The sequence below is a fragment of the Brachyhypopomus gauderio genome, unplaced genomic scaffold (assembly GCF_052324685.1).
Source record: "Brachyhypopomus gauderio isolate BG-103 unplaced genomic scaffold, BGAUD_0.2 sc56, whole genome shotgun sequence".
Taxonomy (NCBI): Eukaryota; Metazoa; Chordata; class Actinopteri; order Gymnotiformes; family Hypopomidae; genus Brachyhypopomus; species Brachyhypopomus gauderio.
Genome location: NW_027506879.1, coordinates 1,748,828 through 1,820,916, shown reverse-complemented (window position 1 = coordinate 1,820,916; position 72,089 = coordinate 1,748,828). Strand labels below are relative to the sequence as shown.

The 72,089-nt window shown below is 39.6% G+C and overlaps 1 protein-coding gene across 2 annotated transcripts; it reads left to right on the top strand.

Moving 5' to 3' along the window:
• Positions 1-17,067: 17,067 nt before the first annotated feature.
• smyd2a (SET and MYND domain containing 2a) lies at positions 17,068-57,962 on the top strand. 2 transcript variants are annotated; one of them, XM_076987835.1, is made up of 12 exons: positions 17,070-17,390; positions 17,479-17,542; positions 20,893-21,003; positions 25,450-25,510; positions 37,632-37,756; positions 40,462-40,529; positions 40,607-40,709; positions 42,064-42,174; positions 53,816-53,939; positions 56,295-56,469; positions 56,641-56,749; positions 57,251-57,962. In XM_076987835.1, exons 1-12 carry the CDS (start codon positions 17,218-17,220, stop codon positions 57,332-57,334), a joined length of 1,308 nt encoding a protein of 435 aa, XP_076843950.1. In that variant the 5' UTR covers positions 17,070-17,217; the 3' UTR covers positions 57,335-57,962. The 2 variants fall into 2 exon arrangements, 1 of the variants encoding a protein (XP_076843950.1); XR_013124563.1 differs by lacking the exons at positions 56,641-56,749; positions 57,251-57,962 and adding an exon at positions 55,673-56,190 and having other exon boundaries at positions 17,068-17,390; positions 53,816-53,889; positions 56,292-56,432.
• Positions 57,963-72,089: the final 14,127 nt, after the last annotated feature.

The window sequence follows — 72,089 nt, the reverse complement described above, 5'->3', positions numbered from 1 at the left end:
AATAGAAAACCTACAGCCAATCAGGCCCTTTGTGGCCGCTGACCCCTGGTGTAAAATCTTCTGTTGGTGTTTGTTGTACTCTGTGTTTACTTACACCTGACCCTGAGAACCTTTCCTAACACTTCCTTACTAGCTCTAGAACACTGGTGACATGGCTAGTAATTTGAGTACTTCATTTCATCATTTAGATTGTGTTCATTAAAAATATGGGAAATACAGTTTACATTTTTTAAATAAAACACAGATAACTGGAAATTTTGTGTATTTTAACACATTTGACTCTTTGTAAATTATTTCATGCTATTTATAAAATAAAAAATTTTAAACATGCTAATTGATTTATACCTTGAGAAAATGTAGCAATATAACATAAAAAGAAATGCTTTTTATATAATATTCACCTTTGCTACATTTTGAGAAAGATTTTGAGAGATTTTGAGATTTTGATAGTCAAGTCTAAATTGTGTATTTTTGCCTTTATTTGATGTACAAATGTATTTATCCCAAAGATGTACATTAATGTTTTGTTTGTAGAATTGTTTGGAAAATAATGTATACAATTGGTAGCTGTATTAAAGTTGCTATTGCATTGGATGATTGTATAAAGAACTTGATTACCTCTCAAAGATGAGGGAAAATATTTGTTTATTCATTTGTTTATTTATTTGCTTAATTGCATAATCTTATGTAGCTTCACATTAAAGCACCTACATGATATAGTCAGTTGTGGATCCATCTCCCTGACATGTATGTACATGCAGTGTGTGTGCAAGCTTGTGGAATAAAGAATAATGAGTTCTAGATGTAGTCTGTGTCCTACACCGTGATCACTGGGCTAATTCAGTCTCAGCATACAGGCTCTTAAAGGCCATATTGAGAGCACATTATGTAGTCTGCAACACATTTTTATTTATTTTTAGGGTTAGGGTTAGAAAATGTTATAATACAGATTACCATATGTATTTCATCGTTAGTCTATTGACAGAACTGACAGCTGATAACAGAAAAGTGTAATCATTAAACAGCTTTGCCATTGATCTGAATCAAACTGTCATCAAATGGATATCATTTTTGTTGTTGTCATTTTCTGTATTGTAGCCCAATATATAAGGAAGAAGAGAGAAAGATTAATTGTGCCAAATAAACTTAACACTGGTCAGATTTGGAAAGAAAGCCTTGTGAACAGAAAGGTGCGGTTGGAGTGTGGGTTGAGAAAACAGTGTGTGGCTATTGTGGCCCTGCACTGAGACGAGAGAGCACCCACCACTGTAATTTATAGGCTGATACAAAAAGGCACTTTAGCTGGCCGGGCGCTTGTGCAGCTCGTCAGAACAGGAGGTGGGGTCACTCCCCTTCTGCTTCATAATGACGAGGAGAAGCGTGCACTGCTCCCTTCTCTTTGATTTCATCAGCGTGCCTTTGAAAGGCACATCTTAACAGCACAACAATAAAACAGCTGTGTTTGTGTTGGCCTGTTCATTGTTGAACATTTTACCACCACCCCCTATCCCTTCTCCTTTACTAAAGAGATAACACAAGAATAATGTCACTCTCGTGTTGCCTGCAAAAAAGAATGAAAAATCATTGTTCTTAATTTTAATGGAAGCAATAGGAATAATGCTGAAGATGTTTGTAAAACATATGCCATTGCTATAAAATATTAAATGTCTTCCACTAGACATGATCACAATGAAATTTGATAAGCTGAAAGCTCCATTTACTCTTTAGCGGTCATATTCTAAGCACTGTCTTTTGATTATTAGTTAAAAATAAGCAAGACTTGGTCTTTGTCTTGTGAGGGGACAGGAGGACAATATTTATACCATTTCATCTTGCATCACAGAGAAGTGCAGATGGGGCTGCTGTTCAGACACCTCAGCTGCTATCAAAGGACCCAAACCTAAATCTCCGTCTTTATACATGCAGTCATTGGCTGGGACGGGCATGGTGGGAGGGGTCACCATGCTTGTGGGGAGGTGTGTGACATCACTTGTTCTTTTCCCTCTACTATATAATTAAGAAGAAGCCCAGAAGGCTCCCTGAGTTGTGATCAGACAGGCTCCTCGCAGTTGGGCTGAAACAGCATCTTTGCATTTCACGAACAGTCTGCTTCATAATCAAATACCATCTGTCGCTACATCTGAACCTGTTTTTAACATCTGTGCTTTCTGGTCTTAACAAAGCTTAAAAAGCCAATTCACAACTTTCACACTTCACTGATTAGATGCGTATATTTACTACCTTTAATACATCTTTTTGCTACTTTTATGAGGAGCCCCACTCTCCCCAGCTAGGGGGTTGTTAGGAACTGCTGGTGGATTGATATTGCCTTGCTCAAGTGCCGATTGTCTTGCCATGGGTAGCCAAGTGACCAAGGACCACTACACAAAGGTGGACACACACACACACACATATACTGTATATATATATATATATATATATATATATATATATATATATATATATATATATATATATATATATATATATATATATACAGAGAGAGAGCATGAGTGATGAGTGCATAGAAGAGGAAAAGAGAGCTAATGAGGATGTTCTTCCAAACCTTTTGCCAAAGACAGTTCTGCCTTTTCAGCCTCTGATGAGAAGTGTCAGAGTTGATCATGCTTGAAGTCCTATTACTGGAAATGACACTGCAGGCTGAATGGTAAACAGGGGGAGAATCAGCAGCCTGGTGCTGGTGGAGCTCAACTGCATTCTGGACTATTGAGAAGTGAAGATCCCTCAACGGATGGGTTCATTTGCCACCTCACACATGCTAAGGACTCTGCTAATCGTGTCCTGCCTCTGTTTAGACCCATTCAGGGGCAGAATTCTACTCTCCGAAAGGACAGTGTGGCCTATTCAGAGGCAGGGCCACAGGAAATCTGATTGGCTCCAGAAGTGCATGTCATTTGTCACTGGTCAGAATTTTATTGGTTGAGTTTTGAAAGCTTAGCAAACACCACATTGTTTGATTTCACCAAAAGAATATGTTAAAGGCATATTCTACCTTGAGTATAGTGCACTAAGTAAATGAAATCTACACAATATGATTGTGATAATGTGAAAAATACAGTTAGTTTAATCAACCACACAAGCTCTATGATTACAGAACACTTTGCCATAACATTTGATTAAGTATCTACCTGCAATCACTGAATTTCTGCTGTAGAATTAAAGGAGTGTCTGTTGAGCAAAGATTACTATTACCTTAACTTGAAAATTAACTGAATATCTACAGTTGTGATCAAATTTATTCAACCCCCAATGCTGCGAAGGGTTTTATGGAATTCAGTGCACATTTGTAATTGTGTTCATAATGAAATCTTACAAGGACTTGTTAAAGAACTAAATGCAACTAAGATAGCATCAATTTTTTTTGTCATAAAGTATTAAATGGCCTTTTTGTGATTTCTTCATTGACACAATTATTCAACCCCTTTACGACTACCACTCCTAAGAACAGAGGTTCATTCCAGTGTTTTCCATCAGGTATTGAAAACATCTGTGGATGTCAACGAGCAGCAATCAAGCATGATAAGCACCAATTAGGCAGATTTAAAAGGACTGTGATACTCAGCTCCTTCTAGACATCTACTGGTGTGTTTCCAAGCATGGTGAAGGCAAGAGAATGGTCCCAGAAGACAAGAGAAGAGGTTATTGCTCTTCACAAGAATGGCAATGGATATAAAAAGATTGCGAAGTTGTTAAATATTCCAAGAGACACTATCGGAAGTATCATTCGCAAGTTCAAGTTAAAGGGCACAGTGGAAACGTTACCTGGTCGTGGCAGAAAGAAGATCCTGACCGCGACTGCTGTGCGCTACCTGAAGCGTAATGTGGAGAAAAATCCCCGCGTGACTGCTAAGGAACTGAAAAAAGACCTGTCAGATGTGGGCACTGAAGTTTCAGCTCAGACAATAAGGCGCACACTGCATAACGAAGACCTCCATGCCAGAACGCCCAGACGCACCCCCTTGCTGACTCCAAAGAACAAGAAAAGTCGACTGCAGTATGCCAAAAGTCATGTGGACAAGCCACAAAGGTTTTGGAACAGTGTACTGTGGTCAGATGAAACTAAATTAGAACTGTTTGGGACAATGGACCAGCGCTATGTTTGGAGAAGGAAGAACCAGGCTTATGAACAAAAGAACACCTTGCCTACTGTGAAGCATGGCGGGGGGTCAATTATGCTTTGGGGCTGTTTTGCTTCTAATGGTACAGGAAAGCTTCAACGTGTGCAGGGTACCATGAATTCCCTTCAGTACCAGGAGATCTTGGAGGAAAATGTGATGGAGTCAGTCACAAACCTGCGGCTTGGGAGACGTTGGACCTTCCAACAGGACAATGATCCGAAGCACACATCCAAGTCCACTAGACCATGGTTGAACATGAAAGGCTGGAACATTCTAGAGTGGCCATCGCAATCACCAGACTTAAATCCAATTGAGAACCTCTGGTGGGACCTAAGGAAGGCAGTTGCAGTGCACAAGCCTAAGAATGTGACTGAACTGGAGGCTTTTGCCCATGAAGAATGGGCTAAGATACCCATAGGTCGCTGCAAGACACTTGTGTCAAGCTCTGTTTCACGCTTGAAAGCTGTCATAACTGGAAAAGGATGTTGTACTAAGTACTAAAAAATAATGTCACTAGGGTGTTGAATAAAACTGATAATGATGTGAGCACAGTAAAGACATTTGTGGTTATTCCATCATAAATATTATGTTATGTTTGTCTAATTTATAAGTGCCTCTTTGATATAATTGTAAATAAGATGACTGAAATGATCAAAATCAATGTCAAACTGGCCAAAACACTTTATTTCAGTGGGGGTTGAATAAATTTGATCACAACTGTAGCTATGTTTGGTTATCTAGGGTAGCTAGCAAACCCTGACAAATACTAAGATGAACATTATCCAGAAATGTTGCTAGCTAAACATTTAGTGGCTAATTTGCATTTTTGAGTTTGGAACTGCTGGCATAACAAATTGGCAAGAACAGAAAGAAAAGACCAGAGCAGGTGAATATTGAAATGTTTTTGCCAAAATATCTAATATCTAATATCTAGCTTGCTAGTCTGAACTATTCATGCTCTTCAACTGAACAACAGAAGCCACTTGAGGTCATGAAAGGTCCATCACTCGTCCATTAGGTGAGCTATGTACGTTTAAATCAGTGGTGGTTTAGGTCTATCACTCCTCCATTAGGTGAGATATGTACGTTTAAATCAGTGGTGGTTTAGGTCCATCACTTCTCCACTAGGTGAGCTATGTACATTTAAATCAGTGGTGGTTTAGGTCCATCACTCCTCCATTAGGTGAGCTATGTACATTTAAATCAGTGGTGGTTTAGGTCCATCACTTCTCCACTAGGTGAGCTATGTACATTTAAATCAGTGGTGGTTTAGGTCCATCACTCCTCCACTAGGTGAGCTATGTACATTTAAATCAGTGGTGGTTTAGGTCCATCACTCCTCCACTAGGTGAGCTATGTACGTTTAAATCAGTGGTGGTTTAGGTCTATCACTCCTCCATTAGGTGAGCTATGTACGTTTAAATCAGTGGTGGTTTAGGTCCATCACTCCTCCATTAAGTGAGCTATGTACGTTTAAATCAGTGGTGGTTTAGGCCCATCACTCCTCCATTAGGTGAGCTATGTACGTTTAAATCAGTGGTGGTTTAGGTCCATCACTCCTCCATTAGGTGAGCTATGTACGTTTAAATCAGTGGTGGTTTAGGTCCATCACTTCTCCACTAGGTGAGCTATGTACGTTTAAATCAGTGGTGGTTTAGGTCCATCACTCCTCCATTAGGTGAGCTATGTACATTTAAATCAGTGGTGGTTTAGGTCCATCACTCCTCCATTAGGTGAGCTATGTACGTTTAAATCAGTGGTGGTTTAGGTCCATCACTCCTCCATTAGGTGAGCTATGTACATTTAAATCAGTGGTGGTTTAGGTCCATCACTCCTCCATTAGGTGAGCTATGTACATTTAAATCAGTGGTGGTTTAGGTCCATCACTTCTCCACTAGGTGAGCTATGTACGTTTAAATCAGTGGTGGTTTAGGTCCATCACTCCTCCATTAGGTGAGCTATGTACATTTAAATCAGTGGTGGTTTAGGTCCATCACTTCTCCACTAGGTGAGCTATGTACGTTTAAATCAGTGGTGGTTTAGGTCCATCACTCCTCCATTAGGTGAGCTATGTACGTTTAAATCAGTGGTGGTTTAACTTGATGTCCACACACTCAACCTGTATTGTATGTCTTTTTGCATGCTTCTACCTAAGATGATTCCATACAAGCACCTACGAGCACCTGGGAGATGGTCTGGCCTGCCAGCGGATGTACTGATGACGGGGTTGGATGTGCCATTTCCACAAGAGAACGCGCTGATGCTAGCTCCTACCTGAGGCTCACCATCTGCACTGAAGGGACTGTGACTACTTGGCCGGGGAACAAGAACCATAACTATAAGTGTAGAACCACCTTTTATCTACAAATATGGATTTGTGTTAATGGTCCGCCCAATGGAGGATGGGTTCCCTTTTGAGTCTTGGTCCTCCTGAAGTTTCTTCCTAATCCCCACCCTATATAGAGTTTTTCCTTTGCCACTGTCACCTTTGGTTTGCTCATTATGGATCTGGACACATACGATTGTAAAGCTGCTTTGTGACAACATGTGTTGTAAAAAGAACTGTATAAATAAATTTGACTTTGACTTTGACTAGGTCATCATCAATGTATGTTCAGCAATATCATGACATCAGCAGTATCATGATGGTTTCAGGAGCACGGGGTTGCCAACTCTTACGCATTGAGCGTGAGACACACGCATTTGACTGTCTTCACACGCTTACACGCCACACATCCGATTTCTCACGCCGAAAAAAAATCTAGTTTATTTACCTCTGATCCACATCTATGATTCAATGAGTTACTAATTCGCTCTGGTGCCAACCACTGGCGATCGATCGATCGCGATATAATACTAATTTGTGTCCATTTTACGTTTGCCAGAACGTAACTCACCTTACCAGCAAGAGAAATTCTCCCAGATCCCCATAGAATAGTAGACATGGGAAATTATTTCTTAAAATGACCAGATATCTTTAATTACTGGCATTTACACTAAAGTCAATGTCAAAGTCAAATTTACTTATATAGCGATTTTTACAGCACATGTTGATCCATAAGCCAGGGGCAACAGTGGCAAGGAAAAACTCCATAGGTGGGAACTAGGAAATCTTGGGAGGACTCAAAGGAAAATCCATCCTTCATTGGGCAGCCCAGCTAGTTGAAGTCCATTTTTATAGTTCTGTATCTAGGCCGACCACTCACAGTTTCTCCAATCGGTGCGTCTGCTTCTAAGCCAGAACAATTTGTAGGTGCTGTATAGAATTGTCTTTGTAGAAGCTGGTTAAATTTATAAACATCCATATTAAATTTTTAAAATCCATATATATAACATGATTAGCATGTGGCTCCAGCAGGCTTATCTATAGCAGCATAGCTTGAGGGAGGGGCCTGGAGGTGACCACCTCACTGAGACATTGTTTTACACCCAAATCATTATCACAACTACAGTGATCACATGACATGGCTGGATGACAGCATCAACATCTCAGATTACCAGAAGACTCAATGACTGGGGACCCCTGAGCTCCACACCTTCACATGTAGAATATTAACTGAAGGTTTGATTAAATTTTTTGGAACTAGGAGAAATCCTGCATTTTGGGAGCGCAGCACATGAGATGTGTTATAGTAAGCAATGAGTTCACTCAGATATTGTGGAGAAAGACCATTTAATGCCTTATAGGTCAACAGAACAATTTTTTATTTGATATTTAACCAGGAGCCAGTGTAACGCCAATAGAGTTGGACACAGGAACTGGGCTCAAGGAAAATAGCTACGTGCTACGGAGTGATGTGACAAATTTTTAAATATTTGTCTATAACAGAAGTTGTTCGTTATTGAAGCACTGGAGAGCATTGTCTGCAGGCAACAGTGAATCATGGTGGAGGTTCTTGCAAGTTCAGGGCTGCATTTCAACAAATGGGGTCGGGGACTTGGTCAGGATTAATGGTGTCCTCAGTGCTGAGAAATGCAGATTTATGCGTATCCATCATACAGTACCATCAGGGAGGTGTTTGGTTGACTCCAAATTTTGCTGCAGCAGGACAATGACCCCAAACATATAGTAAATGTAATTTAAGAATAAAATAAAGAACAAACAATCCTGGAAGTGATATGGCCATCACAGAGTCCTGATCTCTAAATCAACAGGATCTGCACACCTACATCCACAGAAGATCTGTGATTAGTTGCCAATACATTTGGAGCAATTCCTTCAATTACTTTTTGTGCAAATGTATCTAATGTATCTGGGGCAGTCATTGTCTGGTGAACTGGTCTTGTGACTGGAGGGTCGTGGGTTCAATTCCCAGACCTGAGGCCATGACTGAGGTGCCCTTGAGCAAGGCACCTAACCTGTGTGTGTTAACTGCACAGATGGGTAAATGAGGAGGACAAATTTTGATTGAGGTGAAAATCACAATTGACAAATATGGCACATTTACAATTATTTTACAATTGTTTTGAAGGCAAGGGTGGAAAGATCAAATATTGATTTGATTTAGATTGATCTCTTTTGTTCATTCACTTTGCATTTTACTACTTGTAAACACATGTTCTTTACCGCATTGTTACTTTGCAGCATTTTACTACACTGGTAACTTTTGTATGGCTCTGGTTTTGAAAAATCACAGATCTACCAGATCTCTGGTGTCTACCTATGATTCACCAAGTTTTGACTTGCTCTGCATAGGAATAACACTGCAAAGGGAAAAATGAAACCAAGAGCTTGAACATGCATGAACGAGTGTATTTCACAATTGTAAAGATAATTTTTAAAAAAGCAGGTGCCTACTGGATGTGGAAAGTGATAATGAAACATAAAATGGGACAATTATAATACCAAATGAAAGATTGTTTTATTAATGTACAGGTAGGGTATACAGCACCACAATGAAGACACACATTATGTGTGTAGACACCATTGTATAGGACTGTGTGTCTTCACACACATTGTGTGTGTTATGGTGTCTTGACTGGTACTGTATACAGCTCAAGAAAAATATACAATAAAGACTTAGTTTGAGGGGATCATCCAGAGAATAATGAGTTGAATGTGTGGAGATCACACACATAATCCCCTCACATAAGATTTTAATTATACAAAAATGATATGGAAACCTTACATGAAACATCTATATTGGTTGATTCTAGTCACATAAATGACTTACAAAAATAAAAAATAAAAATATGTATACCTTGCTAGAAATATGAATAATTAATATGTTATGTGTTGTAAATTCATTATGAATAAATAACCCTGCATCTACAAAAATAAATCTATTAATTAAATAATGATAATTTTGACACACGACTAAACCATCCAAGTTCCCTCAGAGAAAATATGTCTGCTATAAAATTTGAATGTACCACTACACTGTACACTTCATAAGGCTTAATTTGAAAATGTTTTTTCCTTTAATAAAATTGTTCCAAAAAAGTAGCACAGGAGCGTCGCAAATAACTTGGTGACACCTAGTGGCGACTTTATCATTATGCGATCAGTCACAGCTGATGTAAGGTCATTTCAGTTGTCTTTGTGTAGGTCATCAGTACCATGTTGTTGTGCAACAAACTTTCCTTATTGTTCACAGATCACCACATTTGACAATAACAAAAAAGAATAAAATATATGTGAAATTGTGTAAAGTCAAAAGGAAGTGTTCAATGAAAAGTAACATATTTTAGACTCTTCACAGCAGGCTTGATGATAGCTTCACACTCCTGGCATCCTCACAGCTTCATGAGGTAGACATAGACATGCCCACATAAGATGAACATCTAATGTTTATCATATAAAACTTAGGCATAATCAGTATTAAATGATGTTGCATTTGTAAGCTTTGAGAAATGAATAATAATTCAGCAACTACAACATTTACCCTTTATTAGCATACAAGCTATCTGCTGAGATTGTAAATAGCGATAGATAATCTAGGCTGATCAGGTCAGTTTACATTAAAGACAAAATACCCTTCACCGTTCCTCAGCCTTTCTTAATCAATAATGTTTGGTTTCAACGTATCAATATGATTATCTGTATTCTTGATTTACCCACTTAGACACCCAGTTGGAATTGTTCAGGTCTAATTAACTGGTCTGGTCTGACTGGTCTATGTTAATGATATCAATCCAATGATGAACCCACACCATACATACATATGCATTTTTATACATATACACATATATGCATTTATCAATATGACTGTTGTTCCCATCCTTGTTGCTGATTGATTGAGGTTCAGAACATTACCCAGTGCTGCCTGTAATTCCCCCAAAGAAACAAACACTAAATCACTTTTGAAATTGTTTTACATTTTGTTTCTAATAAAACTATGATGGATTAGATTGTCTAGACTGTCATTTTGACTTAAAGAAAATGATAAGTAGATTTAGTTTTCAAAGAGAGTCATTTCATATAAAATACTGCAATCTGGGCAATGAAAAAGCACCCTGTTCTCTTAAATCTCCACATGTCTGACGGGATTAACTCTGTTCAGATCCAGTGTTATTGTACGAGGTCTTATGTTTTTTTCCCTTTCTTAAACATTGGCAGTTTGCTTATTATAGGGGAAAAAACATAAAGTCTTTTCATGTATTTATATTTTTAAACAAAGAGAATGATAAATGATTCCCTAGGCAATTGTAAAGTATTAATTATAAGTGGATTTTGTAAATTACATTATTAATTATTAGTCTTAAAGTAAAATATTAGAAACATGTTAGTGAAGAGACTTTGTGGTGATAGTGCTTTAAAAAACGTATGTGCTAACCTGTTTTGAGCCTGTAAGGCTTTCTAGAATGGACAGAAAAGTGTTATGTTGCCTTACCACAATGACTTGTCCTTTTACACTGGAATGGATGTAACAGACTATTAACCAACTGATTATCTGATATCCCAGATTTCCTTTTTTGTTGTTTTGTATATTTGGAGGACTAGGTCTCCTAGTACACATAACTAAAGAGTAGTACTCAAGTCAAATAAAACTATTGTACAGATGTTTGATTATATTTAATATATACAATAGCAATAGACACCACAAAATAATTAGAAATAATAATAAATAATAATAAAAATAGCAAAAAATATGAAAATAATAATAAAAACAAAATTGTTTAATCTCTGTAACATTTAACATTCAGCATAACATCACTCTGTAAATCTTATTCTGTGCCTTGTGAGGATGTTCTCTGTCATGACGCCTTTTGAGGAGCACATTTTGCAAAGTTGAAGAGAATAATTTTATTTAAATTCACTTTCACAATTATTTTATTAATGCAGATAAAATGGGACATCTGGACTTTTAAATGTGAGCCATAATCAGCTCCAAGCAGATGCTGTTTTATGGCCTTTTACAGATGTTCCTCTGACCTGTTTCATATGGATGAGCACATTTCTTGTTTTTGAATAAATAATTTTCGATTTTACATTTTCAGTTTTTAATAATCTTGAAGGACAAAATTATGCAGGCACTACCTAAAATGTAGCCAAGTTTTATATGAAAGATCTTATCTCAAAACAGACATCTAGTCTTGGTATTAATATATTATGTCTTTAAACTCAATTTGGACAGTAGTGAGAACAGTAAAGAGTTACCCAAGTGCCTTTTTCAAGGAAAGAGCTATAAGTGTGTTTCATCATAAGTTCAGTAACATTCTTATGAAAGCCAATCAAGAAAAGCAATGGTGGAATTTTAAATAATGGAATTACTGGTCATGTCCAGTGTCAATGTTTTTGTGCTTTTATGCCATTGTGTGTGCTCCCTTAAATGGGTACTTGAGGTTTACATTGTGGTGGTATCGTGTCAGCAGTACCAGTGGGCTGAGGTGCCTTATGGGATGCACAAGCACCTTCCTTAACACGCATGTATAAAACAAGAATGAGGACTTTCTCATTGTCCCATTATGGTGGGTGGAACATGGTGAGTGTGTATGTGTGAAATAGAAGAAGACAGAGAGTGTGACAGAGACAGAATCTGAGTGTGTATCTATGAAACACGTGAAACTCCTTCCTGATGTTGTGAGGCTAAATGAAGCAATGAACATCATCTACCTGCGTTCTTTGTTGTATTATCTTGAGCAGTACAGTCCCGTGGAGCCCTGATGGTAGAAAACCTTTCTGCTCATTTCATCACAGCTTATAGTTTCAACATCTGGGGAATTCTGCTTTATTTAAGTTTTAATCAATTACTAGAACTGTTTATACTTGTGCTATATTTTTACAACAGTCCTGTGTGCATGTGATAAAACAGGTGTTTTGAAAACTCAGTCTATACTGAAATTTTAAGGCATTTAAAACCTGACATTGATTTAACATTGTAAAGCTCCCTCATATTTCATATGTCTCTGACACACCCAGTTATACTGAAAGGAGGGGGAAAAGTTATTTATAGTGGGGTGCCGGGGAGGAAAGTTCCTGGAGTGGTATAAATTTCATGATAAATTAAATTACTTGGCACTGTCTGCAACAATAGGACTGCTAACAGGTTAGGGTTAGGTTTAGAGTTAGGTTTAGAGTTAAGGTTTGGGATTAAGTTATGTTATTAATAAACAATGGTGAGACATTTTCATTTTCTTTTCTTATCTGACCCTATCAGCAATGAACATGTCACTTTGTGCCCATCCTCAAAAGGAACTGGGAATGTTTTACAGCCACAAATTTCAGTTGGTAGGGAGAACTAACTGTCTGACTCAACCTACTGCAGCAACTGCTTAAATGACTCTTTGGCATGAATATGAAAGGATTCAAACAGTTTTGTCAGGAATGATCGTACACTGATCGTACACTGATTGTACACTGATTGTACACTGATCGTACACTGATCGTACACTTATCGTACACTGATCGTACAATGATTGTACACTGATGGCTAAGTTAGTTAAATGTGTCATTTGAATCTAGGTCTCCCGTTGCTGTTTGACATTTGAACTGTTCTGGTTCCCTTTTGAAATGAATAGGAAAAAAAACCACGTAAAGGATTTGGCCCTTTTCACAGGAAGAGAAACAGTTGCTTGTAGGCTACATGTCTCTTGTCATCTTAATGTTCGACAACCACAACCCAGTACTGACTGTTCTTTCTCTACACGATAACAATGGTCAAACACACTCCGTAATAACTCAAACCATACCACAAGTCTTACCAAAAACTATATACAGTTGTGATCAAATTTATTCAACCCCCAATGCTGCGAAGGGTTTTATGGAATTCAGTGCACATTTGTAATTGTGTTCATAATGAAATCTTACAAGGACTTGTTAAAGAACTAAATGCAACTAAGATAGCATCCATTTTTTTTGTCATAAAGTATTAAATGGCCTTTTTGTGATTTCTTCATTGACACAATTATTCAACCCCTTTACGACTACCAATCCTAAGAACAGAGGTTCATTCCAGTGTTTTCCATCAGGTATTGAAAACATCTGTGGATGTCAACGAGCAGCAATCAAGCATGATAAGCACCAATTAGGCAGATTTAAAAGGACTGTGATACTCAGCTCCTTCTAGACATCTACTGGTGTGTTTCCAAGCATGGTGAAGGCAAGAGAATGGTCCCAGAAGACAAGAGAAGAGGTTATTGCTCTTCACAAGAATGGCAATGGATATAAAAAGATTGCGAAGTTGTTAAATATTCCAAGAGACACTATCGGAAGTATCATTCGCAAGTTCAAGTTAAAGGGCACAGTGGAAACGTTACCTGGTCGTGGCAGAAAGAAGATCCTGACCGCGACTGCTGTGCGCTACCTGAAGCGTAATGTGGAGAAAAATCCCCGCATGACTGCTAAGGAACTGAAAAAAGACCTGTCAGATGTGGGCACTGAAGTTTCAGCTCAGACAATAAGGCGCGCACTGCATAACGAAGACCTCCATGCCAGAACACCCAGACGCACCCCCTTGCTGACTCCAAAGAACAAGAAAAGTCGACTGCAGTATGCCAAAAGTCATGTGGACAAGCCACAAAGGTTTTGGAACAGTGTACTGTGGTCAGATGAAACTAAATTAGAACTGTTTGGGACAATGGACCAGCGCTATGTTTGGAGAAGGAAGAACCAGGCTTATGAACAAAAGAACACCTTGCCTACTGTGAAGCATGGCGGGGGGTCAATTATGCTTTGGGGCTGTTTTGCTTCTAATGGTACAGGAAAGCTTCAACGTGTGCAGGGTACCATGAATTCCCTTCAGTACCAGGAGATCTTGGAGGAAAATGTGATGGAGTCAGTCACAAACCTGCGGCTTGGGAGACGTTGGACCTTCCAACAGGACAATGATCCGAAGCACACATCCAAGTCCACTAGAGCATGGTTGAACATGAAAGGCTGGAACATTCTAGAGTGGCCATCGCAATCACCAGACTTAAATCCAATTGAGAACCTCTGGTGGGACCTAAAGAAGGCAGTTGCAGTGCGCAAGCCTAAGAATGTGACTGAACTGGAGGCTTTTGCCCATGAAGAATGGGCTAAGATACCCATAGGTCGCTGCAAGACACTTGTGTCAAGCTATGCTTCACGCTTGAAAGCTGTCATAACTGGAAAAGGATGTTGTACTAAGTACTAAAAAATAATGTCACTAGGGGGTTGAATAAAACTGATAATGATGTGAGCACAGTAAAGACATTTGTGGTTATTCCATCATAAATATTATGTTATGTTTGTCTAATTTATAAGTGCCTCTTTGATATAATTGTAAATAAGATGACTGAAATGATCAAAATCAATGTCAAACTGGCCAAAACACTTTATTTCAGTGGGGGTTGAATAAATTTGATCACAACTGTATATAGGGAGAGAGAGAGGGGGAGAGAGAGATGATCTATTTTTTCACTTTTTTGTTATCAGCATCGATTCCTGTGTAAGGCAGTAGGCCAGGGGTACTCAACTGGCGGACCGCGGTCCGGATCCGGACCCGAACGCAGTCCTGTCCGGACCCAATCCCAATTCCTGATTAACTGGATACGGACCAAAACAAAACCGTAGCATTCATTTCAGGGCTATTGAAAAAACACTCCGTCACGAGTGTTACGTTTGCCACTCCCCCGCTCAACAACCCGCTCAACAACTTACGTTCGCCACCCCCCCCTGCCTGGTTGACGCTTCGCGAGCGGCGCGAGGGTCCGCGCGCTGTCGGTTCGCGAGGTCGTGCACCTCTCGAATTTTGTAACTTCGCGCCGCGCTTCAGCGCAATGAACAAAGTCACGTTTTCAGGGTTCATACACCTTTATAAGGTGGAATTAAAGCACTTGTACGTTACTTTCAAGGTCCATTTCAATATTTCCCAGCATGTTAAACGTAATTAAGTTAAATATTTATACGTATACTCGAAATAATTCGCTTTTTATCACATTATTTAATGGTTGTTAAAAAACGCCCAATCTTCACGTCTTCACGTTCTCTCATGTTTCGTCCTGGAATTACAAGAGGCTCGTATTTGTTAACCTAATACAAGAGAACTATTCAGTCAGACAGCTATTTGTTGTGAAACCAAGTAGTTACAATTTCAAGCATTTTAAAGTACTTTAACCTAAATTCCAGCACTTTTCAAACCTGAAACATATAGCAACATTAAAATTGGTCAGGTAAATGTTCATTCCCCTGTTTTGAGGGTTTCTACCACATATCGTTTCGGACAAAACGCCTATCGGAGAACACTGCAGTGACGCCCCCCCCCCCCCCTCAACAACTTACGTTCGGCACCCCCGCCGCACCGGACCTCAGGTCACAGGTATCTGCCAAAATTGGACCGCGGACAAATTGAGTTGAGTACGCCTGCAGTAGGCTAATCTAGTTCAATGATGTCTTGAAGTCTATCCTACTGTAGTACAGTCTAGGACCCCCATACTCAAATAGCGGCCCACGGGGTACCTATTTCTGGCCCGCGAGCTGTTTTGAAAAGTGTTTTTTTTTAGGAATCTTTTTTTTCAATCGTGCTATCCGCTCTTATTTTGAAATCGCACCGCGCACTAAGGCAACAACAAACAGGTAGCAGGTAACCCCCCCCCTCTACAGTTAACGTTCGCCACCCCGTCATTTCAGTGATTGAAAAAATAAAATGTAGCCCGTCATCATTTCTATTTGAGTACCCCTGGTCTAAGACATATTCTCTGAGTAGGTGACAAAACACTTTGGCAAGTCACTCTGAATAAGATAAGTCTGCTTACACGGTTCCCTTACCCTAACCCTAACCCTAACTCTAACTCTGTTGTGCACAGACAGCCCACAACAAAATTCATTTTAGAGAATCTTTATTTAAAATAATTTATTTAAAATAATTAAGAACAAACTAGAAATTATTTCCTAATTTACTTATTGGTAAATATAATGTATGCCAATATTGTATTACGGTAATATTGTATTACAGCCACTAGATGGGAGTAGAGGTATAATGTTAGTTGGATTCATAATTAATCCTTCCATAAATTTTTTTTAACGCCTTCAGAATTGTTTCCTTTTTAAATCCTGTTTATTTCTTTAATTTAAGCTAAGGCACTAGTTTCAAAACTATGACTTAAGATTTAAAATGTTTATGTAGTATTAGTTTGGTACTCCACAATTTATTACTTTCTTTAAAAATAATTATGATTTATGCAGATTGTGTCCCTACACTTTTTATGGTAAAAGATGGTTACTTCAGATAACAGCAATGTCAGTTAATACATAATGATATAAAATAACAATAAAATAATGCAATTAAGAATTGTTACGGTCTCTAAATAACCACGGTCCGAATGAATGAGAGCGCGACACATTGAACTTTTTTTGGTTAAATTTATAATTTATTGTTAAACATCGAATTGAATAAATGTATTGTTTGTTCATTCTGTGTGAAATATAAAATAGGAAAATAAATTAAATAAAAAAGAAAGTCGTCAATAAAATGTTTGGTCCGTTGACATTGATACTGCGGGCGTTAGGGCCGCGCGGACCTCTGCAGTAGCGCCGCAGCCTGCAGACTCAACCCAGCGGATCTGGAAAATACAGTGAACAGATCATTTGTGAGGGACCGAGAACGGGAGCCAGCGTCTTCAACAGGTATTAGAGGAGTTTGAGGAAGGGAGATTCGAGCAAAGCAGCAACGACAAAATGAAAGGTGATGGTATTGAAGGTTGCGAGCGGTTCGTGAGCGCCGGTAGAGGTCGAGGAGTCCGGGCCACGACTCGGTTCTCCGTCGGGGACCTGGTCCTCTCCTGCCCCGCGTACTGCTGCGTCCTCGCCGCCAGTGAGAGGGGCAGCCACTGTGAATTCTGCTTCATGAGGTGAAATGTTTGTCGTGCACGCATGGCCTACCTAATACTTTACACGGACGCCGAATTGAGAATACATATTTCATTATTTTCTCAACAGAAGAGAAGCATTGTCCAAGTGCGGGAAGTGTAAGCAGGCGTACTACTGCGACGTGGAGTGTCAGGTAAGGGTGAAGAACTGGGTGGCGTTTCTTCCTGTGTGGTTAAATTGGGTCCAGTGGGTGGAGGATGCATTCAGATACTTCAGTTGAGCTGGAAATGAATGATGCAGAAATTATCACAATAAATAAAATACAATTAAGTAAATACATTTTCTGACGAAATTGCATGGAAGGCATCGTCTGCAGTAATTATGGTATTGAATAAGAGCCTCATGATTATAGTATTCTCCATTGAACCATCTACCATATAGTTGCATCACCTCTGCAAAGTATTTATACTCTGACCATCAACCACACACCAGCTGTCTACATGTATGGCCTTATCATTGCTCATCTTCACTGGAATAGTCTCAGTGTTTTGTTCTACTGTACAGCCCTGTATTGGTATAATGACAATAAAGTTGAATTGAATTTCCTGAAGACAGCGACAGGAAAGTCATCTGTCTCCAGCATGACAGTATGAAGTTCGTGCATTAGTCTAAGTACATTAGGTGTCCATTAGAGGACAACACCCAGGACAGAGGACCACCCACCACTGGACATACAGGCCCAGTCATTAATTCACGTTCGGACAATTGTCTATGGAGCGTCTGGCCCTCTAGGGAGAGTCTGATGGCCAAGAACCACCTTCTATTGCAGAAAAAAGACATTCAACTGATACAAAATCCTGGTAGCTGTTCATATAGATGACCATGATAAATATATAAGCTATTTCACTTACATACTGTCATACTGTTAGCACAATTATCATGATTTTGAAGTGCATTTTTTTGGGAGGGTAAAAGATGTTCTGTTGTAGATTTGCATATAGTTTTTACATCATGCTTAAAGGTATGACCTGTCTTACAGTGCCTTGCAAATGTATTCTTACTTTTAGGAAAAATAGGAAGTGAAGTGAAAGGAAATTGATACATAGTGTTCAAAATTGTTAATAAATAACAATCTGAAGTGTGGCCTGTGTTTATATTCAGCCCCTGTACTCTTGAGACCCCCAAGAAAATCCAGTGTGACAAACTGGTTTTAGAAGTAATCTAACCAAAACCTGGCAACAGCCTGGCAATTTTTATACTTTTATGTCTGCCTGCTCTACTCACTCACTGTGTGTGTGTGTGTGTGTGTGTGTGTGTGTGTGTGTGTGTGTGTGTGTGTGTGTGTGTGTGTGTGAGAACGAGAGAGAGAGCGCGAGAGAGAAAATCTGAAGATTGGTGGGAAACTGCAGTGTACTTTAGTAATATATGTACAGATATTAAAATTGTAGTGAAGTACAGAGGAGTTTTCAGAGAAACAGGATCTTTCTCACAGGTCCTTCACCTGTTCTTGCATGTGCTGTGCACTACAGTGGGGAAAATAAGTATTTAGTCAGTCACTAATTGTGCAAGTTCTCCCGCTTAAAAAGATGAGAGAGGCCGGTAATTGACATCATAGGTAGACCTCAACTATGAGAGACAAAATGTGAAAAAAAATTGAGAAAATCATTTTGTCTTTTAAAGAATTTATTTGCAAATAATGGTGGAAAATAAGTATTTGGTCAATAACAAAAGTTCATCTCAATACTTTGTTGTATATCCTCTGTTGGCAATGACAGAGGTCAAATGTTTTCTGTAAGTCTTCACAAGGTTGGCACACACTGTTGCTGGTATGTTGGCCCATTCCTCCATGCAGATCTCCTCACGTTTCATCTTCATTGCCCTTGCTGATGGAAGGAGGTTTGCACCCAAAATCTCACAATACATGGCCCCATTCATTCTTTCATGTACACGGACCAGTCGTCTTGGTCCCTTTGCAGAGAAACAGCCCCAAAGCATGATAATAATAATACATTTTATTTAACGGCGCCTTTCTGGCACTCAAGGTCACCTTACATGAAGCAAAAAACAGAAATAATAGAGTAAAAGCGGCAGATAATAAAATAAAATAAAATATAACAATAAAAATGAATAAATGAATGAACAGACCATAGAGATCAGCAGTTATAAGCAGATTTAAAAAGATGAGTTTTGAGACCTGACTTAAAATGTATGATTGATTGAGAGTTTCTCAAGTCTGGGGGAAGAGCATTCCACAATCTAGGGGCGGAGCTACTGAACGCCCGACCGCCCATGGTGCTGAGGTGTGTAATGGGGACAGACAGGCGTGTAGAAGCAGATGATCTCAGTGATCGTGGGTGAGAGGTGATGTTAATAAGGTCTAATATATATGGAGGTGCGAGATTATGAATTGCTTTGAAAGTGAGGAGAAGGATTTTGTATTGTATGCGTTGTGTAACTGGGAGCCAGTGTAGCTGGTGCAGAACAGGAGTGATGTGATGGAAGGATGGTGTTCTTGAAATAATACGCGCAGCATGATGTTGCCACCCCCATGCTGGACAGTTGGTATGGTGTTCTTTGGATGCAACTCAGCATTCACTGTCCTCCAAACACGACGAGTTGTGTTTTTACCAAATAGTTCTACTTTGGTTTCATCTGACCATATGACATTCTCCCAATACTCTTCTGGAACATCCAAATGCTCTCTAGCAAACTTCAGACGTGCCTGGCTTAAGCAGGGGGACACATCTGGCACTGCAAGATCTGAGTCCCTGGCGTCGTAGTGTGTTGCTGATGGTAGCCTTTGTAACGTTGGTCCCAGCTTTCTGCAGGTCATTCACTAGATCCCCCCTTGTGGTTCTGGGATTTTTCCTCACCGTTCTTGTGATCATTTTGACCCCATGGGCTGAGATCTTGCGTGGAGCCCCAGATCGAGGGAGATTAGTAGTGGTCATGTAGGTCTTCCATTTTCTGATTATTGCTCCCACAGTAGATTTCACACCAAGCTGCTTGCCTATTGCAGATTCAGTCTTCCCAGCCTACAATTCGGTTTCTGGTGTCCTCCGACAGCTCTTTCGTCTTCACCATAGTGGAGTTTGGAGTGTGACAGTTTGAGGTTGTGGGCAGGTGTCTTTTATACTGTTAATGACTTCAAACTGGTGCCATTAATACAGGTAATGAGTGGGGGAAAGAGGAGCCTCTTAAAAAAGAAGTTACAGGTCTGTGACAGCCAGAAATCTTGCTTGTTTGTAGGTGACCAAATACTTATTTTCCACCATTATTTGCAAATAAATTATTTAAAAGTCAGACAAAATGATTTTCTCAATTTTTTTTCACATTTTGTCTCTCATAGTTGAGGTCTACCTATGATGTCAATTACAGGCCTCTCTCATCTTTTTAAGTGGGAGAACTTGCACAATTGGTGACTGACTAAATACTTATTTTCCCCACTGTATATGTGTATGTGACATGTTTGTGTGTGTGTGAGACAAGGCAAAATATACATTTTAAATTGTCATAAAAATGTTGTACGTTGCCTGTTCATAGAAAGGAGATTGGCCAATGCACAAGCTGGAGTGTTCTGCAATGTGTTCATATGGAGAGAACTGGTGTCCCTCAGAAACAGTCCGGCTGGTTGCTAGAATCATCCTTAAGCAGGTAAGCTGAACATTCGGCATTTTAGATCATATAATTTAAGGTTTGAGCTGACCCATCCATTTGAAGTGCTTTTAAGTGTTTAACACAAAATGGTAAAAAAAACACATCATACATGTCTGTCATCGTTCCACTTGATAAAAGGCTGTGATTATGTACTATACCACTTACTACTGTACTTGTTTATTGTTATACTGATAGTACTCCCATGATGTCAAAAAACAAGAAATGTGAGTTGTATAGTAATGAAGTAGAACTACTTCGCTACTGTAATTAAGTACTAAAATGCTGTATATGTACTTTACTGGAGTATTTTTTTTTTCTCCTATTTCCACTTTTACTTCACTACATATTTTCCATCAGTTTAATACTTTTACTCCGATAAATTTTTAACGTGCTGTATAGTTACTCGTTACAAATATAAACATGTTAGCTTGTGCGGTCACTAGGTCAAGTGAGGCTGTCTTATGAGAAAACTGTGCATGCTCCAGTCGCGTCTCGTTTAATCTGCTGCTGCCTTCACTCAACACTTGAGCTTCGTAATCTAGGTTCACTTGACCCGTCATGACTGCCGCAAGGGTTAGGGTAAAAAATGACACAATCGCGGTGGCTCCGCTCATGCGCGTTGGCCACGGGCGGTGACGTCACAAGGTCGTGCACCTCTCGATTTTTGTTCGTGCGAAATTACAAGGTGGAATTAATGCACTTGTACGGCACTTTCAAGGTCCATTTCACCTTCAGCTTAATTTACATATTTATACAAATACACATATACTCGAAATTATTCCAAAGAATTCGCTTTTTATCTCTTTTTTATCTATTAAAAGAGATGGTACCGTGTTTGGCAACAGCAGAAGAACAGCATAATAAGCTTGTTGGTGTTTTAATGTACATATATTGGCACCTTCTACACCTTCAACATCGAGTGATCGTGGCGGTGAGGGTGAGGAAGGAGACCACCCTGGCCCTACCTAGAGACAGTGTTTGCGTTTGCTGGAGTGAAAGTAAATTCCTATAGGATGAAGTGCCATCTCTGCCTCCCTAAAGAGGGTGAAATATTGGCCTTCAAAAATTCACCTTCGAACTTGAAGAAACACATCAATGCATAGATGACACACCAGCTTTAGCTGTCAGTAAGCGCTAGTTAGGTTAGATATCTTAGCTAACTAACCTAATTATGTTCATGACGCGCTGCAGTATTCGCTTAACATTAGCTGGCAATCATAGAGGCGATGTCACGCTGAGTTGTGTTTTTAGCATCAGTAATCCGTATTTCTTTTCGTGCTGACTAATCATGTGTCCATTTTTATAGTGTAGTGTTTTTATAGGGTAAGGGCATTTATTGAGGGTAAACGCAGGGCAGTAGGCTCACCCTTAGAATCCGACGGACGGATTTTATGTCCAAAATACACCTCATTTTCTCAGCTAAATTAAGGCAAACTTGTACTTCTGCATCAAACCTACGATGTAGCAGGGACATAGGTTCTGTTTTTTTAAGTTTTTTTAAGTTGCTACTTGTTTGTACATACAGAACACTTGTATTTGTGGTCTTTGACATCTTTGATTTGTACGTGATATATAAAAACAATTGATAATCAAACTTTGACGGCTTTCTTTAATGAACTCAAAACACAATACTTGTACTTTTTACTTTCAGTACTTGAGTAATAAATTTTAGAATAAACTACTTGCAATACTTAAGTACAAAAAATGCTGAAAACATGCTGAGTACTTCTACTTCAGTAAAGTTTTTAAAGAACACTTCAACTTCTACTCAAGTCAATTTTTTGATAGAGTACTTGTACTTTTACTCAAGTATGGGTCTCTAATACTTTATACAACACTGCACATTTCAACATAATGTGGGTGTTAAATCAGAACAACCTCACAAAGTTGTTAATATGTAGCAGTGGAGGTGGGGTGTCAGTAGTTAGTATTACAGGCCTTTGCTTTGAATGACTTCAGCACATCTGTGGCCACAGGACCTCACTAGTCTCACTCTGCTCTGGTGTGATTCTGGTCCACTCTTCGTCTCACTCTGCTGTGGTTTGAGTAGAGCTGGGCGATTAATCGATATTATCTATTAATTCGAATTTACAGTTAAGGACGATGTGTTTTTAAGAAAATCGATTTTCTGAGATTTAATTTTCACCACCGACGCTGCACTGTGGGCTCCCATAGTTCAGTGAGTTTAGCACCTCCCACCCATCTACCCTCAACACACACACACACAAACATGACTGCGGAACTTGTGTCCAAGAAAAGAGCAACTAGCTCCGTGATCTGGAGTTGGTTCGGTTTTGTTGCGTCAGACGTAGACCAAACAAGTCCTCGCTGTAAGGTGTTTGAAACCGATAGAGGGAGAGAGCGAAGAGTGCTATTGTTCAGTTGCGCTGTCAATAAAGTTTCCCTCCGCTGGATATTTTGGTGACCATAGCGAGTGACCATAGCGCGCGGCTCTGCACACCTCAAGCACCTCGCGAGTGTGTAAAATGGAGACAAATTAAGTATTATATCACGATCCATTCTTAGTGTTGACTTGTAACTCCTGCGGTAGCCCAATTCAAAAGTAGCCCAAAAAACCGCACCCCGCGACCCCAGAATTTTTACCCGTGGCTGGATTTTCAAACAAGCCCAATTTGGCGTGAAAACGCGAACCTGGCAACTATGGTAGTATAAAGTATAAACTGTGGTAGTATAAAGAAACACCCCTCAAAAACAGTGGAAGGAACATTTACCTGACGAATTTTAATGTTACATTGTGTTTCAGGTTTGAAAAGTGCTGGAATTTAGGCTAAAGTGAGGGGAGCCCTGTTCTTAATCAGAATGTAGACAGCGTGACTGTCAGTACGCAACATGCAAGAATTGTTAAATTGTATTTGTTTTCCATTTTATTAAAGGGCACCAAATTATTTATATCTATTTATTTTTTGAGGGTGTGTTTTATTTATTTATTTTAAGTTTGAGGTTGCATTGTGTCAATGCTTAAACTACCAAGAGCTCGGGTGCAGCGCGAGGGAGCTCCTCCACTGTGTCCATTCCTTCCTCGGACCCCTGGCTCCACTCCATGGACTGCTCCGGGCTGCCACCCCGGAAGCAGTCCATCATACTCTCGCCAGAGCGATCGGAGGGTGGACTCCTCCTCGTCTTCCCAGCTGCTCCTTCTATGGAGAGTGGACTCTCCTCCTCCTCCGTATAGAAGCCTTCAGACGGAGGATAATCCCCCTCGTCATACTCCTCCCCGCCTTTCTCCATGGTGGTAGAGGGACCCACGGGCGGAGGGAGGTAGTCCTCTTCTTCGGACTCCTCCTCCTCCTCTTCCCCGTAGTCCATGACAGGGGGTAGCCCTCTCCGTCTCCACCGTAGTCCACGGTGGATGTGTCGTTCAGCGACGGGGGGTAGTCCTCCTCCTCTCCACCGTAGTCCACCGTGGATACATCGTCTGGTGACGGGGGGTAGCCCTCTCCGTCTCCACTGTAGTCCACAGTGGACGTGTCGTTCAGCGAGGGGGGGTAGTCTTCTTCCTCCTCCTGCTCCTCCTCAGAGTCCTCCTCTCCGAACTCGCTCTCGGGGGTGGACTTGGTAGCTCCTATGACGCACGAGCCCACCCTCAGAGGCGAGAGAGTGCGGGCTGGAGGAGCGTGTCTCTCCCTCCAGATCCTCACCGCGCCCTGCCGGAAGATCTCTGCCAGCTCGGGGTCCCTGTTCTCCAGCCCTCGGGCGGTGGCCAGCTGGTGAGCACACACCGGGTCCTCCTCGAGCTGAGCCAGAGTGGGCGAGACTTCGCGGCGTGGAGGAGAAGAGGAAGAGCGGTGATGCCGCTTACTGGGCTTCTTGCCCTTCTTCGGCTTCCCCTTGTAGCCTGGCATTTTTGTGTCTCTTGTCGGCTCGTCGTTCTGTGACGTTCGTGGGTCGGCGAAGGACGAGACACAGAATCCTTGTTTTTCGACTGACGTCACTTTTAATTTTCACATGAATTGCGCAATAGCGCATGAGTAACACTTAGGCAGACACACACTACATGTAGACTTAGACAACGACGAGCACAGGACACTGCGCGAGTGCACATTAAATAGACAAACCACATTAGCCCCACGTGATTACGAGACGATTCACAGGTGAGACACATTATTCACACAACATAGCCATCACCACGGAGTTCCACTGACGCAGACAAAGCACGTGGACTACGTATACACACGCCCAAAGGGGAGGGGCCAGGGACCTCAACGTGACAGTTGTTAGAATTTTAATATTTATTGTATGTTTTAATTTTGTTTTAATTTTTGTAAGGTGACCTTAAGTGCCATGAAAGGCGCCAAACAAATAAAATTTGTTATTATTATTATTATTATTATTATTATTATTAGAGTATATTTGTTTATTTACATGCTTTTTCATTTTATTTAAAATTTGTCAATTTATCTTGAACATTTTTTCTTTTCTCAGAAATTCCAGACAGAGCAAACCCAGTCAGAGAGACTGTTAGCCCTGAAAGAATTTGAAGCACGTGAGTATTATTTTTGTTCTCATTATGAATGAATGAATGAATGAATGAATGTTCAACTTGTATAGCGCCTTTCTAGATACTCAAGGTTGCATTAATTCTTCATTTCTGTCTGTCCCTAGATATAATAAGCTCAGGCTCTATTGCTTTTGTTTGTTTTTTTTTTTATTTGGAAAATAAAAAAAAATGGAAAATGTATGTACTAATTGATGTACACTTTCTAATTTCACATATATTTGGAGATTTAGAGACAATATGTTTAGGGTTGTTTTAGACCCCACACTAATTCACAATCAATTCATATGAAGCTATTCAGTAAAATGAAGGTCTGTTTGGGGAATTTACTTGAGTGACACACTAATTACAAAACAAATGTCATCAAAATATCATTTGAGTTGATGGAATTCAAATCCAGTGCTCAAGCCTAAATGAGGAATGGTCCAAATGTAAACATATATACAGTGAGGAATGGTCCAAATGTAAACATATACAGTTGTGATCAAATTTATTCAACCCCCACTGAAATAAAGTGTTTTGGCCAGTTTGACATTGATTTTGATCATTTCAGTCATCTTATTTACAATTATATCAAAGAGGCACTTATAAATTAGACAAACATAACATAATATTTATGATGGAATAACCACAAATGTCTTTACTGTGCTCACATCATTATCAGTTTTATTCAACCCCCTAGTGACATTATTTTTTAGTACTTAGTACAACATCCTTTTCCAGTTATGACAGCTTTCAAGCGTGAAACAGAGCTTGACACAAGTGTCTTGCAGCGACCTATGGGTATCTTAGCCCATTCTTCATGGGCAAAAGCCTCCAGTTCAGTCACATTCTTAGGCTTGCGCACTGCAACTGCCTTCTTTAGGTCCCACCAGAGGTTCTCAATTGGATTTAAGTCTGGTGATTGCGATGGCCACTCTAGAATGTTCCAGCCTTTCATGTTCAACCATGCTCTAGTGGACTTGGATGTGTGCTTCGGATCATTGTCCTGTTGGAAGGTCCAACGTCTCCCAAGCCGCAGGTTTGTGACTGACTCCATCACATTTTCCTCCAAGATCTCCTGGTACTGAAGGGAATTCATGGTACCCTGCACACGTTGAAGCTTTCCTGTACCATTAGAAGCAAAACAGCCCCAAAGCATAATTGACCCCCCGCCATGCTTCACAGTAGGCAAGGTGTTCTTTTGTTCATAAGCCTGGTTCTTCCTTCTCCAAACATAGCGCTGGTCCATTGTCCCAAACAGTTCTAATTTAGTTTCATCTGACCACAGTACACTGTTCCAAAACCTTTGTGGCTTGTCCACATGACTTTTGGCATACTGCAGTCGACTTTTCTTGTTCTTTGGAGTCAGCAAGGGGGTCCGTCTGGGCGTTCTGGCATGGAGGTCTTCGTTATGCAGTGCGCGCCTTATTGTCTGAGCTGAAACTTCAGTGCCCACATCTGACAGGTCTTTTTTCAGTTCCTTAGCAGTCACGCGGGGATTTTTCTCCACATTACGCTTCAGGTAGCGCACAGCAGTCGCGGTCAGGATCTTCTTTCTGCCACGACCAGGTAACGTTTCCACTGTGCCCTTTAACTTGAACTTGCGAATGATACTTCCGATAGTGTCTCTTGGAATATTTAACAACTTCGCAATCTTTTTATATCCATTGCCATTCTTGTGAAGAGCAATAACCTCTTCTCTTGTCTTCTGGGACCATTCTCTTGCCTTCACCATGCTTGGAAACACACCAGTAGATGTCTAGAAGGAGCTGAGTATCACAGTCCTTTTAAATCTGCCTAATTGGTGCTTATCATGCTTGATTGCTGCTCGTTGACATCCACAGATGCTTTCAATACCTGATGGAAAACACTGGAATGAACCTCTGTTCTTAGGAGTGGTAGTCGTAAAGGGGTTGAATAATTGTCAATGAAGAAATCACAAAAAGGCCATTTAATACTTTATGACAAAAAAAATTGATGCTATCTTAGTTGCATTTAGTTCTTTAACAAGTCCTTGTAAGATTTCATTATGAACACAATTACAAATGTGCACTGAATTCCATAAAACCCTTCGCAGCATTGGGGGTTGAATAAATTTGATCACAACTGTATACAGTGAGGAATGGTCCAAATGTAAACATATACACAGTGAGGAACGGTCCAAATGTAAACATATATATAGTGAGGAATGGTCCAAATGTAAATATATTAGGGGTGGGACGCAATAAAAAAATTAATCGAATTAATTAGAAGCTCTTGTAATTAATTAATCGAAATTTATCGCATTTTAATCGCATTTCAATCAATCAATCAAATTTTATTTATGTAGCGCTTTTTACAACAGTTGTTGTCACAAAGCAGCTTTACAAGTGCCGAGTCCTAGCCCCCAGTGAGCAAGCCAAAGGCGACAGTGGCAAGGAAAAACTCCCCTAGTTTTTTTGCATGAGGAAGAAACCTTGAGAGGAACCAAGACTCAGGGGGGGAACCCATCCTCCTCTGGCCGACACCGGTCACCATAACAACAACAACAATATAGACAGAATGTGGACAGAATGTAAAAGATGCAATAATGTCCATTTAGACAGAATATAAAAGATGTAATAATGTCCATCATGGTGTAGGCATCCGATTAGGCAGGAGGTGGCCGGCCCAGGATGGATCGCTTGTCTCTCCTCATCTCATTATTCCTCAAGCAGGCGGGCAGCCATGTGGAGAAATGAAACAGGGAAAATTAGCTCTGTATGAGGACATATACAGGACAGGTAAAATTATAAACATTTCTGGAGTGTGGCAGCAACTCCGACACTAAGTTAAATTATTACAGCCTAGCTAAAAAAGGCAGAACCAGAAGGTAACATAGGCTTGGGGGCATTCTGAGACAATGGCATACATCCACTGCACTGTCAACAAACTTGAGTGACCACGAGCAGTGACAGGATGACAGCACCAGCCCCCCAGTCTACCATAAAACCCTTCATCTATGAACCCCTGGATCTGTACCTTTATCTAAGGGGGATATTAATTATCAAACGCTAGACTAAATAAGTGGGTTTTCAACCTAGATTTAAAGATTGTGATTGTGTCAAAGTCCCGGACACATTTAGGAAGATTATTCCAAAGCTGGGGGGCCTTATAAGAAAAGGCTCTTCCCCCTGCTGTTACCTTGTTAATTTGTGGAACTAATAACAGACCAGCACCCTGTGATCTTAGTTGACGTGGGGGTTCATAGTAGGAAATAAGTTCCTGGAGGTATTCAGGAGCAAGCCCATGTAGCCCGTTTATATGCTAATAATAGAATTTTAAAATCAATACGAAATTTAACTGGGAGCCAATGCAGGGCTGATAGGACTGGTCTAATATGCTGAAATTTTCTAGTTCTGGTCAGAACTCTAGCTGCGGCATTTTGAACTATTTGAAGTTTATTTAGATTCCTATTTGAACATCCTGACAGTAGTGAATTGCAGTAGTCTAGTCTAGAGCTAACAAAGGCGTGCACCAATTTTTCTGCATCATCCTGTGATAATGCATCTCTTAATTTGGCAATGTTGCGGAGATGTAGAAAAGCTATCCTAGTAGTATTATCTATATATTTATCAAATGATAGGTCGGAGTCGAGTATGACGCCTAGGTTTTTGGCTACTGTACCAGGTGTAATGGGATAGTCTGCAAGATTAAGCATTAAATTTGGAATTTTTTGTCTTGCGGCCTTAGGGCCCACAAGGAGAACTTCTGTTTTGTCCTCATTTAATTGTAGGAAGTTTAGAGACATCCAGCATTTAATATCTCTTACACAGGCCTCAATTTTTCCTAAACTGAGTTTTTCATCGGATTTGGCTGATATGTAAAGTTGAGTGTCATCCGCATAGCAGTGAAAATTGACACCATGTTTGTTTATAACTGTGCCCAATGGTAGCATATATAATGTAAATAATAGTGGTCCTAAGATGGAGCCCCATATTTAACCATTGTACGTTTGGATGAAATATTATTGAGCTCTACAAACTGATAGCGATTTGTTAAGTAAGACTGAAACCATGAAAGGGCTGTGCCTGAGACTCCAACCCAGCGTTCTAACCTTTCTAGCAAGATCCTACTATCAATTGTGTCGAAAGCTGCACTAAGATCAAGAAGCACTAGCAGTGATACATAGCCTTGATCTGATGCAAGGAGGAGATCATTTGTTACTTTAACTAATGCTGTTTCAGTACTGTGATGGGGCCTAAAACCAGATTGGAACTTTTCAAATATGTTATTCCTATGCAGATATAGGCATAATTGCTGGGCAACAGCTTTTTCTATGATCTTAGATATAAATGATGTGTTTGAAATGGGTCTATAATTAGATAGCACAGTCGGATCAAGATTTGGTTTCTTGATCAGAGGTTTGATAATTGCTAATTTACATGATTTGGGCATGTGACCTATTGTAATGGATGAGTTAACTATAGTTAGAAGAGGTTCAGTTACAGCTGGTAATACCTCTTTTAATAACTTTGAGGGAACTGAGTCTAGTGTGCAGGTAGTACAATTTAAGGAAGAAATTATTTTCTCTAATTCTGATTTTGGGAGTGGATGAAAAGCATCAAGTTTTTCTCCCGGTATGTAATTTAAATCAATATCAACCAAACCAGATGACATACCAGTTGTATTGCTAATAAAGGGTTTTATATCTTGTCTAATATTCTCTATTTTATTATCAAAGAAATCTATAAATACATTACTAGTGAGGTTTACTGGAATCTGAGGTTCTGTGCCTGCTTGATTTTTTGTAAGTTTAGAAATAGTATTAAAAAGAAATCTAGGATTGTTTTTATTTTTCTCTATCAGTGAGGCTAAGTATGCTGAGCGTGCTTTAGTGAGTGCCCGTTTGTAGTCAATAATGCTATCCTTCCAGGCACAGTGGAATACTTCCAATTTAGTAGATTGCCATTTCCGCTCTAATTTACGTGCTATTTGTTTTAAGTTTCTAGTTTGGTCAGTGTACCACGGGGCGAGATTTTTGGATCTAGCTTTTTTATATTTTAGTGGAGCTACTATATCTAGAGCTGATCTGCAGGTATTCTCTAAATAGTCGTTAGACTATCTAACTCTCCTGGATCGGATGGCGAGTGGGCTAAAGCAGTTGAGTCAGGGAGGGTTTCAATAAACTGTGTTGCTGTTGATGAATTTATCGAGCGCTTTATACACTGCCGAGGAGACGGGCGGGTATTTATGTTAAGGTGAAAATCGAATTTTACTAAATAATGAACTATTAGATCTAGGGCAGGGGTACTCAACTGGCGGTCCGGATCCGGACCCGAACGCAGTCCTGTCCGGACCCAATCCCAATTCCTGATTAACTGGATACGGACCAAAACAAAACCGTAGCATTCATTTCAGGGCTATTGAAAAAACACTCCGTCACGAGTGTTACGTTTGCCACTCCCCCGCTCAACAACCCGCTCAACAACTTACGTTCGCCACCCCCCCCCCTGCCTGGGTTGACGCTTCGCGAGCGGCGCGAGGGTCCGCGCGCTGTCGGTTCGCGAGGTCGTGCACCTCTCGAATTTTGTAACTTCGCGCCGCGCTTCAGCGCAATGAACAAAGTCACGTTTTCAGGGTTCATACACCTTTATAAGGTGGAATTAAAGCACTTGTACGTCACTTTCAAGGTCCATTTCAATATTTCCCAGCATGTTAAACGTAATTAAGTTAAATATTTATACGTATACTCGAAATAATTCGCTTTTTATCACATTATTTAATGGTTGTTTATTTAAAAAACGCCCAATCTTCACGTCTTCACGTTCTCTCATGTTTCGTCCTGGAATTACAAGAGGCCTGTATTTGTTAACCTAATACAAGAGAACTATTCAGTCAGACAACTTACCCCGCTCAACAACTTACGTTCGGCACCCCCGCCGCACCGGACCTCAGGTCACAGGTATATGCCAAAATTGGACCGCGGACAAATTTAGTTGAGTACGCCTGATCTAGGGTATGATTTCGTATGATGTGTAGGTCCTACTACGTTTTGTTTAATGCCAACAGAGTTCAATATAGAAGTAAAAGCCCTTGTCAGTGGATCCTCCGCATTATCAAAGTGTATGTTAAAGTCTCCTACCATTATTATTTTGTCACTACATACTGCTAAATTTGCTGCAAAATCGGTGAAATCGTTTAAGAAATCTGAGTAAGGCCCTGGTGGTCTGTATACATTAGTTAGGGAGAATGTACTTTTATTTTCAGATGGACTAATTACATTAATAGACTGCATCTCAAATGAATTTGAGATATCTAAGTATTTCTGATGAATTTCTATACAATCACGATAGATTATACATATTCCACCTCCTCTGCCTGACAGTCTAGGTCTATGTATATAACTATATCCCACAGGAGTGACTTCATTTAGAGTTAAATAATCACCAGATTGAACCCACGTTTCAGTTAGACATAGAATATCAATTTTCTGGTCTGTTATAAGTTCATTTACAAAAACTGCTTTTGAGTTGAGCAATCGAATATTGATTAATCCAATTTTCAGATCGGTCATATAGGTTGTAATAATTTGATGTGAAGTCTGAATATTAGTTAAAAACTTAGGGCAGACTAATTTCTTATGATTTAATTTAACCCGGGGCACAGACACAGTCTCAATCCTAAGGGAACTTGGTGACGCCTCTAAGCAGCTCGCAGACAGGTTTAACCCGTTAGTCTGCGGCCTGGTCGCGACCCTGTACAGTCAGCAGCTCCTAGTGCTACTCTGCCGACTAGCTAACAGGCTATGGGCTATGCTGCAAGATAACAAGGCGGCGCCATCCCGGGTGGGGTGGACACCATCCCTGCCTAAAAGACCAGGCTTGCCCTCGAACTCTTCCCAATTATTAATAAAGCCTGCTGTACTGCTCATCACCGCGCCGCATTGGGATGGGGCCAGAGCAGATTACGGCATCGGACATCGTCTGGGCTAATTTAACCACCTCTTTAACATTAGCCTTAGTCACCTCTGACTGCTGCAGACGTATATCGTTGGCCCCTACATGAATCACTATCCTAGAAAACCTCCTATGAGCTAACAATCTAAGGTTGCCACTAATGTCCGGCGCTCTGGCTCCCGGTAAACAGCTAACTGTAACCGCTGGTGCCCCTACAGCTACAGCTACTTTCACGTGTCGGACTATAGAGTCTCCTATGACCAGAGTCTCCTCAGATGGTGTAGCACTGAGCGGGGCAAACCTGTTTGACACGTGAACCGGGGAGTGGTGCTCTGGTGGGCTAGCGCTGGCGTTAGCGGTAGCTGCAGCCCTCGCTCTCCGACTATGCCGCCGAGACGTCACCCATTCGCCCCGCTGTGAGGGCTCTATCGCCGGAGGCGCTAGTTCTCCCTGGCGCGTCCACACCTACTACAGACCCTGTCCCTGTCTCTCTATCCCTCAATAATGAGTGGACGTGTCGCTCTAAGCTTTCCACTTTCGCCACGAGAGAATTAACTAGTTTGCACCGCTCACAAATACTACCACTATTACTGTCGGTGGCGAAAGGGTCTAGACTGAACATGCCACACTCCGAACAAGGAAACAAACCAACACCAGCCATGAATGGATCAAAAACACTTACCGTGTCTAGCCGATATATAGACTTACGCTAGCTGATTTGTGAAGGCAGAAAGTTGGTCAGCGGCCGGAATAAAACCTGTAAAATTTATCTAGGAAGGCAAAAGGTAAAGATTAGCACGTAAATAGATTATTATACTTTAGAAAACAATTTCAAAATTCGCTCCGCAACAGCGTCGGCAGGAAGCAGCATTTCAATATTTAACGTGAGAAATATTAATTTAAGTTTGAATGATGAATGAATCAATTAACATAAGCATAAACTTCAACATCTTGTTTATTTTTCCACCAGTCTACTACACAGACCAATAAATGAGTGCAGAAAACAGAGCAAACAGTTTTCAGAACACTGGAAATTCTGACCAAAAATGTCGTTTAATTTTGGGAGTTTTGCTCAGGATTTTGGAAGAATAAGAAGTAAATCAGAAGATGTTTTTTAAACCATTTTAGACTTTTATTTATTTCCCAGGCTTCTGCCACAGCGATAAAGTCCTCTACACAGGCATCCCCATAGTGCCTAGAAGTGGACTTCTGCATGTTCAAAGCAAATGACTGGATCTTCCATTCATCATCTATAATATGAGCTGTCACACCAAGATAATTCTTGTTGCTAACAGAAGTCCACTGATCCCCAGTCAGAGCCACATTTGTGGCGCTCTTCACAATAACCTGTTTTACTTCCCTACATAACTCCTTCCTACATAAAGTGCAAATAACACTGTTTTAGTTTGTACTTCCATCTGGAAGTTTCTTATATTTAAATTTCCCCTCCACCATCGTAGCCTCTTCAGTCATCTCCATCATGCTCCATCATCTTATTGTGCGTCCATATAATCTGTATGTCTGGAACTCGTGCACTGAGAAACATTCCACAGTGCAATAGTGTCTCATGCGTTAAAATTTTTTTAGTTCGTTAATTTCCCTGTAATTAATTAATCTGAATTAACGTGTTAAAGTCCCACCACAGTCCCACCTTAATCTCACTGAAATCTTGAAATTAATCTAGATTAATCTATATTAAAATGGCTCATATGCGTGCTACCCAAGTAATGACTAAAAGTCAGTTTTTGAGATAGGGTTTCTTAATACAGAGGGTGCATTAGACCAGGGGCTCATCTCCTGTTTCAAAAATGCATCAATGACTGCTTGAGGAAGCTGTTCTACTTTGATACTTGAAGAAAAAAAACATGCTCAATAAAATGTAGGCTACTCGTGTTCAACGGTTTATTCAGTTAAACATGAATTTGTAAGCCAACATACTGTACATTAAAAGGGGTTGATAACATATTTATTCAGCTAAACATGATATTTGAAATGTAAGCCAACATTTAGTACATTTAACCTCACGGACGTAATTTTCAAAAGTCAGTTTTGGTCCTCTGCAGTTTTAACGGTTAAAAAGAAATATTTAAATAGCGACAAATCTAGCGCTAGGACCATGCAGAAAACGACCGCTATGAGCTCTGCTCTGGTAACACTTTACGTTCCTAAAAATGAATTTTCCATGAAGCAAACCTGGCGACTTCGTGGCTGCATCCATGTAAACACACGTATGATATGTAAATCACAGGTTTAAAAACTTGTTCTCGCCCCTGCTGTGCAATTTGGTTAGGAATACAGCCGAGCTAAACTATCAAGTTGAAAGTCATCATAGTTTGCTTACCCATTTTGACCCAGTTCCCAACCCAACTTTAAGAATAGATTAACGGCGATAATTTTTATATCGCCCGATAAGAGTATCAAATTAACGACCGCCGTTAACGGCCCACCACTAAATATATATTAGGGCTGGGTATTGATTCAAATTCCCAACAATCGATCCGATTCTGAAGATTAATAATTGATCTATTTCGATTTAATCGATTCGATCCGATTCGGGGTTTAGTGTTATTAAAAATGTATTTGAGCTGTTTCCTGACTGTGTAGAGAAGCAACATGTTAAAACTAGTATTATATCGATATTAATCAGCAAAGTTACTGGTAGTTGGTAGTTACTCATCGTCAACAAAGTGTGTGGTGACACTCGTGTATGACTCCGTAGTGTTGGTAGTAACGCCCACTCTCTCTGCTGACTGAATGTGGTTCTTGACGTTTTCCTTAACTGACTGGTACATGTTCGGTATCACTTCTTCCGTCAATCACTTGCGAGATACAATTGAATAATGAGGTTCCACGACTTTCATCAGGTGTCTGAAGCCATCGTTTTCAATGACAGAATGGTTGCATGTCTTTGCAAATGAAGCCCGCAATCGCCTCGGTTATTTTCTGAGAACGTACCGAATTAGCTGGCAGTGTCAATGAATCTCTTAGTTTCATCTGCTGTGGCTCTAGCTTGAGGTAGGGGTGATGAGGTAGGGGTGATTTTTCAGCTTGGTAGTGTTTCCGCAATGCTTGACTTCTATTCCGCATGTTTTGCAAATGGCTTTAGTTTTGTCGAGGGTATTTGTTCCTTTTACTTCTCTGAATCCCAATTTTTGCCAAATTGGAGCTTTGAGAGATTGTGGTGTTTTTAGATTTTCGATTTGACTATCGTCGTTACCGTCACTGTCCGACGCCATGTTGTTTTACAGTTAGTTAGACAGAGCGCACCTGTGTGAATTCAGTGATGAGGTGGGGGTAAAAGTTCACTGGGGGAAATGTAAAAAATTATTTTAATTTAAAAAATCGATCTTTGGACATACAAATCGATTATCAGATCATCATATGCAAACCGAGTCTGAATCGGAAAATCTATTTTTTCAGCACAGGCCTTGTGTGTGTGTGTGTATATATGTATATATATATATATATATATATATATATATATATATATATATATATATATATATATATATACATATACATACAGTGGAGGAAATAAGTATTTGATCCCCCACTGACTTTAAAAGTTTTAATACAAAAAAATAAATGAAACGTCTCATAATTTTATGGCAGCTTTATTTGAACAGTGCCACATAGAATATCAAAAGACAAATGGAGAAAATTACATGAAATGAGAAATAAAAAATAATTTGCATTTCATTGAGGGAAATAAGTATTTGATCCCCTAGTAAAACCATGACTAATGTTGGCTCCCACAGACCACTGACACACTCTAATCACAGTGAAGTCATTACCTGGGTGAGAGACACCTGTCCAAAATTTTCACCTGTATAAAAGGCCACCTGCCAACAGTCTCAGTGACACTCCCAACATCTCCACCATGGGCAAGACTAAAGAGCTGTCTAAAGATGTCAGGGACAAAATTGTTGACCTACACAAGGCTGGAATGGGCTACAAAGCCATAAGTAAGAAACTGGATGAGAAGGTGACAACTGTTGGTGCAATTATTTGGAAGTGGAAGAAGTACAACATTATTGTCAATCGACCCAGGCCTGGAGCTCCATGTAAGATATCACCTCGTGGAGTCTCATTGATCAAGAGAAAGGTTAAAAATCAGCCAAGAACTACACGGGAGGAGCTGAGTAATGATCTCAAGGCAGCTGGGACCACAGTCTCCAAAAAAACCATTGGTAATACACTGAGCCGTAATGGTTTAAAATCCTGCAGTGCACGCAAGGTTCCTCTGCTCAAGAAGGCTCACGTCCAGGCCCGCCTCAAGTTTGCCAATGAACATATTAATGACTCCGAGAGAGACTGGGAGAAGGTGCTGTGGTCAGATGAGACCAAAATTGAGCTCTTTGGCTTCAACTCAACTCGACGTGTTTGGAGGAAGAAAAATACAGACTATGACCCTAAGAATACCATCGCCACCATCAAACATGGTGGTGGAAGTATTATGTTTTGGGGGTGTTTTTCTTCTAAGGGCACAGGTCAACTTCACTGCATTGACGGGAAGATGAACGGGGCCATGTATCGCAAAATCCTGGGTGACAACCTCCTTGCCTCTGCCAGGGCACTGAAAATGGGTCGTGGATGGGTCCTTCAGCACGACAACGACCCAAAACATACAGCCAAGGAAACAAAGGAGTGGCTCCATAAGAACCATATCAAGGTCATGGAATGGCCTAGCCAGTCTCCTGACCAGCTCTCTCCATAGATTTTCTATGGGATTGAGAAGCTTCGCGTTTCCAAATGCATGCCTAAAAACCTTAAAGATTTGGAGATGATTTGCATAGAGGAGTGGGCCAAAATTACTTCTGAAGTGTGTGCAAATCTTATAAAAAACTATAAGATACATCTGACTGCTGTGCTTGCCAACAAGGGTTTTGCCACCAAGTATTAAATTATGTTTTACTAGGGGATCAAATACGTATTTCCCTCAATGAAATGCAAATTATTTTTTATTTCTCGTTTCATGTAATTTTCTCAGTTTTTCTTTTGATATTCTATGTGGCACTGTTAAAATAAAGCTGGCATAAAATTATGAGACGTTTCATTTATTGTTTTATATTAAAACTTTTAAAATCAGTGGGGGATCAAATACTTATTTCCTCCACTGTATATATATATATAGTGAGGAAAGGTCCAAATGTAAACATATGTAGTGTATAACTTTTGATTGCATTATTTTGCACTTCTAATGTAATCAGATCTTGACAAGACAGACAATGAGAAAAATGAGATGAACCAAGCCGACAGTGCAGCACTCCGCCACTTTTACTCTCGACATCTTGACATCCCTGAGAATGATGCGCTTGTGCGGCTCTTTGCCCAGGTAAGGGGTCCACACATCTTTCCTCAATCCAGTGTTTCTTTGTTGGCAGCAGTGGACTTTCAGAGTCCTACTCCCCCCCAAAAAAAAAAAAAAACCAGCATACTGAAACGTTACAACACGTTTATTCTACAAACATATCTATATCTCTCTAAATTATTTTAATGGGACATTACTTTGACAGTCATGTGCAGAGACATTTTGGCCACAGCCTGCCTAGTTTAAAGTGCTTTATAAAAGTAATTAAATAATTTTGTGGTTTTGTGATGGTATCTGTGACGACATCAGAGGAGCGAGGAGCCGGTGCTGGTGTAAAGCAGGTTTATTTATTAATACCAAAAACCAAAATATTTAAATACGTAATGCAGATTGATGAGACCGTCCTGTGAATAACGAGAGACCGTCCTGTGAATAACGAGAGACCGTCCTGTGAATAACGAGAGACCGTCCTGAGAATAACGAGAGACCGTCCTGAGAACAATGAGACAGCTGTTAGTCAGCTCAAAATCATAAGTTAATCATTTTAATGATCAATATATTGCTTTAAAATTAACACTACACCCAAAATAAAAATTTATAAATAAATTAGATAAATTATACAAGGTGAAGCAGATGCACCTAGCGTACACATTGAGCATTAATCTAGAGCTGTAGGCCTCCTGGAGTTATTTTAGATTACATAAATTGAACACATTGAGCATTAATCTAGATCTGTAGGCCTCCTGAAGTTATTTTTGATTACATAAAGTGAACACATTAAGCATTAATCTAGAGCTATAGGCCTCCTGGAGTTATTTTAGATTACATGGAGTGAACACATTGAGCATTAATCTAGATCTGTAGGCCTCCTGAAGTTATTTTTGATTACTTAAAGTAAATACATTGAGCATTAATCTAGAGCTATAGGCCTCCTGGAGTTATTTTAGATTACATGGAGTGAACACATTGAGCATTAATCTAGATCTGTAGGCCTCCTGAAGTTATTTTAGATTACATGGAGTGAACACATTGAGCATTAATCTAGATCTGTAGGCCTCCTGGAGTTATTTTAGATTACATGGAGTGAACACATTGAGCATTAATCTAGATCTGTAGGCCTCCTGAAGTTATTTTTGATTACTTAAAGTAAACACATTGAGCATTAATCTAGAGCTATAGGCCTCCTGGAGTTATTTTAGATTACATGGAGTGAACACATTGAGCATTAATCTAGATCTGTAGGCCTCCTGAAGTTATTTTAGATTACATGGAGTGAACACATTGAGCATTAATCTAGATCTGTAGGCCTCCTGGAGTTATTTTAGATTACATGGAGTGAACACATTAAGCATTAATCTAGATCTGTAGGCCTCCTGAAGTTAATTTAGATTACATGGAGTGAACACATTGAGCATTAATCTAGATCTGTAGTCCTCCTGAAGTTATTTTTGATTACTTAAAGTAAACACATTGAGCATTAATCTAGAGCTATAGGCCTCCTGGAGTTATTTTAGATTACATAAATTGAACACATTGAGCATTAATCTAGAGCTATAGGCCTCCTGAAGTTATTTTAGATTACATAGTCGATGCATTGCCATAAAATATTTGTAATATAATAAATATTTTTTATTATTTATTTATTTAATGATATTTATTGATATAATATTTTCTCTGTGAATTAAAACATTTTGAGAAGTTTCCCAAAAATATTTTCTCTCAATGCGTAGCCTAATTTTAGCCTTTTCTCAATTTGTATAGCATGGAATGTCATTTATCATATCCAGTTAAGGCTTTTCCCCATTAAAGTTATAATAATGTTTCACACAGCATTGTGTGCTGTACAGTAAAATCTGATTTAAAAGTGAATTACCGTATTTTCTGGACTATAAGCCGCCACTTTTTTCCCCACGATTTGAACCATGCAGCTTATAATGAGATGTGAGCTTATTTCTGTAGACTTTTATTCACCCGTCAGGGGGCGGAGCAGAAAGTTAATCAGGCGGTAGGTCAAATTGTAAATCAAAGAAGAAAGTGCTTATTTTGATTTAGCACATGCAAGCAGCAGGCATCATTGATATTTTTTTTCAAACCAACATGTGCCAAATTCCGAGTCCCCTCGTTTGCACACGCATAAAGACGCTACAGATGATATTTGGGAGTTACAGTGACTGTCCTAACTAGATATTTAGACATAATACTGCTGTAATACTGCTGTAATACTGCTGTAATACTGCGAAGTCGTGGTCAGAGGTGAACTTCGGTATAGCCAGTGTGTATTTTATTTAAAATAATTAACACCCTTGAGCCAGTGTGGCTTTGGACATAGATAATTCCGTGCCGTTTGCTGTGATTGATAAGTCTAGCTCTTATTTATGCATAGAAACATAAATCGACAATATAATCTGTAGCGTCTTTGTGTGGATAAACGAGGGGAGTCGGAATTCGCCACAACACCGTCTGAAAGCCAAATCTGTCGCACGTGAAATGCTACAGGCACCGTTCGGAAACTGATCAGTTCAGTTAAATGTATTCAGTTCAGTAGATATATGCTGCTTTTAACCCGGTGCGGCTTATACATTTACCTTTTTTTTTTTTTTTTACTTTGTAGGTGCGGCTTATATTGAGGTGCGCTCTATAGTCCAGAAAATACGGTAATTGAGAACACCATCAGTATCAGCCCTGCGTTCGTGTAGATTTCATGTAGGAACTTTCTTCTCATATTTCAGGTGAACTGTAATGGTTTTACTATTGAAGATGAGGAGCTGTCTCATTTGGGCTCTGCAGTGTTCCCAGAGTAAGCAGGACGTTACATTCTTTTTTATTTGATTCATGTCATTGTTCTACTTTACTCTCGGTGACTCTCTGTTACAGTGTTGCTTTGATGAACCACAGCTGTAGTCCAAATGTGATTGTGACCTACAAAGGCACAGTAGCTGAAGTCCGAGCCATTCGGGAGATTAGCCCCGGAGAAGAGGTGAGACAAGGAGCTACTCTGTGGTCTTCTGTCTTCCCTGTGAGAGGCATTTGAGAGTTTACAAGTTGAATATCCACACTTGAATTATAAATTCAAGCACATCACAGTTAATTTATTACCATTCATAATTACAGTGTATCTCAAAAGTGGGTACACCCAAAAATTTCTGCATACTTAAGTATACATTTTCATGGGACAACACTAACGAAATAACACTTTGACACAATGCAGTGCAGCTTATTTAACAATATAAATTTATTCTTCCCTCAAAATAACTCAATAAAGAGCAATTAATGTCTAAACCACCAGCAACAAAAGTAAGTTCACCCCTAAGAGACTACACCCCTAAAGCACTGCTTGTCATTTTCCCTCCAAAATGTCATGTGACTCAGCGTCACATCCAAATGCTGTGTTTGAAAAATCGTTGTAGGAGTGATGTCAGCATTGCTGCAGAGATTGAAGCGGTGGGGGCGAACCTGTTGGTGCTCAGAACAAACGTGGCTGTCACCCCAGCAGGAAGCCTCTTCTGAAGAACGTACACAAGAAAGCCCGCAAACAGTTTGCTGAAGACATGTCAACAAAGTACATGGACTAGTGGAACCATGTCCTATGGTGTGATGAGTCCAAGATCAATTTGTTTGGTTCAGATGGTCTCAAGCATGGAGTTACGTTTCATTGAGAGACACTTGAACTCCAATATGTGCGATGAAATACTGAAGCAGAGAAGGATCCTCCCTCTGGAAACTGGGCGGCAGGGCAGAGATCCAGTATGAGGATGAGCCCAAACACACCTCTAATATGACCAATGCTTTATTGAAGAGGCTGAGGGTGAAGGTGATGGACTGGTCAATAATGCTTCCAGATCTAAACCCAATAGAACATATTTGGTGCACTTCAAGCAGAAGGTGATGGGGCGCAAAGTCTCAAATATCCACCAACTCCATGATGTCGTCATGGAGAAGTGGAAACGTATTCCAGTGGCAACCTGTGAAGCTCTGGTAAAGTCCATGACCAGGAGAGTTATGGCATTTCTGGAAAATAATGATGGTCACACAAAATATTGACACTTCAGGAATTTTCACTAAGGGGCATACTCACTTTTGTGGGTTTAGCCACATTAATGGCTGTATATTGAATTCTTTTGAGGCAAGAATAAATTTAGACTGTTATATAAGCTGCACACAGACTACATTGTGTTAAAATGTCATTGTGTCAGTGTTGTCCCAGGAAAATATATAAATATCTGCAAAAATGTGAGGGGTATCCTCACTTTTGTGATACACTGTATAATAATTCCAGTATAAACAATGGTGTAAACATTTGAATAAATACATTCATCTTTCTTCTCAAACAGCTTTTCAACAGTTACATTGACCTCCTGTATCCCACCGAGGACAGGAATGAGAGGCTGATGGAGTCGTACTTCTTCACCTGTGATTGTGAAGAATGCACCTCCAAATCAAAGGTGATTTTGAACTTTATTGATTCCTCTTCTAGTATTAGATTCTCCAACAAAACCAATATAACAAATCATGGAACCAAAATCATTTATTAAAAATGACGTGATAAAACATAAGATTTTGAAATGACATTGCCGAAGCCAATAATGTTATTAACACTACTGTTCACTACTATTCATATTTATTAGTATTACCTGTCAATCAATATAGCCAATCACTACCAATCACCTCATTGCAACACCCCCTCACCTCTAGTAGCGCCAAGCATTTGTCATTTGACCACTGTGACATGTTACTAGTAACACCACACCTGTTTGAGCTACCTAAAATCGGCGGTCATCAAAAAAATAGTTCTTTGCACTGGATCCAATTTCAGAACTCCCTTTTGTGAGAATTCCCCTTTGCTTTTTGGCTCAGCTCTCTCTTCACCACAACGGTCCGGTACAGCGTCCGCAATACTGCAGCCACAGCATCGATCCACCTGTCAATCTCTTGTTCCATCCGTCCCTCACTCGTGAACAAGAACCCGAGATACTTGAACTCTTCCACTTGAGGCAAGGACTCATTCCCAATCCAGAGAGGGCACTTGAAGTTGATCAAGTCAAGTCAGTTTTATTTATATAGCGCTTGTAACACATGTTACAAGCACATTGGTCAACATCCCTAATGAACAAACCAGGGGTGACATTGGCGAGGAGATTATGTAGGGATTAGGAAGAAACCTTGGGAGGACCAAGACTCAAACGGGAACCCATCCTTCATTGGGTGGTCAGAGCATGATCCCTGACATGAGGTCTATCACTTGTATGACTATTCCTCTCCTATGGGTCCCTTTTTAATTTTTTTTATTTATTCGTTTATTTGACAGGGACAGTGTACATTAATTAACATAACTGTAAAAGTACCAAAATTAGCCTAAAGGCTATTTTTCATCCATAGTCCCTGGACAGATCTAAAAATTGTCTACCTAAAAACCAACAATAAGAGGTTACAATGAACAACACAAATATAAAAGAGCAATACAATAGATCTAACACAGTGTTTAAGTTAGTTATGATACAAACAAAGCAAAGCAAAACAACAAAAAAAATTATATTACAATATACTACATTTTAACATAACACAAGTGGCTGCAGGGTTGGGTTGAGTTGAGGGGAGACACAGTCCATGATCTTATTAATGCTGGCATGTCTGATACGTTGTGAGCCAGTTTTTTAGATGCTTTTTAAACATGTATGTGGTCAGTGTATTTGGAAGTGTTCGTGATCTACACAGTAAAATCACAAGTGTTACATTAACTCTATAAGAGTTAAATTTAACACTGTCTCAGATAACATATGGTCCCACTCGCGTCAGTGTAAAATTAACTCTATCGCTAGAGTTAAAATTTCAGAGTAAATTTAACACTTATTAGAGTCAAATATTAACTCTAGATAACACTAATCAGTGTTAATAATTTTTTACTCTGCAGATAAATTGACTCACAAAAGTGTTATTTTTAGTCAACACTAGACAAGTGTTACTATATTATACACTCCCTGGTGTTCATTTCAGTTTACTCTTATTTTTAATTAATATTAATTTACTTACTATTTAAGCTTTGTCCAAGTCACTAAACAATTGTAACTCTTTTCAAGAAAACAAACATCAGCATGGATTAGTGAAGTATAACATCTTTATTTTCACTTTTTGTTCCTCAAATGATTTTAGTTTTGTTATAAAACTTTCTTCAGCATAAAAACAAAAGGTTCCCAAAAATGAAAAATCCAAAAGAAATTGCCACATGCATTTATATTTTTGGCCATTAATTTAAAGAGGTGTCACAGAAAATGTGGTACAAAATGAGGTACAACAATTGACCTGAACAATTTTGACTATAGAAAGTGGCAGTATGGTACAAGAAACTGACTGTAATCATCCATTTTGTAAGTCATTTGCAAATCAAATGGCCTGTAGTACACAAGCTCCTTGGCATCAATAACAGAAAACTCCTTTTTAAGGAAAGCAACTTGAAATGCATGAAAATGCTCATTAAAACACAAGGTGTCCAACACTGCAACAACCAAAAATACTTGTTAAACTTTGACTATTATATAGTCTATTTTCTTGAAAACAGGCATTTCTTGAACAACATCTGTACAAACTACCAAATCAGGACGATACTCATGCCCATGGTACTTTACTGATAACACTCTGGTGTTGAGCTACACATTCAATTTGAGAGCAATCTCTTTACCTGCGGTGAAATCGGACAATGAAATTTCCTTTCCTGGACCAAATATCATCTTATTCTGGCTGAAATATTCCCAATTGTATGACATATGATGCTGGTGTTTCCTTGCCAAGCTCAATGTTATGTTTTTGAAGCCTTTTTGTTGTCTCTTAAAAAAATTGTGTTTCGCTTCAAATCGTGTCTAACAAGCAAATTGGCATTAGAGTGGTTCAACTGGCATATGAAACAAATCATCTTAGACAGTCTTTAAAACACTGTGTTTACAAATCTAGCCCTTAACTCAGCCACTCTTGGGCTCTCCTTTACTTTCCCAATGTCTATCTTGCAGATTGTCGTCTGAATAAATGTGTTACGCAGGCTCTCACAGTAAGAAGTACCAAAAACAAAATGTGCTTTAACCAACTCGTCAAAGGCACAAAGAAAACTAGCAGCCTTACAGGGAATTGCCACCTTGTCTACTACAATGTAGAATGCATGAATGCGACTTCTTGCTGTACCAACTGCAAGAAGATAGGGGTTCCTGCCTTAAAGCAATACACAAATATTTTGTAAAAATGACTGGTATTTCACAAGTGGTCCCATAAGATACAATTATTTTAAAAGGAAAAAAAATTAACACACACCTTTATAAATACAACAAGATACCCTGCGACCTGGGTAACCGACATCTTGCCTGGTTTTTTGCAGCCTTGTGCAGAAGGTGGGAGTAAATGAAGCAGTAAGATGAGTGAAGAAAGGTCGCTGTCCCATCCTAACATAACACAAAATATGAGCGATAATGGCAAAACTGAGGAGGAAAAACAATTTTTGCGCCAGTAGTACTATATCGAGATCTCACAGCACAATTAGCAAAACATTTTATTCGATTTCAACTATGTTTAATTTCTAAATGTACAATGTAAATCTGAACTTTACCCAACAAGTTTACTTCATCCTGGTTTTCTTCCACAGTCAACTCTGTGGCTTCAATCAGTTCTTGCACTACACGTGAATGAGAGACCTTTGCTCTGATGTATGACTTTATCTTTGAATGCAGTTGGCCATTTTTCAAGGAACTTTGCAGAAGTAGTCTCACCAAACAGCAACACAAAGTCTTGCTCAATCTGTAAAAGAAATAAAATAAAAAAAATTAGAAAAGGAAAAAAAATAATAATAACGTGTAGGCCAAAAACTGTCACCTAATAAATGCTGTTTTACCAGACTTTGACAGGAATACCTACCAAGCACTTTACATCTTTAAACCAAGGAAACACAGGCAGCATATCAGAGCATTTCTGCGGGTCATGGAATATCTTCTGGCGATAGCTAAACGTGAGCCTCATCTTCTGTTTGACTACGGCTTCCTCACAAGAATGTTTCATCAGCGATACTGCCTCTCTGTTCTGATCTTCATTCAGTTGTGAGTCTATTTTCATTGAAGGTGGTCGTTTTGAAGTTGGTCCACCCAAACATGAACTGCTTGATGGTTTTGGGCTCTCGCTGGATGCTTTTCTTTGGATTGTCTTGAGGCGCCAAGCCAAGTAACCAGATCCACTTTGAGTCATAGTAATGCTCCTTTTACAGAGAAATATTTAAAAAAATAATTTCTACATCAAAAGTAGCTCCAGTAAATGAAAATGCAACTCTATTCATACTTACATAGCCATTCTTGGAGTAGGGGTCCTTTAAGTATGGGAAGAGAGAAACAATTCCCTTGGCATAGAGCTCCCTCACGTGTCTTGGTGGCGATGTCCTTAAAACAATCCAGCAAATACAGGATAAGCAAACGGAAAGGTTTTTAAGTTTCTAAATTAAGTTGTATTTTTTTCAATGTTAAAAACTTTTAAAATCAGAAATGTAAGTTTACAAGCTTTTTTTTTTCTCTTTTTTTTTTTTTTTTACAAAATAACACCAACAAAAATAACCTACCCATGAGACTCAGTCATTTCTGTAGTCAATATGTTGATCATTTGTCTTCTGGTTGCGTCGGTCAACATCTTTGTTCGTGTATATTCTTTAATTACCCTATCTAGCACAATTTAAAAATGCATAACTTTAACTAGCACAATCAAATTTCAAATCACACAAACCGATTTGTAACAGGTTAATTTAAAGTACAGGTGCAATGATATGTATATAAACAAACATTTTCCTGCAGCCTGGTAATCCTTTAATGTGAACCAATGCAAGCAATTTATGTACACTTTGGGATACAATGACAAATTAAAATTTGTAAAATGACAAATTAAATCTTGAATCTTTCATAATTTGGCTAATAGCCAGATATAATAGAATACACCAATCACAAAACACTAGTCCAACCGAGGACATTCTGAGTACAACTTCTATCCGACTGAACAAGATGGGTAACCACGTAAATAAATAGAATAACACTGGATCTGATTGAAATTGGAAAGGGTAAGTACACTCTGTTCATGTGCATTTGCACGGTGTTGATCAGATTCGTCAGTAAAGCATATCACCTCTCCAATAAGCCTGACGTACAATCTACAGCTAAATCTGAATTAATTCAGACTGGTAAAAATCTTTGCTTTTAAATTATATCTAGAAAGTAGAATTTAAATTGTTTGCATTTTTGTAAGAAAAAATGTGGACCTCAGTACATTTTAAGCACTTTTAAGCAAGTTTATTTGGAGGCATGATGACTGTGTCTTCTGAATCACAAGATGACAAATCAGCAGAGGAGTTCAGTGATTCATCTGGAGAGACCTCTGGTGACAGAAAATATAATTATGCACAGATACGTCTCTGCAGCTTGGAACAAAAACCTGAGATATTGAGCAGACCTCTGAATATTGACATTTAAACTATGGTGGAGCAATGTAGTTAGGAGGAACAATAAATATTTATCAATACTGTTATATGAGATTGCTCAAAAAACTCCAGAGCAGCGATGACAGATCAGACAAAATTACCTCACAGTGTCAGAACGGTGGCACAAACCATATAAAACTATTAAATCCTGACATTTGAATATTATTTCGTAATTTCTCATATCAATATGCAGATGTGCATGTAGGCCTCAAAGTCAAATAGCTATGCAGCAGGTCATCAAATGTGCGAAGGGGTATGGAACTGTGAAATGTTTGGTTCCCAAGACTAGACTAGAATGTAAAAAAAAAAGAAAGAAGTGAGAAAAAGGAAAAGAAACTTGTCTCATCTATTGCCACCAGCTTTAATATGCCACAATTTGGATCGTTCAGCAAATCCTCAAAAACATCATATTCAATTTCTGTTCCAGACTTGTCATAGACTTTGAGGTCCTTTTGGAGCTCTTCCTTTATGTTGAACTTGGAACAACCAATCACAAAAACACCATAAAAATAATTAATTATGGTTCTCAAATCAGTCATTAAAGATTCTGTCATCTACATTTCTGCACCATTCAGAGGTGTTGCATTAGACTATTCTGGGAAATGAGAACCACTGATGTAAGGATATTGTTTATTTCAAATTAAATTGAGTAGCAGCATATACCTGGAAAACATTCTTGTTTATACTGAATAAATAAATGAATAATTTTTTAAAAAATCCTACCTATCTTCAGAAAACTCTGTAATGTCACATCGGTGATCTTGATGTTTTGTACTTGACTCTCACCAACATCCTATGTCAGGGATGTCAAAGTCAAATACACTGAGGGCCAAAAAACCAAATTTGCTACAAGCCGAGGGCCGGACTGGTTCAATGTTTATTAAAACATTGAAATGATTGCACATAGCCTATTGAACCAAGACCTAACAGTGTATATTATTTAATGCTTAAATGAATAAAGCAATATTTTCTTATGGATCTGTCAGTAATTTCAAGTGAAAACATTTTTCAACCAACAAAAAAAAAATAACAAACTTCCTTCAAAGAAAACATGTCCTGTACATTAAATGAATAAAGTAATAAAGGTTTGAAAAGTGCTGGAGTTTAGGCTAAAGTACTTGAAAATGCTTGAAATTGTAACTACTTCGTTTCACAACAAATAGCTATCTGACTGAACAGTTTTCTTGTATTACGTTAACAAATACGAGCCTCTTGTAATTCCAGGACGAAACATGAGAGAATGTGAAGACGTTAAGATTGGGCGTTTTGAAAATAAACAACCATTAAATAATGTGAATAAAAAAGCGAATTATTTCGAATCAGTTCGACCATATGTATAAATAGTTAACTTAATTAAGTTTATCTCGTGCGCGCAGTTACAAAATTCGAGAGGTGCACGACCTTGCGAATCGACAGCGTGTGACGCCCTCGTGCACGGGCGGAGCCACTGCGATTACGTCATTTTCGCCGCGCAGACCCTCGCCGCTTGTGTGCGTGCGCTGCAGTGACTTCGCAGGCTACCGTTGCATTGTGGGGAATGTAGTGTTTGCAAAACACCATCGGGCAGCTGTGGCCTGCGGGCCGGTTCTAATAGTAATTAAATATCATCCAGGGGGACATAGATAATCAATTTGCGGGCCTTGACTTTGACATACGTGTCCTATGTGACCATTTACTCGCCATGAAATCGCTTTTTACACTGTGTGTGTTCGAGGGTGGACTTGAACTCCCGCCCAAACATGGCTACACTCATGTTCCTGCGAACAAAGTCTCATAGAATTCCAATCCATACAGTGGCAACACTTTATTAAAAGGACTTTAACTTTATTTTAAAAGATGAGTAAATAGATTCACAAAAATATATAATTATTTCCTAAACTTGTGATTTGTTCTGTTTAGAAACACATTTTGTCCGTTTTGCATTAGTCAGGTTCTCTTGTTCCTCTGCGTGCTTTTCTCTCGTAATGGCGATTGAAACTAATCCTTAAACACGGATATGTTATCCACAAACTAAGCACACAGCTTTACCTTTCACTTCAGTAAAAACATTTAAAAGTAAATGCCTTGTCTACAACACTGCATTGTCCATCATTCTTTTTATAAGCGCTAACGTCTGGCTTACACATTCACGGACACATATGTGAACGTGCTAAGCACGCTAACCGGGCAGACACTAAATTTAAAGCAAAACAAATCCGTTAACTTAAAAATAAAAGCAGCATAGATGCATTTCGTTCACCTACGGATATCAGAGATACTCGTTTATTTTTGAGTCGAATCTACCAACAATCTCACGTGGGCCGGTCAGATATAGTCAGATGCCCGCGACGTGTACAATACCCGGGTCTAGCCTAGATTACAAGCAAAGCCAAGTAGGCCAGTATAACTAATAAAATGCTAACAACAAAATTTACCAATTGCTTTTAGACCTGATATTCAAGTTGAGTTATCTTCGTCTGTGAACACCATGAAAATGACTACAGCTGTGGAGTCCACAGGCTAAGCTACTATGTAGGTTTAATATGCTTACACACAAATAAAACGCATTTTCTTACACATTATTGAAATATCACTAATCACATTTCATGTCATTATTTTTAACATAGAATAGTACGAGTGAAGTATACACACCTGTTGAACTTGATGGAATTAAATGAAAATGGTGCCTAACTAAATCATTCTGACGAAGGCAAAATTTGGAGGCGGAGCCAGTGGGAGTTGAAAATACACTAGATTGGTTACTCTGAGATATAACACCAACTCTATGAAATGTTAACACTCAGGTTTGTTAACACAACTCCCGCAGAGTCAAAAAAATGTTTACACTGTAATTTTAACACTCAATTTTACTGTGTAATAATTCTTCCTTCAATACTGGCATTCTTCCAACAGATTCGAAACTAGATGCTGTCATTCCAAAGAAATATGGTTGTAATCTCTACTTATTGCACAATTCTTAAATTTCAATTTCTGTCTAACTTCTAGAAATTTGTAGATGTCTTTGTTTTTTGTGGAATGGACTACTGTATAACTCTCTTTGCTGGACTAACTCCTAAATCTAAGCATCTTTAGAGGCTTCAGTGTGTCAAAACTACGCTGCCAGAGTCTAAGTCATGCGTTATCTTGTGCTCATACTGCTATACCACTGAACTACACTAGTTCCCTGTATATATCTGCACTGATTTGAACACTTTCAGGTACTAGTTTGTCCAAGTTTGCCTCTGTGACCTGTTAAGGTATAATTTTCCACACACTGAGGACTCTCTCAATCTATAGAGAGAGTTTTTTTAATTAATTAATAAAAATGTAGCATGTGTTGTGATGGTGCACCATCCAAACTTTGTTGGAAGTATATTTTCCTTGCCTAGAACAGTGAGCTCAAGTTAATTTCAGTTCTAATTGGACTGTTTATGCATTTGTTAAAGATTCATCCCTGATTATAAACACAGGCCCATAAGTCAAGCGAAACAGATAGTAGTCTGATCACTAAATATTTTGAACACAGTATTAAATTGGTGCACTGAAGAGTAGTAATGTGTGAGCTATGCAGTATACAAATAAAATAAATGAGACTCATCATTGGCATCATTGGTCATGTTGACGAGTCCTAAGTGAGCTCTGCTGTCTAAAATTAAAGCAGAATGGAATGTTCACTGATGCTACACATGCTGTTACTATGACTACTTTTTCGTTCTTTTTATGGACACTATTGAGATGTTCAGTTCAAAAGCCAAGAGGTTGCTACTGAGCAGTACTGTTATTAATACTGATGTTCTCCTTCTACACTCAGTTGCATTCATCATTGCTATTAGTGCTGATGCTACATCACACTATAAGGGCACAACAGCAATGCCATGTACAGATGCTACATACTCACTACAGAGAAAATGCTTTGTTTTCTAAGCCCTACACGAATGTAAGACACCATGTTCCAGGTGTAAAATAACTGCCCCAGAGTACCAGCAAGCTTCCATGAGTCACCGTGCAAAACATCCACAAGTTTGTTCGGTAACCAAAACAGGTCACATGAAGCCTACAGAGCCAACATCAGTGATGGGCACTCAAGTGAGCGACTCGAGTCAAAGTCGCATTTAAGTCACCTACAAAAATACTTCAGACTTGACATGAAACTCATCCCTAATGACTCTCGACTCGGACTTGTCCAAAATAACTTGTGAACAATGAGAGTGCGTCCGTTCTCCAGGTGCTGTGTGATACAGTTTTCTTTGTGTGTTCATTTTGCCATTATTCCTTAATTTTGTTTCAGTGATTGGGGAAGCAAGCCCTCTTCTCATGACATATCACAATGTCACTATTCACGAGTGGGAAATAGTAATTACCATGGCTTCGGCTGGATTACCATCTGTAGAGCCTTGGACATAAACAAAGGACGACAACATGTAAATTAAAGTTAAAGACCCTGGAACAACCACATCAAACTTCATAAGGCACCTGAAAACACAGATAGGTTTGGTTATTTTATGTTAGCCACTTAGTCATTACAGTTAATATACAAAACACACCCGCAAAGGTTTGTTTAGTTTACATTAGACACTTAGCCATCAGTACAGCTAGCATAGTAGCCCCAATTAGCATAGTAGTCACTTGTACACGAACATCAGTACAACCATTAACATTTTAAGTTAATTGTGAATAAATTATAAAGTATTTTACTCACCACAATTATTGCTTTACAGGAGTGATACGTGTGTAAATTAATGTCCAATACTCATTTAACTTGGTGAGAGAAAGTATTTCCATAATGGAATTTTTGTTTACTTTGATATCCCCTAATATCACAACCACGTTCACGTATCACCAAATAACAGTCCCAGAACAAAAATTAGTGATGCGTTCTATACTATTTTGAGTATGCAAACATACACCATCGTGATTCAGATGCTTGTTTTTTTTTTTTTTTTTTTTTTTTTTTTTAAATGTCATTCTAAGAGAGCAGTCATGGTCTGGTGGTTAGGGAACTGGTTTTGTGACTGCAGGGTCATGGGTTCGATTCCAGGCTTTAGGCCATGACTGAAGTTCCCTTGAGCAATGCGCTTAACCCCAACTGCTTAAGTGCTAGGGCTGCCCACTGCACTGGTCACATGTGTACCACAGTGTTTTATTGGGATCAAACTCATGCTCTTCCATATGTTTGCTCCTGCAGGAGTGAAATATTATTACAAGCACAGTTTTATGGAATCTCTTAGATTTGGAATTCATGTATGCACAATTTTCACTAGTGCATAACATCCATTATTTTAAAAAATGCTAGTATAAGTATTATTTTACACATTTTATTTAGTAGTACAATAAGATATAATAATTTACATAATAGGTCTACATAATATGTGCAAGCATTTACATAATAAGTGTTAGCTACTAGCCCTGGTTGGGAGGGATCATATCCTTGAGATATTTCCTGACACTAATATTGACTTGATAAATAGGTTCACAAAATCATTCACAAAATCCCTACAAACTACTAAAAAAATTTAGTCTAAGCATGACTTGCCCACTCAGTTGGAACTTTGAATTAATAATTTCTAAATGTAAAAAAAAAAAAAAAAAAACTTTATTTATACTAAATAATTATTGACAAGCAAAGCTATGTAACACCCACTGGAAGAAAAGAGAATCACAGTCTTGAAATGCAGGCAATGACGGCAAGATTAAATAGACAACAGCGAAATCTATTTAAACTAACTTGCACAGCAATTTCTTTTAACAATTTACGAAACCTAATTTAAAAGGACGATTCTGGGGAAAGTCCTGAAATGGGGGTTCTGAAATTGGATCCAGTGCAAAGAATTTTTTGGGGGTGGTTGTTGCGGTCAAATGACGGGCACTCTACGCCTCGAGGCACAAGTGGGTCAAACAGGTGCGGCGCTTCTGTTAAGATGTTACAGCAGTCAAATTACCAGTGCTTCTAATGTTAAACAAAATTTAATTGACATAGGTTGTTTCCTAGTATAAGGTCAGTCTTTTCTCAGTTCAGTCCAACAAAACTTGTAAATGTTTAAAAGAAATGTAAATGATTTTTTTAATGGGTCTTCGTCCTTTTTTTTCCAGCAACAGGAGGCTTAAGGGTAAACTATAATACAGCCATAATGTTAATATCAATGATGAACAATTATGCAAATTTTGCTACTTTGCCTTAAATGTAGGCCTAATTCAAACAACACTTAAATCAGAAATAAATATTTATTTCAAAAGTATTCAAATTTACAAGTATATTTTATAGTATATAAAGTATATTTTTTTCTAGCTGAAGTGTGCACATTGGACACAGTGCAAATCTTTCAGGATTTATGTTGTTAAGAATTCAAATCTGAAACAAACTGAAAAAGATCATGTGTCCATGACCTTTGACCTACTTGTTGTGTCCACCTGCTGCACTGCACAGCTGAAGGTTTGAGCACAGTTGATCCGACTACACTGCCATTTTCAGGATTGCCTCCCTTGGATTGAAAATTTATATTTGTGATACCCACACACTATGTAAACTAATATTCTTCCCTTTTTATCCCTGCTTATCCCTGTTGAATAATAATAATCTGTGATGCACATTTTTGTAAAGATGTTGATGTGTGGCTTTACAGGACAACGCCAAAATGAAGCTCCGGCGAACCCTGAGTTCAGTCCCAGAGCCACAGGACATTCAAGACATGGTGAGGTATGCCAAGAATGTAATCGAAGAGTTCAGAAGAGCCAAGCACTACAAGAATATCCTTACGTGCACTTGAATCTTCTTTTGCCTTGTTTGCTTCTGTATGTGAGAGAAAATCTGTCAAACTTTATATAGTTCATTTTCATAAAACATGTTGTCACAAAGCAGTTTTACACGTGTCAAGAGTTCATATGGCCAATGGTGACGGTGCCAGGCAAAAATGGCAGAATGAAATAAGAAATCTTTCATGCAGCATATATGCAACCCCTGGCAAAAGTATGGAATCTCCAGTCTGGGATGAACACTGATTCAGACATTTTGTTCTGTAGAACAAACTCAGATCAAAAACATGATACAATAATGTCATTCCAAAGTGCAACTTGTTGGCTTTCAGAAACACTAAAAGAAATAGACCAGCACCCTGTGATCTTAGTGGACGTGGGGGTTCATAGTAGGAAATAAGTTCCTGGAGATATTCAGGAGCAAGCCCGTGCAGTGCTTTATAAGTCAATAATATAATTTTTAAATCAATACAGAATTTAACTGGGAGCCAATGCAGGGCTTATAGGACTGGTCTGATATGCTGAAATTTTCTAGTTCTAGTCAGAACTCTGGCTGCGTCATTTTGAACTATTTGAAGTTTATTTAGATTCCTATTTGAACATCCTGACAGTAGTGCATTGCAGTAGTCTAATCTAGAGCTAACAAAGGCGTGCACCAATTTTTCTGCATCATCCTGTGATAATGCATTTCTTAACTTGGCAATGTTGCGGAGATGTAGAAAAGCTATCCTAGTAGTATTATATATGTATTTATCAAATGATAATTTGACGCCGAGATTTAATTTTTTTACCCCCCACCTCTTCAATCTCTGCAGCAATGCTGACATCACTCCTGCACCGAACTCTTAGTTAACATGAACACATGAAGTAACACATTAACAATAATTAACTAACGTTAAGTAAACATGTAACAGGTGCATTAGTTAATGCTGTGTTTATATGAAGTGCAGAGTAAGTGGTGTTGACTAACTAACGTTAACTAATGCATTAGTTAACATGAACAACACATGAAGTAACACATTAACAATAATTAACTAACGTTAAGTAAACATGTAACAGGTGCATTAGTTAATGTTGTGTTTATATGAAGTGCAGAGTAAGTGGTGTTGACTAACTAACGTTATCTAATGCATTAGTTAACATGAACAACACATGAAGTAACACATTAACAATAATTAACTAACGTTAAGTAAACATGTCAGAGTTGCATTAGTTAATGTTGTGTTTATATGAAGTGCAGAGTAAGTGGTGTTGACTAACTAACGTTAACTAATGCATTAGTTAACATGAACAACACATGAAGTAACACATTAACAATAATTAACTAATGTTAAGTAATGCATTAGTTAACATGAACAACACATGAAGTAACACATTAACAGTAATTAACTAACGTTAAGTAAACGTAACAGTTGCAGCTCCTGTTTTGGCTCTTTGTTACTCGCTCCTTTTTTGGTGCGACCTTAAGATTTACCTACATAAGTAATGGGTAACTTGGAAATATCCAGACTCTATCAGCATAGGAACTGAAGTGTGTCCATACTGTTTTTAGCTCTTTGGTGCCTTTTGCTCCAAACTAAAACACTAAAGCTCTAAAAAGTGTTTACTTAACGTTAGTTAATTATTGTTAATGTGTTACTTCATGTGTTGTTCATGTTAACCAATGCATTACTTCACGTTAGTTAGTAGACACTTAATTTAAAGTGTTACCAATTTATGTCCCACAGAAATACACTGCATGTGCCTTCAAACGTGTGGTTCAGTGCCCACGGCAGTTTGTGGTTTCTTTCTGAGGAATCTTGCTGGACTCTGAAGGAGATGGACGTCTTCCAAGACCATTGATGACTTCCATCAGTCAGCTGCATGTTCGGAGTTAACGTGTCAACTTCAAATAATGAGCATGTGGAATATAATCAAGAGCAGAACAAGTTTTAATAAGAGGATGGTGCCTCCTCCTTAAGCACCAGCATGGACCAGGGTTTCATCTCCCCAGGGCTTCATCTCCCCAGGGCTTCATCTCCCCAGGGCTTCATCTCACCAGGGCTTCATCTCACCAGGGCTTCATCTCCCCAGGGTTTCATCTCAGTGCATATCACATACATATCTCATACTGTGAATGTTTCTGCAGATTCAACATAACTTTTATTGTAGAGAATCGTTTTTGACGGACTTCTTTACAAGTGTTACTCATGCAGCAGCACTACAACGGTTTGACCATTTCAGAAATTACAATGTGACAAACCATGTAAGCAAGTCTATTAGCGATTACTTACTTAGTTTGTTCCAAGTGTGTGATGACTGTTATACAGTAGACTGTTATACAGTAGCTCCTCCTTGACTCCAAAGCACCACCTGCTGAGCTGTTGGAGATCTGTGAATTGAGTCTGGAGAAGATGGGCTGCATCTTTGAGGACACTAATGTGTATATGCTGCACATGATGTACCAAGCAATGGGCGTCTGCCTCTACATGCAGGATTGGGAAGGGGCCATAAAATATGGAGAAGGCATTGTGCAACCATATAGGTATTTATTATGTATGTTTTTCAGTATGTTTTAAAGCTGAATTGTAAAACATTCTGGAGTATTAAAGCCCATCAAATTAATAATGAAATAGATTTGCTCCAGAAGTTCTGCACACTTGTGTTTGATTTTTTGAGTTTTTCACAGAATGTGCATTTTCTTATTTTTTGCCAGTGAGCATTACCCTCCATATTCTCTCAATGTGGCCTCCATATACCTGAAGCTTGGAAGACTTTACTTAGGACTTCAGAAGAATCCACAAGGAATTGACACTTTGAAGAAGGTATTGATTCTAGCAGTAATATGTAACTGTGTTTTAGCTAAATATGCATAATATTATATGTAGGTTAGAGCAAACCCTCAGAATCCTTTGGAGAACTGTTTTAAACACAAGGATGAGCCAACTGCTCACCAACCCATCAGGACACTTTGTCTATCGAGAAATATGATTTCTATTGGGAGGTGATGTAAGCAGTAATCAGTCTGCAGTAATCAATCTGCACATGGAATCATCCTCCCAAGTCTGATGAGATGTAGTGCCATGAATAAGTTTTGAACACAGATGTCTTCCCATCTCTTTTCTACTTATTTCATTATTTTCTGAAATACACAATACAAAGTCCATTGTCTAATAAAGAATGAGCAATGAATGTGATTCTGTAATCGAACTGCCATGTTCATATGGCGAAATGCCGTTACTTGGCCTGCATGATTCTGGATTCATGTTCAATGCCATGGAATTAATTTTGTCACTTAAGTTTTGTAATGATCAATTTCATTTCAGGCTATTGCTATCATGAATGTTGCATTTGGTCAGGACCACCATTACATCTCTGAGATTAAAAAGGAGATGGAGGAACATAAGTAAAGAGGACGTAAAGTGGATGTAAAGTGGACAGCATCTGTGAATGAAGCAAAGGCTGCATGGCATCTTGCCTCTAAACTTTATACAGATTGATATAATCTCAATGTCTGATGTCATTTAGATATGTTTTACAAATGATTAGAGTCTGTAATATTGAGGCGCTGACATTTGTCTGAGCAAGGGCTAATGTTCAAGAACCAAATATATTTCCCAGCTTCAGTGTTTATGAAAAAAACACTCCACTGTAGCATCTTAGGGTAAAAAGAGAATAATGTAAGTGTATGTGGTGTTGCATGATTGTTTTGCACAGATCTTAAGGCAACACTGTTCTGTGGTTCCAGCCAAAGTTCTATTATAACGTTTGTTCTGTTGTATTGTTCTGATCTCTTGGCTCTGGAGATGATTCCTGGGTTTACAGCTTGCCTAATCCCTTGTCTAGTTTCTACTCTGTTTACAAGCACACAGAAAGGGGATTGTTAGCCTGTGTGTTCACCTGAGTTACATGCTTAAAAATGTGTAAAAAGATTTCTGTTTTGGGGAGGGAGAAAACATTACAGTTTTACAGAACATCCTTTTGATGCTGATGTAACTGTACAACTCATAAAACAGATTAAAAAATTAAGACTTGGTGTTTTCTTGTCAGCCTGACATCTGGTTATTTTTGATGTATCCCACTCAGAGGTGGGCATTCCAGGTTCAGAAAGTAAAACACCTTCCCAGGATTTTACTCAAGCTTGATGGATATTCTAATTAGTGCAAGTCAGGTAAAATTAGTGGAACCAACACAATCAAAGAAGCCTGAGCAAAATCCTGGTGAGGACTTTGACTTTCTGAACCAGGAATGTCCACCTCTAATCCCACTGCATCTAGATTACGAATGCTCGCTGTCAGTGGGGAAAAATAGAAAAGCCAGGACTTTACTTCATATGAACTCTTACAACACATCAACATCTAGACACTGCAAATTATGTCTTGAAAAAATGTCTTGAACTAATTTGAAGTTTGGATGTCTGTAGTGATTGACTCTGAAGAAAGTTGGCGACCTCTTCGCACTACGCTTCAGCATCCGCTGACCCCGCTCCATAAGTTTACCTGGCCTACCACTTTGTAGCTGAGTTGCTGTCATTCCCAAACACTTCAATGTTCATGTTCTTATAATACAGCTGACAGTTGACTGAAATATTTAAAAGTGAGGAAATTTCACGACTGGATTTTTTGCACAGGTGGCATCCTGTCACAGTTTAACGCTGGAATTTTCCGAGTTCCTGAGAGTGACCCATTCTTTCACAAATGTTTGTAAAAACAGTCTGCACCTGTGGCCATGGAAGTGATTGGAATGAGCGAATACTGTTGGCAATATAGTGTGTGTGTCGTCGTCGTTGTCTTCTTTCGGCAATTCCTGGTTAGGGGTCGCCACAGCGGATCAAACTCTTCCATCTGTGTGTGTATATATATTAGGGCTGGGTATCGATTCAAATTCCAAGAATCGATCCGATTCTGAAGATTAAGAATCGTCCCCGACCCCTCCCTTTTGGGCGTGTGTTAACGTTGTCTGTGTCTACTCGTCTGCGTCTGTGTATCTCCGTGGGTGCGGGTGCGTCTTGTGATAATCCTCACCTGTGGCTCTCGTCATCACGTGGGGTTGATGTGGTTTGTCTACTTAATGTGCGTTCGCGCAGCGTCCCGTGCTCGTCGTTGTTTGAGTCTCACATGTTCTATGTAAACGTGTTTTATGTGCGCTGTCTGCGCTTCGGTAAATGTAATAAACGTAACAATTTGGAAAGTGCAAAGGATTCTGTCTCATTCATCGCCTTGCGCCCAACGTTACAAGAACATTTTAAACTTTTTAAAACTGTAAAAACACTGGGTAAACTGTCAGTGACGTGGACTAACTGTAAATAGTCACTGACACTGGGTAAACTGTCCTTCTGTTTTTAGATTGCCGATTTGACTATCGTCGTTACCGTTTTACAGTTCGTTAGACCGAGCACGCCTGCGTGAATTCAGTGACGAGGCGGGGGTAAAAGTTCACTAAAAATCGATCTTTGGACGTACGAATCGATTATCAGATCATCATATGCGAATCGATTCTGAATCGTGTAGCAGAGGTGAAATGAAACGTTTTGATGGTTTAAAATCCCACCAAATCCTGATTGGGTATAACAAGTACTTTTCAGCATTTTGTACATATTTGTGTTACTTGTGTGGGGGAGTTTTTATTTTGTTAAATGAGTTGTAATTATGTACTGTTTCTTTAAGAAATGCCATTTTGTGTGCGCGTTCTTGCGTCATTCTCAGTAGTGATGTTCGATACCAGCGATTTCCTTTCCGATCCGATACTCAGTAAAACTCAGGCTGGTATCGGTGATACCGATCCGATACCGATACCTTGTGCAACTACACTTAATGTGTCTCGTAAATCTAAAAAAAGTAGTGTATTTCAAGTCATAGCATCATAAAAAAAATACAAGATATGTTATTTATTTATTTTAAATAAAGTATATTGAGGTAGCAGCCTCATTTACACTATAACAGAACTAATTCAACAGAAAAAACAGAACCCTCACACAAATTGTTTTCAAACATGCAAAAAAAATTAAATAAGTAAAATAATAAAACAATTAAAATAAATTAGTGTTTAATTATATAGAACTCCTGAAATATTGCATTAACATGAACATACTGAATATCTAAATAACACTTAATTTACAGGTTTTTGTTGAGGAACAATATCATATTTACAGTTTTCCCCTTTTAGTCTGTTCCGTTTTTTGCTCAGAACCTCTCCTGCCTTTGAAAAGACCTTGTATATGTAATCTACTTTAAGTAATTTATAGTTATCAATTATAAATACTTATCAATTCGTTAGCAAACCTTGCCTGAATAAATCACCCAGTGATGCACATATTTTTTACTCTAAGCTAAACTTATGCAGCTTTTTGTTGAATCATGTATTTATTTCGTTATTTACTTCATAACCATATTTATGGTATTGATTTGAACAACTCTTAACAGTAACGGCGCTTAGTGCTGCTTAAGGCTTCACATTTTCTCCCTCTGTACCTGGATAGTGTCTACCTGCGGCACCGAAGCCAAAGGACTCCGCTAGAGATGTCTGTCTTGCCCTAGCATTAGCAGCATCTGACAGTGCTCTCCTCTTCTGTCCGCCTAAGCATGAAAGCCTCATATTGGACCTTGTGGTTTACCCTAAGGTGTTTAACAAGGTTTGTTGTGTTGCCACAACTCCTTAGTTTTTTTTACAGAAATCACAAACAGCATCTTGGCTGTTTGTGGGGCTGAAATAGCTCCACACATGACTTCTCTTGCATTCCGCCATAGCGTACGTACAGCGCTGTAGTAGACTGAGTGAGCGTCTGTGTGAGCGTGCCGCAGTACTTACGCATTATGCACTGACCCAGGTGGAAGAAAAAGTAGTTCCCACCAACCGCATATCATTTAGACAAGATCTCAATATTTTAGTTACTTCCACAGTGTTCCTGTTAGTGCTTTGCATTACCTCAAATGATTGAAGTATCAAAAGTATCGATATTTTGATTTGAAAATTGATTTTAGAACATAAAGACCTGGTATCGATGGAATCGATATTTCAGTATCGATCCGCGCATCACTAATTCTCAGTGTTTGAGAAGTGAGCTAAGAGAAGGTATGTAATTCATGGCTCCAAAGTTAACTTATTTTTTTCATTCATTAGAAATGTTATAAGGGTCTTTCCAGGATTTTGGTACATTTCAGGGGTGGTAACTTCTGAAAATTTGATCTTCAATTTGATCATTTTAAATATATTTATAATCTACAGGTTATAAACTATCAAAAAGTTTGATTCGTCAATCTCAGATATGGAAGAAGTTTTTTCTTTATTAGATTGGTGTGCAGTAAATTGGTATGCAGTAACAGGGTTGCGACTAACAGGGTTGCAAATTTAGGCTAAGTTGTGGTCTACCCCAGGAACAGATGCTCACACTGTAAAAAGATTACTGTGAAATTTACAGTAACTTGCTGGTGTGACGTTCGGCGAGGGACGAAGGACGAGACACTGAATCCTTCCTTGTAACAGACGTCACGTTTATTGAACAGAGATTGCGCAATAGCGCACGAGAAACATTGAAAGACGCACACAGAAACGTGCAGACTTTAGACAAAGACGAGCACAGGACACTGCGCGAGCGCACATTAAATAGACAAACCACATTAGCCCCACGTGATTACGAGACAAGTCACAGGTGAGACTTATTGTTCACACGACATAACCCTAACCTCGGATATCCACAGACGCAGAAAAAGCATGTGGACAACGTGTACACACGCCCAAAAGGGAGGGGCCGGGGTCCTCAACGTGACAGACGCCCCCTCCAAGGGCACTACCCGTCCCGGGGTGCCAACAGGACCGAGTGCCCCAAACCCACGACGATGGACGGATCCGACGCGCTCAGTCCTGCGTCTGGGAGGTGATTGCCCTTGGCGAAGCGTCCATCCCGAATCGCCTAGCACACCCCCCCTGGGAAGACCGGGGAAAAAACGTTAGACACATTAAACGGAACGGACACGAACACACACACGGGCACATTAACACATAGAGGAACGAAAGGGAAAAGGGGGTTTGGTAAACATACGGGTAGACTTACAAACACTGGAACAAACAAACACGTAACAGGCGCCAGACTACGCGCCAGGAGGAGAGCTAGGAGTGGAGAGAGACCGGGAGCTGCCGGTGCTGCAGGAGACATTCCTCCTCCAGCCTTTGCTGCGGACCCTCCGCCGGGTGCAGCACGATTGGTGGACGTGCCAGGTGCAGCGCGGCTGGCGGACCTGCCAGGTGCTCTGCCAGGTGCAGTGCGGCTGGCGGACCTGCCAGGTGCAGCGCGGCTGTCGTACGCATCAGGTGAAGCGCGAGGGAGCTCCTCCGCTGTGTCCATCCTCTCCTCCTCACCCTCCAGGATCCCCTCCATGGATTTTGCCAGGCTCTCACCCCGGGAACAGTCCATGGGGCTGGCCCTGGAAGCTCTGGAGGACGTGTTCTCCCCCGGAGTCCTCCGCCCCTTTACAGTCCCCACGGAGGAGGGAAGGCTCTCCTCCTCGTCCTCCGTGTAGGCGTCTTCTTCCTCGGCGCAGAGGTCGCTGTCCGCGAACTCGGGCTTCTCCGAGCCCACGGACGGAGGATAGCCCTCTTGCTCCTCCTCCTCCTCGCCTCCCTCTACGGAGGGCATGGGACCTACGGACGGAGGGAGGTAGTCGTCGTCCTCCGACTCCTCCTCTTCCCCGTAGTCGACGGTAGACGTGTCGCTCTCGGACGGAGGGTAGTCCTCTTGCTCCTCCTCACCGTAGTTTACGGTAGTGTCGTCATAGACGGAGGGAGGGTACTCCTCTTCCTCCTCCCTCTCCCCAACATAGTCCACGGTGGGGGCGGAGTAGATGGACGGAGGGTAATCCTCCTCCTCCTCGGAGTCCCCCTCTCCGAACTCGTTCTCCGGGGTGGACTCGACAGCCCCGTAGACGCAGGAGTCCAGGCTCAGAGGCGAGAGGGCGCATGCTGGAGAAGGGCGTCGCTGTCGCTCACGCCAAATCCGCACTGCCCCCTCGCGGAGCTCCTCTGCCAACTCGGGGTACTGCGTTCCCCGTGCCGCGGCCAGCTGGAAAGCGCAGACAGGATCCTGCTCCAGCTGCTCCTGCGTAGGCACAGCCTCCTGGCGTGGAGAGGAGCCCTCCTCTCGCCCGGGGGGGTCCTCCTCCAGCTCGAGCATGCCCACCCGCAGGGGCAACAGCTCCCGAGAAGGAGAGGGGTGCCTCTCTACCCACACCCGAGCAGCTGTCCGGCGATATTCTTCTGCCAGCTCGGGTATGGAGGTTTCCCGAGCCGCGCACAGCATGTACGCACACTCGGGGTCCAGCATCAGCTGCGCCCGAGTCGGCGGGGCTTTGCGGCGCGGAAGAGAGGGAGAAGAGCGGTGATGCCGCTTGCTGGGTTTCTTCCCCTTCTTCGGCTTTGACTTATAGCCTGGCATTTTTGGTGTCTCAGACGGCTCGTCTTTCTGTGACGTTCGGCGAGGGACGAAGGACGAGACACTGAATCCTTCCTTGTAACAGACGTCACGTTTATTGAACAGAGATTGCGCAATAGCGCACGAGAAACATTGAAAGACGCACACAGAAACGTGCAGACTTTAGACAAAGACGAGCACAGGACACTGCGCGAGCACACATTAAATAGACAAACCACATTAGCCCCACGTGATTACGAGACAAGTCACAGGTGAGACTTATTGTTCACACGATATAACCCTAACCTCGGATATCCACAGACGCAGACAAAGCACGTGGACAACGTGTACACACGCCCAAAAGGGAGGGGCCGGGGTCCTCAACGTGACAGCTGGCAGCAATTAGCTGGTAAGTTGCTGTAATCAATTTCACAGTATGCATACTGTAAATTTAATCACAGTACTTTTACCACAGTAGGGTGCTGTATTTTCTATTACAGTAATGATTAAACTACTGTAAGAGCTTTACAGCTTAAAATTACTGTATTCATTTTAATATAGTAAATGAATTACTGTAAAAAGGATTATATACTGTAAAATGAAGACGACATTGTTGTCCCACAAAATTAAATTTATTGTATTGCTTTGAATATTTTAAAACATTTTAGAACATTTGAACATTTAAATACAAGGTACAATATTAAATGTGGAACTGTATAAAACCACAAAAAGCTTTAGAAATAAAACAATTAAATTCCTCTTTTCTGGGCTGGGGAATCCTTTAATTGGGTCTGAAAAGTCGCTAAATATAGCGACAAAGTCGCTAAGTTGGCAACACAGTATTCCGTACTTGGTACTCACGGCTAGCAAAAAAACGAGTGATGAGCTTCACTAAATGCTCTAACGTTTCCCTCTTCCAGTGCAGTGTAGGATTATGTAGCATCACCTTAGAATGGTGGAAGTGAGAGCTGATAAACACCGGCTTCATGTTCATTTACACTATACTGGAATAAACTGATGAAAGCAAAGCTTTCAATGCTATTTATCTCGCTTAGTACCCGTTACTACCTCGACACAGACCGACTGTTTATTAGCTGAAAGATGCGAGCTAATAGCGTTAGCTGAGCTAACCATTAGCACTAGAGGACTGGCTGCTGGTGTAGCCTACGTGCCTACAATAAAAACAGTGATTTCAAGGCGGGTTCATATAAAACCGCCTTAATTTTCATCGCGGGTTTATATATATATAGTTATACAGCAAACTACACAGCATGTATCAGCTATGAAGGATATAAAGACATTATCCTCTGTCTTGTGGATGTTGCCTACCATTAGCAAAAGTGGATTTCTGTTTAAATTGCTGAATAAATCCCGCTCAAAATTACTGTATTATCATTCACAGCAAAATTATATTTACTGTAGAATTCACCCACCACTGAATTTTGACCATGATGCTTTGCAGATTTACAGTAACATGCTGTAAACAGGTTCTACAGTAAGAATTTGATCATTTACAGTAATAATGCTGTGAAAACTACAGTAACATGCTGTAAACAGGTTCTACAGTAAGAATTTGATCATTTACAGTAATAATGCTGTGAAAACTACAGAAATGTATTACAGTGCACTGTAAAATTTAGCTATGTATACAAGATCAAGGACAAATATGGTTATATAAGTATATAAAGTAAATTTTGACTCTACTCAATATTAGTCTTACAATATGAGGAACAGGATTGCATTCACTGAGTGACACACACAACTTGGACAAACATATTTGGAAAAAAACCTTGAAAATTGTTAGAGCACTTACCATTTTTCTTGCCATGTGGGCAGGAAATGTCCTTGTGATGCAAATTCCTTTGTGCTAGTACACACATATTTTTAACCCTTTCTCTGCCAGATAAAATTCCTAATGGTAACAGGGTTGCGCGCATGTTGTGGGACACAACTTAATAGTGTAAAAACTGTGACATGCAATACAATGTAGACCAAATAAGTTGTTTTCATAAGTAAAGGAGATGCATTTCAACAATATACAAGAGGAAGTAATTTATTTAGAGCTTATTTTAATTGTTACATTTGGCAAAGGAGTTGGTCACCCAATGTGTGGGACAAGAGAAAATGGCCATTTTTTGAGGTGGTTCAAAGTATTCGGTCTTTTGAATAATATCTAAGGCGCTTATTTTTCCACCAAATTTTACAGTTTGTCTTATAACAAGTACAATGTTTAAAAAAATTGTCATTTAGATATTTTGGATATGTACATTTGAAATTTAAGTGGTGGGACAGGAAATGTACCAAAATCCTGGAATGACCCATAAGTAAACAGTGTGTAGTAAAAAATATAATAAGTATGAGTGTAGACGTGTGTGTAAGCTGTAATCTAGCTGTGAACTTTGTAAATGGTCATTTTTGTACATTTCATTCGATGTATGTTTCTCCGCTCTAAAGAGCTAGTTTCCCATGTGCTGAGGGAGAGCGCCACGCAGGCTACACATTCACTACAGTCATCAGATTTTGTTTAATTTGTTTGCTCATACAGGTATGTGAATTCCCCAGTGTGTTTTTCATTTGTTATTCACTTTATTATTAAGTGGAGAACTGCATTCTGTATATTGAGTTTATTTTGGTGAATATTTATATTCTTTACTTTCGAAGGTAGCATGTTAATTTTGTGTGCGCGTTCTTGCGTCATTCTCAGTGTTTGAGAAGTGAGCTAAGAGAAGAGCTAGTTTCCCATGTGCTGAGGGAGAGCACCACGCAGGCTACACATTCACTACAGTCGTCAGATTTTGTTTAATTTGTTTGCTTATACAGATCAGTCACCAGCACAAATAAATGAATCGACTGTTTGAATCCGAGTCTCCATTCAGCCAGAGTAACACAACGCAGGGTTACAATCGGAAAATCGATTTTTTCAACACAGGCCTAATATATATTTAAGTTTGAATGATGAATGAATCAATGAACATAATCATAAACTTCAACATCTTGTTTATTTTTCCACCAGTCTACTACGAAGACCAATATATGTGTAGTGTGCAGAAAACAGTTCAGAACATTGGAAATTCTGACCAAAAATGTTGTTTAATTTAGGGAGTTTTGCTCAGGATATTGGAAGAATTTTAGTAAATCAGAAGATGTTTTTAATACCATTTTAGATGGTAGACTTTCTTTAATTTCCCAGGCCTCTGCCACAGGCATCTCCATAGTGCCTAGAAGTGGTCTTCTGCATGCTCAAAGCAAATGACTGGATCTTCATCATCTATAGATTCATCATCTATAATATGAGCTGTCACACCAAGATCATTCTTGTTGCTAACAGAGGTCCAGTGATCCCCAGTCAGAGCCACATTTGTGGCACTTCACAATAACCTGTTTTAATTCTTTCCTCATCATACAGCTGCTGGATTTTCTTCAACATTGTCTTTCTGGGGTGAGTTTCCCAAAACGTTCTTACGTACGAGGTTAAGAAGTACCTGGCGCTAAGAACGTTTTGGGAAACTCACCCCTAGACGGTAGTTCGTAACTTGCATCAGTTGACGCAATTCGCAGCGCTTCTTGTAAGCATTTATCTTCGACCACAGGGAGCGGACAACACAAATAATGTGACGCATCATGTATAAACGCGTGCGGAGTCGCGCGCTACGGCCATTCGCGAAAGTTTAATCCAGTCTTAATGGTCCAATGAAGGTAATTTAAAAACCAGGACGTTTCCTCACAGGATGTGAATTACGGACGTTTGGTCACCCTATCGTACTAGGAATACATTTAGCAGCTAAGTTACCATTACTGACCTGCGCGTTAAGCTGCGCGTACACTGTGCGATTTTTGGCCCATTTTCAGCCGATTTTTCACTCGTTTCGGCTCAATCGCGTGTCGTGCATAGTATAGTTTACACAGGTAAACGAGGAACGATTCACACCTCACGACCAACTCCCGATCAGAAATCGCAGCGTCGCAAGAATATCAAACATGTTTGAAATTCAAATCGCTCCTCGTGAGAGTATCGCACTGTTGAAGCAGCTCCACGAGCCGACTCTCCCTGCGATTTAGTCGTACAGTTTGAGCTGGAGCTGAGTACACGATTTAAAATATCGCACAGTGTACGCCCAGCTTTAGCCACAACATGTTTTGCGTTGAGGTGGTAACAAGGGTGGAAGTGCTCCTGTGATAAGCGAACTCCTTCCTACATAAAGTGTAAATAACACTATTTTTGTTTGTACTTCCATCTGGAAGTTTCTTATATTTAAATTTCCCATCCACCAATGTAGCCTCTTCAGTCATCTCCATCATGCTCTTCTTATTGTGCGTCCATATAATCTGTATGCCCGGAACTCGCGCACTGAGAAACATTCTACGGTGCAAAAGTGTCTCGTCCGTTAAATGCGTTAAAATGCGTTAATTTTTTTAGTGCGTTAATTTTCCTGTAATTAATTAATCGAAATTAACGCGTTAAAGTCCCACCACTAATATATATATATATATATATACATACACACATACACACACACATATATACACATATACATTTTATATATATATATATATATATGTGTGTGTGTGTGTGTGTGTGTGTGTGTGTGTGTGTATATATATATATATATATATATATATATATATATATACATACACACACACAATGGGGTGCGAAAGTTTGTGCACCCTCGTTAATTTTCCTGATTTACCTTTAAATCATTGCATGTTTGGATTAAAAAAAATCAGTTATATTTACAGCATTTGGCAGACGCCCTTATCCAAAGCAACTTACATTTTTATCTTTTTTATACAAGTCAGCAATTGAGGGTTAAGGGCCTTGCTTAGGGGCACCTCAGTCATGGCCTCAGGTCTGGGAATCGAACCCACGACCCTCCCGTCACAAGACCAGCAGAGGTGGGTAGAGTATTCAACAATTTTACTCAAGTAAAAGTACAGTTACTTGAACCAAATGTTACTCAAGTAAAAGTAAAAGTATGCATCCCAAAAATTACTTGAGTAAAAGTTAAAAAGTACTTTGATTAAAAGCTACTCAAGTAGTAAATGCATGAGTACTGTCTCGTGTCAGTAAATTACATCATGGGAAATTTAATTACGGGAAACAATACGTGTAGCTACAACTTGACACCAACTGAATCAATTTGTAGCAGACTTAATCATCATATATTGCTAGTGTATACACTCTATACACTGGTTTTTAGTATTGCACTGCGTTACATTTAATAATTACATCATACAAACGTTATGCCTCAGAGATATAGCATTACACAAAATTATACATACAGCAAACTTATCGCATCGTGTTTCCTCATATTTGATGTTGAGTTCTTGTAGGCTGAAATGTCCACACGTTTGCAGACACGATTGGCAGCGCCAAGGTTGCAAACTCTCACGCATTGAGCGTGAGACACACGCATTTGACTGTCTTCACACGCTTACACGCCACACATCCGATTTCTCACGCCGAAAAAAATGTAGTTTATTTACCTCTGATCCATATTTATGATTCAATGAGTTACTAGTTCGCTCTGGCGCCAACCACTGACGATCGATCGATCGCGATATAACACTTAATTTGTGTCTATTTTACACCCCCCCCCCCCCCGTCAACAATTTACGTTCACCACCCAACCCCCCACCCCCCCACCCCGGTTTAAATCTCACTAAAAGAGATCTTGAAAACTTGGCAACCCTGCAGCGCATTATATAGCTGTCCTTTTTACACGTTTTTAATGTAAACATTGGCTGTATGTGAGGTCAGGGTTGCTCGGGAGGTTTTTCTGTCACTTTCTTGCTACGGTGGAGAAAGTTTGCGCATGTGATCACGTGATTGACCGGCTTCATTTGGTTGTAGATGTTGACCAGTGTTTAGGGTCGTTGTAGATGTTGAGCAGTGTTTAGGGTCGTTGTAGATGTTCAGCAGTGTTTAGGGTCGTTGTAGATGTTGATCAGTGTTTAGGGTGATCGTAGATGTTGAGCAGTGTTTGGGGTCGTTGTAGATGTTGATTAGTGTTTAGGGTCGTTGTAGATGTTGATTAGTGTTTAGGGTCGTTGTAGATGTTGAGCAGTGTTTAGGGTCGCTGTAGATGTTGAGCAGTGTTTAGAGTCGTCGTAGATGTTGAGCAGTGTTTAGGGTCGTCGTAGATGTTGAGCAGTGTTTAGGGTAGTTGTAGATGTTGATCAGTGTTTAGGGTGATCGTAGATGTTGAGCAGTGTTTAGGGTCGTCGTAGATGTTGAGCAGTGTTTAGGGTCGTCGTAGATGTTGAGCAGTGTTTAGGGTCGTCGTAGATGTTGATCAGTGTTTAGGGTGGTCTTAGATGTTGATCAGTGTTTAGGGTTGTTGTAGATGTTGAGCAGTGTTTAGGGTCGTTGTAGATGTTGAGCAGTGTTTAGGGTCGTTGTAGATGTTGAGCAGTGTTTAGGGTCGTCGTAGATGTTGAGCAGTGTTTAGGGTCGTTGTAGATGTTGAGCAGTGTTTAGGGTCGTTGTAGATGTTGAGCAGTGTTTAGGGTCATTGTAGATGTTGAGCAGTGTTTAGGGTCGTCGTAGATGTTGAGCAGTGTTTAGGGTCGTTGTAAATGTTGAGCAGTGTTTAGGGTTGTTGTAGATGTTGAGCAGTGTTTAGGGTCGTTGTAGATGTTGAGCAGTGTTTAGGGTCATTGTAGATGTTGAGCAGTGTTTAGGGTCGTTGTCCTGTTGGAAGATCCAGCCCTGGCGCAGCTTCAGCTTCTTCACTGATTCCTGGACATTGGTCTCCAGAATCTGCTGATATTGATTGGAATCCATGCGTCCCTCAACTTTAACAAGATTCCCAGTCCCTGTACTGGCCCCACAGCCCCACAGCATGATGGAACCACCACCAAATTTTACTGTAGGTAGCAGATGTTTTTCTTGGAGTGATGTGTTATTTTTCCTCCATGCATAACGGCCCTTGTTAGCTGGCTCGTCTAAATGTGCTTTAGCATACCTCAAGCAGCTCTGTTTGTGATGTGGGTGGAGAAAAGGCTTCCTCTGCATCACTCTCCCATACAGCATCTCCTTGTGTAAAGTGCGCCGAATAGTTGAACGATGCACAGTGACTCCATCAGAAGCAAGATGATGTTGTAGGTCTTTGGTGCTGGTCTGTGGGTTGACTCTGACTGTTCTCAACATCCTTCACTTCTGTTTATTCGAGATTTTGTTTGGTCTGCCACTTCAAGCCTTGACTTGAACTGTACATGTCTTCTTCCATTTTCTCACAATGTTTCTCACAGTGGAGACTGAAAGCTGAAATCTCTGAGATTTTCTGTGTCCTTCCCCTAAACCATGACGTGAACAATCTTTGTTTTCAGGTCATTTGAAAGTTGTTTTGAGACTCCCATGCTGCGACTCTTCAGAGAAGATGCAAATAGGAGAAAAACTTAAAATTGCCTTTCTCATAATTGGAGTCACCTGTGTATGGAGGTCAAGGGTCACGGAACTTACCAAACCAAATTTGAGTTCCAATAATTAGTTCTGAAGGTTTTGAAATCAATAAAATGACCGTTCCCAAACTTATGCACCTGCCTATTTTTGTTTATACAATTACTACACACTTTCTGTAAATCATATAAACTTAATTTCACTTCTCAAATATAGCTGTGTTTGTCCCTTATATGAAATATTTAACTGAATATTTTAATCCAAACATTCAATGATTTATAAAGGTAAATCAGGAAAATTAACAAGGGTGCTCAAACCTTCGCATCCCACTGTATATATATAATATAATGTGTGTGTAATATGAATTTTAGATCAAATTAATGGATTTCTTAGGGTAATGGTTTAATGCATCAGATAAGTCAAACAGAAGAGCCTGTCTTCTAAATGGAGATTCTTTAGTATACACTAGTCAGTTTTGTTGCCCCACAAAGACCTGTTCTAGGTGACATTTTGTGCAATCAATGTGCTACTTATTTGCTAGTTCACTGTAATGCTGATGACAGCTTAATATTGTTGAATGTGTGAAGGACATCAGATACTGTAAGTTGAGAAACTTTGTGACCTAATTCTAACACGTCAGAAATGCTTCTGTGAGGCATCCAGGACTATGAGCTTCAACTACTGTAATCAACCCTGATGGACTCCCAATCACACCTTCTTTAAGTTAAAAATCTGTAATAATGGATCCCAGTATCTTGTTTGAAACTCGTGAAAATAATACCTCTAGGACAACTTTCTCCTCCTTAGGAACATTGCCATTGCACAGGTTTTTTGTTGCCTTCCCAGGAAACAAAAAAGCTAGTCCATGCATTCATCACTTCTAGGTTGAACTACTGTAATTTATTACTATCTGGCTGTACTACTAGGAGTTTAACCAAACACCAGCTTGTTCAAAATGCAGCAGTAAGAGTTCTTACCAGAACTAGAACGTTTGATTACATTGCCCCTATCTTAGCTACATTACATTGGCTCCCAGTTTTGAACCAAATTTTGAACCGATTATAATATACTCTTAATGAGCTATGAAGCATTTAACGGTCTTGTCCCACAGTACCTCAGTGAACTCCTAGTCCATTTTGACCCACCATGTCAGCTTACATCAAAGACAGAAACCAAGCTTAAAGAGAACCTGAGTCAGTTACTATAGCAACTTATGCTCTGAAGCTAACCTGCTCGCTGGCAGGTTAACTTGGACCTGAACCAGAGTTACAAACACGTCATCATGACGTGTCCTTTCCTCGAGGATCATGTGGATATTGAAGCTCAGTTTATTCGCCGAGCTCTTCGTCGGAACGCCTTA

Excerpts from the sequence above, each read along its gene's own strand:
- smyd2a (XM_076987835.1), top strand. The coding sequence starts at position 17,218 with ATGAAAGGTGATGGTATTGAAGGTTGCGAGCGGTTCGTGAGCGCCGGT. Across the intron at positions 17,391-17,478 it reads TGTGAATTCTGCTTCATGAG|AAGAGAAGCATTGTCCAAGT; the intron begins GTGAAATGTTTG and ends TTTTCTCAACAG. Across the intron at positions 53,940-56,294 it reads AAGAGCCAAGCACTACAAGA|CACCTGCTGAGCTGTTGGAG; the intron begins ATATCCTTACGT and ends ACTCCAAAGCAC.